The 71,757-nt window shown below is 50.0% G+C and overlaps 1 pseudogene; it reads left to right on the top strand.

Moving 5' to 3' along the window:
* Window positions 1-40,955: 40,955 nt before the first annotated feature.
* LOC118577662 lies at window positions 40,956-71,423 on the top strand (annotated as a pseudogene).
* The last annotated feature ends 334 nt before the right edge of the window (window positions 71,424-71,757 follow it).

Here is a 71,757-nt window from a genome sequence, read left to right as displayed (position 1 = left end):
ATTTATTTCTTTTTTGTTTTTATTTTTTGAGTACTGGGGACTGAGGCCAGGGTCTCATGCTTGCTAGGGAAGTACTCTATCATTGAGCTAAATCTTCAACCCCTGACACGTTGAAAACCTCTCTTCTGTGGGTTTCAGGCACTTTGTTCAGGGGAAGCAGCAGCATTGGAAAGAGGACAAAGTACACATTCACGTGGCTCTGCCATTCACAGCTGTAGTGAACCTGCACAGACATATGTCTCGGGGTCTTGGTTTCTTCTTTCTATATACTGAGGATAACAATACTTATTTTTTTTGATTACTGTAAGATTAAATGTGATACCATTAACGATACCTGAAGCATCTGATTTATTCTTGATATTGATTCCTATTATTTTTTTTTATCCTTAAGAGAGATGCTGTATACTCTCCATTCTCATGTTTTGCTTGTTGAAGAAATCATTTCAGAAGTCTAACCTCAAACCATATTGCTACATTTGAAGGCTACTCTCTTCTGCTGGAGCATCCTGAGAGCCCAGCCAGCTGGGAGTTACTGTCTTCTAAGCACTCAAAAGGACTAGGCAGAGGCAGGAAATGGAGTCTGCAGGAGAGCTCAGGGCCTTGGACAAAGAACCCTGGAGACTGTGAATTACCCCCACCCTGCTCTCAGGCTCTGACTTTTCTTAGAAGAGGTCCTGAGCCTCTGGAGGGGGGACTTCAGGAGAGGCTCTTTCCTTCCATGACGCTGGTGGGTGGGCCCCTGTGTCCTAGGTTCCATGACGTGGCAGGAAGCGTCCATAGCACCTAATTCCCCAAGGGCTGGCTTGCTGCATGCCTTGGACCCCTCAGGCCTGTTTCCCATCTGGCGCAGTCATTGAAATCAGGTGTCCTGGGTCAGCTGCAGGCTGAGAGTAGGAGCAGGGAGGGACATTTTGTCCCTCTGGAGCAGACACCAGGCCTCTACTCTCCCAAACAGGGCCCCCCGAGGCCACCTGGCTGTGTTGCTAGGCCACGGCATGGAGGCAGGGCTCCTGGGTCTGCCAGCTTCTTCCCTGGCATGATCTCCATACTGCTGTTTCCCTACAGCTCCTGTCCCCTCACCCCCACTCACCAGACTACAGGATGAATTATTAATAAAAATGCTGAGGAAGCTGTTTGTGTGTGTGTGTGACAGAACAAACACACCTCTCTCCTTGTCACCATCCATGTGGCAACAGACTCAGCATGAGCATTGCCCTGGCCCAGCAGTGACACATCAGAGCCTACACAGTATACCAGGCCACCCTAAAGCACTTGTCCCACAACCCTGTCCCCACCCCCAGCCAGCCCCTTCCTCCTCTGCAGAGACCCAGAGTCTGGAATGGATAAAAGCATAGGATTAACTGATCAGCCAGTGTGGTGTTTCATGCCTGTAAATCTAGTACTTGGAAGGCTGAAGAAGGAAGATCAGGAGTTCAAGGTTAGCCTGAGCTATAAAAAATACTGTCTCAAAAGAACAATAAACAGATGCCATCATCTTAAAAGGACAGGACAGCAAGGACCAAGAAGGCAGTGGCAGCTATCACCATGCCTGTCTCATCACAAGGAGGTGTAATCAGTGCTTTTGGATTTCCTACCCATACCCAGCCTTGTAGCACTCCTGCATTGGAGGCCAAATCCTAAAAAGACGGGGTTCGTGCCACAACATCAAGAGCAGAATTCTAGTCCTGTGCTCTGCTCCTGCCTTGTTTCTCTAGCTCTTAGTCTAGATGGTTGTCTCTGGGCCTTGGTTTCCCCATCAGGGCTAAAAATAGTACTGCAGAGATGTCAAAATACATTGGCAAGATACAGCAAGATGTTTTTCCTGGCTCCCCAGACACGACCCCAAAACATCAAGAATCCTGACCCAGGCTGATCTCTCTATAGCTACAGGCACTCAAGAATCCCCCAGGCTGCTGCGGGTCCAGAAGCATGCATTCCTTCCTAGAAGCCCCACCTCCAGATCACCTGTCCTCCCATGTGTTTCTCTCCATCTTGATTCTCTCCCATTTTAAACTTTTTAAAACGTTTATTTATATCTGTTTGGTGTGTGTGTGTGTGTGTGTGCGCGCGCGCGCGCGCACGTGCGCGCGCATGCACATGCCATGGCTTGTGGGAATCAGTTCTCTCCTTCCACTGTATGAGTTCCCAGGACCAAGTTCAGATCATAGGGTTTGGTGGCAGGTGCCTTTACCTGCCAAGCTATCTTGCACTCCCACCTCTCTTTCCTCCATGTTCCTCCTGATAGCCATTCATACTTCACTCAGCTTTTGTAGCATCGGCCCCCAAAGCCCCCAAGCTGAAAAACAGGTGGCCTTCTTCTAGTCAGCTCCTCCAGGGACAGCTACAGCCTTTGAGGGAAGCTTGATCTCAGGCCTCTTTGCTCCAGACCCCTGACACTGACTGAGGCCCCTTGGAAACTCCTCAGCTCCTCAGGGAGCTGGGGTAAGACCCTCAATTCTTCTGAGAACCTGCCTACCATTCTGTGCCACAGAGATGCTGTTTTGCCATCTTGGTAGTGTCTCAGGTCCTTCTGGGGATCTCATTTCCCTAGGAACAATGCAGACATAGATACAACATTTTGCTTATCAGTAAGTGTGTGGTCTGAAGTTTCCAGGAAAGCTCCCTTGTCCTGAAGCTCTACAAGGTGGCTTCCAACAGTCTCAGCCCAGTTCTTTGCCCTCCCCATAAAGACTCTGGGTCCTGAGAGAGGTGGGCTAGGGGGATCTATTCCTCAAGTGTCCCTCTAGCCTTTGTGGCCTCTCCCTTCAGCACTGCTGTGGCTGGAGCCAGCCTGTCTGCAGCTCAGACTGGTGTTTTAATCCTTCTTGGAACCCATTGAACCGGCTTCACCAGCCTTTCAAGGTATTTAAAGGTTCTTTGACCAAATGCTTTTTGATCCTCCATTGATGGGAACCAAGCCGAGGCTCTTTCGCCAGCTGCCCGTTCCCCCTATGTGATTAGTCTCTAAGAGCTCTTTTTGATATTGCAGAAATTGTCTGTGGTTTGTTCAAAGCCCTAGCTCTTGCCACTACCTCCCCCAGAGAACCAAGCTGGTCAGCTCCAGCCTCCACTGCCCATCCCCAGTGATGGCCTAGTTAACAGGGGCCTCCAGGATCAAACTCCTACCTAGACTGCTTTAGGACCCCAGCCCCAGACCAGTTGATAAGGGAATCCAGTCCTGCTCCTCTCAGGGAGCTTTCTGGAGTCTGTGTAAGATGGGGTGAGGGTTTAGTGGCCCCTAGACTTCAGAGGACCATACCTATGCATCTACCCCCTGAGGATAGACAGGCCAGAGGGCCCATGGGGTCTCTGGACCTGTTTTCAGTGTCTGGTTAATGAGATATCTTATCTTGAAACGGAGGAGGGGAAACTGAGGCGCTGAGTCCCAGATTCAGAGTTCTGTGTGTGAGGGGACAGAAACTAGAACATATTACCCGGTGCCCCCACCACACACACACACCCGTCCCTTCAAGGAAGGATTTAGTATATCCCAGGTTGGCCTCCAACAGGCTATGCAGTCACGGATAACCGCGAACTTATGATCCTTCTGCCTCTATCATTCAAGGCCTGAGGTAACAGGCACCAATAAGCCAAGTTTACATAGTGCTGGGGATGGAACCAGCTAAGCAATCACTTTACCAGCTGAACTACATACACTCTCAGTCCCATCCCAAGATCTCTGTGCTCCAGTAGTGGGCAGCTCCCTGTCTCCAAGTAGCTCCTCGGCTGGGTTTTGATCCGAAACTGGAGGGTCAGGGGTTGGGGAGAGAGACCAGGTGCCTTTGCTCTTAACAGTGGAGAACCTGTAATCGCCCAGCTTGGGGCCCTGGACTGCCACCTCTCAACCAGAGCCCGGAAAGGAGCGTCCCTCCCGGTCAACTCCGACCAAACCGGTGCTGGAGCGCAAGTAGAGTCAGGGTCCTTGCAGGAGACTGGAGAGGACAGCGTGCGCGTGCGCAGAGGGGGCGTGGCGGCGCCCTGGTGAGCTGACAAATTGCGGCGGACTAGAGAACAGGACAGTGCTCTCCTTGGAGGAGGAGACCCATCCACGGAGCCAGTAAGCACCTGACGCTGGAAAGTGCTCGCACGTCTGCCTAAGGTCCACCCCAGCTCTCACTGAAGACTGCAGTGGGTGTGAGGGTCCTTCAGATCCTAGGATTATCCGTGAGGAGACACCTAGTGTCCTGCAACCATCCTCCCTAGCTTTGGGCTTAGGACGAGTTCCAGCACCCCAGGAAGGAGAGGAGTGCAAATCACCTGGTCTCCTCCTTCACCAAGACCTCCAGAGAGGCTGCTGGGCACTTTAGCTGTGCCAGACCCAGCGCCAGAACCCAGTCCCGGCACTGTAATAATCATAATAGCAGCTGCCAGCATTTACTGAGCTCTGAGGGCTTGCCTGGCCCGAGTGCCAAATGCATAACACGCATTATCCCACTTAATAGTCACAGCAACCAACATAGAAATCGTCTTGTGGTAATCCCCTTAGGAAGGTGAGGAGCCTGAGCCTCGGTGGTCCGTGGTCGTGTTCCCCCTCCCCCGCTGCTCTGCAAGGTCAGAGCAGAAGGAGGGCGAAGGGAGCCAGTCATCTGAGTGGGCTGTGCTGCCTGTGGCTCTGAAAGCCTTGGTTGGAGGTGAAACTGGGCAGGTACCAGGGGCAGCAGCCCCTCAGCCACCTGTGGTCCTGCCCACAGAGGTGAGGGGGAGCACAGGCCCCCAGCAGTGTGGGAGGAGGAAAAAGAAAAGGTTCTACTTCCCACATTTTGGCTGCTCTAATTTCTCCCAGGTCCCCTGTCTTCCTGCTCCTGTCCCTCCCAACTGTGGGTGGCCCCCAAGGCTCTGTCCTCAGCCTTCATCTTCCACGTGTCTCTTCTTGTGATCTCATTCACTCCCACAGCCTCAGCTCCTGCTTCAGCCCAGCTTGCAGCCCTGTCTCTGGAGCCCTGACCTCCCTCCGGAGCCTGGCATCTGCATTCTTAATGAAGCATCTCCACCCAGGTGGAGTGAACTAATTCCCTTCCCCAGGGAAGCAGCCCCCATTAGATCACACGGCCGCCCACCCCAGAAGGCCTCATTAACTCTCCCAAGCCCCAGATCTGTTTCCCAGATCCTCCTGGAACCTTCTTCCCCTTATCCAGTCAGCCTCTTCCTTCGCTCTGCAGAGCTTCTCTCACCCTGTCTGCTCTGCCTCCAGCCACCTCCCTAAGTCACACTCCCAGCCTCTCACCCTGTGCCTCAGCCATGGCTTCTGACCAGTCCCTCCCTCCCAGTGCCCTCCTTCATTGTGACTTTACGATTAAGATCTGATCAGGCCCCTTCCTTCCCAACTCCTGGAGATCTCCAATATCTCCCTGCTACCAGTGGCATTAATTATGAGCAGCTTTGCCCTAAGGGGTGTCTTCTCTGGCATGACTTCTCTCTCCTGCACCCTTGCTGGCTTACCCTTTAGCTAAACACTCTGAGTTTCCACCTATGAGTCCCCACCCTCTGAGGCCCATCTGACAATCCATTTCTTCTAGGGAGCTGTCCCTGCCTGTCTTAGGAGAGCCCAAATTCTCTTCTGAAGCCCAAAGTGATTCTTCTTTGATGGAATCACTTAGTAGTATTTAACATCTTTTTCTTTTTTCTTTTTGAAACAGGGTTTCTCTGTGTAGCTCTGGCTGTCCTGGAACTTGCTCTGTAGACTAGGTTGGGGCTCACAGAGATCTGCCCCACCTCTGGAGTGCTGGGATTAAAGTCGTGAGCCACCACTACTCGGCTTATTTAATATTTTTCTAAACCGCCAATGCACTGGAGGTCCTTCTATTATTTTATTTCTTGAGACAGGCTCTCACCATGTAGCCCAGGCTGACCTCAAATTCTCCCTCCCTCTCCCAGTCCCTCCATCCCTGACCTCTGAGCCTGGGTTACAGGCAAGTGCCACCACACCTGGCAGTGGGAACTCTTTAAATGGAAGAATTACTTATTACTATCTATCTCCATCTTCTTTCCTTCATATTGTTATCGATCTATCCAACAAACATGGGTCGAATAGCTACTTTATGCTAAACATTGGCTATGAAGAAGTCTTACTCTGGGCTACCTCTGGGTGCCAGGCATGCAATGGAATCAAGTCAGTGATAGAGGGATGTTTAAGTGTATTCAGTATGATAGCCCTGCTCGGTGTATGCCTTTCCATCTACTAGGCACTGGCATGCCAGACTTTAGGAGATGGTATGCAGCTGACACAAGACCAAGCCCTGCAGTGAACAGTACAGCATGCACAATTGCAAGTATGAGTCAAGTCCTCTTGAACTTGACAACAACACAATGACCTTAGCCCTGGGGAAATACAGAAGCTTCCCAAATGCCCACTGTGTTGCATCAAGCATGAGTCTCTTAAATCTTTGCTGAATTAAGTGGGTTTGTGGGAGAAAGGGAACGTAAATGGGACTAGAGAGGAAAAGAAAGGTTCTGGGGGCCAGGGCGTTTTCATAACAGCTGACAAAGTAGCCCTGCCATCTACTACAGAGGGATAGACGGGATCATGGTGGATGTACAATTCTCTGCGCTCTAAAGAGGAGGAGAGCTAACTAAATGTACTGGTGATGTTATTAGTCTGCCCCCATCAGATAGGCAAGTCCTTCCAGCTCTGAAACCTCGGCTCCTCCACTCCCTGAGAAGGTCAGCCAGGCCCTGTGTGTAGCACCTCACTGCTCTCACTGGGCCTTAGTGTCTCTCCTGCAGTGTAAAGATGTGAAAAGGTGTGGTCGGTCCCAAGGAGATCTGGTTCTGCTGCTGGCAGTGTCTGCCCAGCACACACCTTTGTTCTCTCCTGCTTACCACTCCCTGGGCTGAGCTGAGCTGTCCACAGTGTCCTCAAGGTCACTCCCTGACATATTTGTCTTTCTGGTCAAACAAGGCCATGGGGACTTTTTATCAGTGAGCACCCTTATAAATCCTGGAGCATGGGCTTAGAGTTGTTGTTGTTGTTTTTTTTTCTTTCTTTTTTTTCTGTGTGTCTGTTATAGATATAGGTGCACATGTGCATGTGGAGACCAGCAGTCAATGTGCTCCTCAATTGTTTCCTACCTTATTTTTTGAGACAGAGTCTTTCACTAAACCTAGAGCTCTCTGGACAGCAAACCCTGGGGGGTCACCTTCTCTTTGCCTTCCCAGCCCTGGGATGACAAGCATGCACAGCTGTGTCAAGCTATTTACACGGGTGCCAGGGGTCTAACCTTGGGTCCTCATACTTACATAGAGATAGTAGGCCACTTTGCCAACTGAACCACATCCCTAGCCCCTTAGAGCCTGTTTTCTAGAAAATTCCTTTGTGTAGACCTTCTTTTCCATCCCAAGCCCATGATCTGCCCCCCTGGGGCCTTCCTACCCCAGTCCACACAGGTCTTGGAGTACCAAATCCCCTGGTGAAGGGATGGGGACCTCAGCAGGAGAGATGCTCCTCCAGAGGACCACCTTGTCCCCTCTGATCATCTCCTGACATCTTTTGCTTTAACCAGCATGGGTCACTGCTGCTGTATACTTCTGCATCACGCTGATCAGATGCTGGACAGAAACGACTCATGGGAAGAAGGATTTATTTTGGCTCATGGTTTTAGGGGGTTTCAGTCTATCAGGGTGGGGAAGTCATGGTGGAAGAGCTAGGTCTGCGGCAGTGGGAATGTGAGAAACTGTTCCAATGGCCTTGGAACCGGAAGCAGAGCTAGAACTAGGGGCCAAATCAGGACTTTAACCATATCAGCCTTAGTGACCTACTTTTTCCAGCTAGGATACACAAAATAAAACCATCAGCTGGGGGATAACCACTTTAATATGAGCCTGTGGGTACTTCAGATTCAAAATTTAAGATGTGATAACTTCCCCCCCACATAGTGTCCCTCAGTCCACAACCTCCCATTGCCCTCATCCCCTGCCCTCATCTCCTGCCCTCTTCCTCTGCCCTCATCCCCTGTCCTCATCCCCGTCCTCATCCTCTACTCTCCTCCCCTGCCCTCATCTCTCTCCACATCCTCCCTGTTCTTATTCCCTTCCCTCATCCTCTGCCTTCCTGCCCACCCTCTCCCCTGTCCTCATCCCCTGTCCTCAACCCCTACCCTCATCCACTGCCCTTCCAAGAGGCTTGCTCCACAGTCTCCACTGAGCCTCCAACTTGACTTCCGCTTCTGTGTGCTCATCTACGGCATCAGAGCATCAGCTCAGAGCCTTTCCATGGATCCCCTTAGTTTTGAGCAAAAGTCCAGATTCCCTTCTTCACCTAACTAGGCCTTTGCAGGGTTGTGAGAGGGGACTGAAGGATATAACTCAACTGGTAGAGTGCTTGCTTAACATGTAGGAAGTCCTGCACCTAATTCTCAATACCATATAAACCAGATGTGGTAGTGCACACCTGTAATCCTAGCACTCAGGAGGCGAAGGCAGGAGGATCAGGTGTTCAAGGTCATCCTCAGCTACAAAAAGAGCTCAAGGTCAGCCTGGGCTACATGAGAAATTTTTTTTTTTAAACCTCTGCCAAAGGGTTATGGGGAGCACACTTCAGACAGTGGGTACAAAGGTACGAACATGTGATGGCGCCTGGGTGGGAAGAGTCAGAAACCTGATATGACAGGAGCTTGGGGTGGGCATCAGGGCATATCAGCACACCTGCTATGTTCTGAGTTCTCATACTGAGGATGCAGCACTCGCTGAAATAAAAATCTCTGCCCTTGGAAAGCTGATAGCCTAGCTGGCCTGGTGTCATCAGCCCTAAGTATTGGATACAGAATAAGTTAGAAGACAGGAGCATTGTGGGAGTAAGGGGTGGCTATGGCAATATTCACCAGGTGGATGGGGCAAGTTGCCTTGAGAAATGGTCAAATTGATTGAGGGAGGGGAGGGATTTGGCCCTGTGTGTAACAGAGGATGGGAGGATAGGAAATAGCTAGGCAAAGACCCTAAGGGGAGAGAGTGACAGCAGGGACACTGGTGGAGTGGAGCAAGAGAGGAAGGGAGATGAGGCAGGAAGGGCAAGTCACAGCAAGGACTTTGGGAGGCAGAGGGCCACTGAGTGCTTTGTAAGGAACAAGAACAGATGGGAGCTGGCTTCCATGGTGGGAGAGCCTCTGTGGCTGTGTGGAGGAGCTGGGCAAGCAAAGGGAGGCAAGGTGGATGCTGTTGCGATAATCCGGTTGAGAAATGATGGTGGTTGGATGACATGGGGGAGGCAGACTGTGGATCTATTTTGAAGGCAGAACCCAAAGGATTTCCTGATGGATTGGCTGTGAGTTGCGACAAAAAGGAGGAGGTGAGGCAGCCAGCAGGGTTTGGCCTGAGTGATGGCAGGGTAGGGTTGCCAATGGTTCTCATGCCAGCCGCCCTCCCTTCCAATCCTTTCTCATATCGCCCACCCCACCACCCAGGAAACTTTTTAGACTTTTCCCCCAGTTGCTCCTCCCTATGGGTTTTTAATTTTTAATTTTAATTCCAAAGTTATATATATATATATATATATATATATATATATATATGTATATATATACATATATGCATATATATATATATATATATATATATATATATACATATATATATACTCAAAGTCCATATACTTTGAGAAAATATAGACCATTTTTCTATGTAAGATGATTTTTGTCCTCCAGGAACCAACTTGTGTGTGTGTGTGTGTGTGTTCCCTGGAGGATGTATATGATAGATATAGTCAAAAAGGGAGAACTGAGCTCAGCTTTGCCCATGTGGGCCAGAGCTCCCTAGTACAGGGAGAGATCATATATAGATGAATGGATACTTGAGGTCCGAGACTGGAGAGGAGGATTTGGAGTCATAAGTATATAGATACTGTTTAAAGTCAGGAGAGCGCATGAGCTCGCCAGGGGGGTAAATGAAGAGTGACCAGGATTAAAGGCTGAGCTTGGAGTACAGTGTTGTCTGGGGGAAGAGAGAAAACCTGCATAGATGTTGGAAGGAGCAACAAGAGATGTAGAGAAAGAAGGGAAGGGGAAGGGAAGGGGAGGGAAGGGAAGGGAAGGGAAGGGGAGGGGAAGGGGAGGGGGAGGAAGGGGAGGGGGGAAGGGGAAGGGGAGGGAAAGGGGAGGGGAGAAGAAGGGAGGGGGAAGGGAGGGGAGGGGAGGGGAGGGAAGGGAAGGGAAGGGAAGGGAAGGGAAGGGAAGGGAAGGGAAGGGAAGGGAAGGGAAGGGCAGGGAAGGGAAGGATAGGGAAGGGAAGGGAAGGGAAGGGAAACTGACGACTCCTGGGAGCATAGTGGAAACCATGTTCCTAGGAGCAGGAGGGCTATGCTCTCCAAGGCTTCCAGAAAGCCAGCTGTGGGAAGGCTGCAAACTGGTCATTGGTGAAGCCACATGGGAACCTTCAGACACCTTCAGAGACCCTCTGACAGAGGAAACTCTAGCAGGGGGTTTCCCAGAGAAGGGAAGGGAACGAGCAGTAGCTGGGAGAGGACAAGCTAGGATCCGGGGATTGCATGAGATTCGGAGGAAAGGCATCAGGTTTGTGCACAGAGAGATGACTGATGGGTGGGGAGGGCTGGAGGATGTCCTTGAACAGAGCAGCAGTTCTGGGCTCCGTGTCTGAATGGCCGGGAGCATAGATAGTCATGGGCAGGGTGTGTTGGGGGATACTGGTGAGTGCAGATACTGGTGAGGGGGAATGCACCATCCAAGCATGGAGGTGCTTCTGGTTGGATTGTCTTCAGGGAGTGGGAAACAGGGTCAACCTCTGAATGAGGAAGAGAAGGGGAGGGGAGGCCATGCTTGGTGAGGGCACGGATGAAGGGAACAGTGGTTGCAGCCCCTATCTTCCAGGCCCTCTCACTACAAGACCAAGCTGCTCACCTCCAGGTCTCAAGCTCCCTGACTCTTCTGAACTTTAACTGTGTTGGGTGGCAATGGAAGAAGAGACTGAATCAGGTGTCATTCTTCAGGTGCTGTCCCCTTGTTTGCTGAGAACCTGGACTCGCTGATTAGGCTAAGTGAGCTGGTGATCAAGCTCACGGGATCTGGCTGCCTCCACCTCCCCAGCACTGGGACTGCAAATGCTCTCTGTCACATCAGGCCTCTTGGTGTGGCTACTGAGGCTTGAACTTGGGTCCTTGCACTTGAATGGCAAGCACTTTAGTAACTGAACCAGCTCTCCAGGACCCAATTTTAAATTTTTAAAATGTTCATTCCTGTGACTCCACCAGAAAAGGGTTCTTATCTTTTAAATCCTAGTGACTAGCAAGGGCCATGTAGTCAGGCAGCCAGTGTGGGAAGGATTCTGGGCCTTTTTACTTTTTTTTTTTTTAATGACCTGTGCCTGCTGGTCTGTGGCAAGAAGCCAGCACCACCATGCTGTGGGTGTTTTATTCGTGTTGCCTGGAGAGCAGACGAAGGTGCAGTGGGTGGAGAATGAAGGGGGCACATGGGGTGGGTTTGTTCTTCGCCCCTGCAAGCCAAGGAGAATGAAGAGATTGTGTCACATCTGTGTCCCCACTGAGGGAAGACTTTAACTCCCTGAACCCCAGGACTCAACTCCACCTTGTGAGTTGAAAAGTGTTCAGTTAGTAGCTGGGTGTGGTGGTACATGCTTTTAATCCCAGGACTGGGGAGGCAGAGACAGGTGCATCTCTGAGTTCAAGGCCAGCCTGGTCTACAGAGCAAGTTCCAGCACAGCCAGAGCTACACAGAAAGACTCTGTCTTGAAAAAAAAAAGAATGAATGAGAGAGAGAGAGAGAGAGAGAGAGAGAGAGAGAGAGAGAGAGAGAGAGAGAAGGAAGAAAGAAAGAAAGAAAGAAAGAAAGAAAGAAAGAAAGAAAGAAAGAAAGAAAGAAAAGCACTCAGTGATGTGTGGACCCTGGGGACAGAACCACTAGTAAGCTCAGAACAGTCAAAGGTCAGGGCCACACTGGTCACTTTCAATTTTCAACAGAGCTTACAGGACCAAGGAGGAGAAGCCTCTTTCCCTAGGCCCCGCCCTAGGATTTCCTCTCCAGCCTGGCCCTTCCTGTTTGCCTCCCTGCCCTCCACCTCCCCACCCCTGGACATTTCCTCCATGGGTTCAGGATAGGTGTGGCTTTCTCTCTTAGGAGCCTAGAGTTATTCCTATGAGGGCATGTCCAGTGTGTATGTATGTGGACATAGGTGTATATGCATGTGTTTATGAATATTGTGTGCGCATGTGTGTATATGTGTGTGAACATTTGATGTATGTATATCTGTGTATGCATAAGTGTGAGTGTAGGGATAGGGGGATTGAAGGAGATGGTGTGGTCTTGCTCTCTGCCCATGAAAAGACTTCAGAAAGAACAGCCATGAGAAAGGGGCCTTGTGTCCTGCCTAGACACCTGCTGAGCGCACACGCAGAGCAGGGCCCTTTGCTCCAGCAGTTCACTCTCTACCCCCTGGAACCTGGAGGCAGCTATAAAACCTCATCACAGGGGCCTTCAGGGAGCAAGTGCTAATGGGCTGGGATGGGTTCCATGGCTTGAAAGACAGCCGCAACGTTCCCTTCCCATCCAAAGGCCCAGGAGAGGGCCGGGCAGGAGCTGCTAAGTGCCAGGTGGTAGTAAAGCTGGAGTGAAGTGGGTACAAAGTGCTCTGCAGAGCCCTAGCCCAGCTTCTCACCTCTTAATGACCAGCCAGAGAGTCACAGGAAGCCTTGGCCTCAAGGCCCAGTAGAGGCTGGCTCCTGCACTAATGGCTGGCCACCCCAGCCACTCATGTCCTTCAAGCAGGCAGCCTAATGGAGAGCTGGTTATCAGGTGCCCCGGCCCCTCTCTCTGCCCTCCTCCACAAAAAGGTTATGGCCGTGGGTCTAGGAGCAACCAGTCCACACACGGGTGTCTTTGGGCATCACCCAGCCATGCCCACTCTGCTTACACCACAAGGCAAACTGAACAGAAAGGCTTGGGGCCAGCCTACAGATCGGCAGCCATCATTCCCAGGAAGCCCGCTTCCTCTTTGGCCTCCTTCAGATGACTGAGATGGAAGAAGTCATTTACGGCCCTCCTTCATGGTGTCCAGCCAGAAGCACAGTAAAATAGGATGACAATATACCACTCTTTTTACTGAGAACCTGCTGTGTGCCAGGCAATGTTCTAGATGTCAGGAAGAGTGCTGAATGAGAAGCTTCCCTTAAAGCCCATATGGCTGAATTCAGTCTCCATCACTGCCATTCCCAATTTACAGATGGGGAAACTGAATAAGAATGGCCCCCATAGAGTCATATATTTGAATGCTTAGTCACCAGAGGGTGGCCCTATTCCAAAGGATTACAAGGATTAGGAGATGGGCCTTTGTTGGAGGAAATGTGTCACTGAGGGTGGGCGTTGAGGTTTCAAAAAGCCCATACCAGGCCAGTGTCTCTCTCTACCTACCGATCAGTATAGAGAGCTCTGTTACTCTTCTATCACCTGCCTGCATCCCATCATGCTCCCCACCATAATGATGATGGACCAAACCTCTGAAACTATAGGCAAGGCCCCAGTGAACTGCTTTCTTTGTGAGAGTCCCTTGGTCCCGGCGTCTCTTCACAAGAGTAGAACAGCAAGACAGCAGAAGAGTGGCATTGCCTACCCAGTCCTGTGTCTCCTTTACCCATCTGTTTCCCCGAGACTTTGCATTCTTAGCCCCCTCCCATTGTTCAGGGGGAGACCAGAGATGTGGAAAAGAGGGAGTGGACCATAGACAGGTCGGGCTGGGTAGTGATGAGGACTCTTGAAGAACATACTGGGCTGGAAAGGCATTTCTCATCAAGAGCATGCCTATTTAACATGGCTTAGAGAAAGGCTCCCAAGTGGGAAGATGAGCCAGGGGTCCGCAGCTGGGCTCTGATGGACAGATGCTAACTTTCAGGACCTCCTCTGCATCAGTCAGCTACAGACCCATGCCCAACCCAGGCCGCAACTCCAGGCTGGGAGAGAAATGCTTGCCTGATTTTCTCTCATTCCGGTCAATTACAATATTAAGATGTGTGTGTGTGGGGGGGGGTTGTGTGTTGGGGGGGAAGCTCTGCCTCTTGTAACAGATTAAGCAAACCAAAACTCAGAGCAAAGAAGTAACTGGCTGATCCTGGGGTATGTGCCAAGTCACAAGCCTCTGGAGGGAGAGGGGGTTCCCTGGACTCCTCAGGTTTGAGATGTTCACCCACTGAGAGGGGATCAACTCTTTAGTCACAGGATGGAAGAGACTCAGAGGGACAAAGAGGGTCTGGAGCGATGGCTCAGTGTAAGCAGATGCTGCTCTGGAAGAGGATCCAAGTTTGGTTCCCAGCACCTACATTCAACAGCTCACAAATGCTTGTAACTCTAGCTCCAGGCGAGCCCAACATCCTCTATAGGATTCTGCAGGCACCTGCCTCTACACACACACACACACACACACACACACACACACACACACACATTGATATTTTAAGAGAGAGGGGCCTCTACAGACCACAGGGAGTCCCCAGGAAGCTGTGCCCGCACATCACGTATCTTCCCTCCCAGCCCTCCACTTCCAACAGCCTCCCTGTGACTGGCTAACTTCTATCCATCCTCGAGGGTAGTTGAGGGTCTGTCTCCTGCAGGAAGTCTCCCCTGGTTTTTCTGGTATTCCTGCTACACTTCCCTGCTAGGGTACTAGTCATCTGGTACGTCATGAACGGGCAGTACTGGGGGACGAGGAGATGAACCCAGGGCCTCATACATGCTAGAGAAGCCAACTACCACTGAGCTTCATCTCCAGACCCTCATTTGTTCATTTATTTTAAGATTTTATTCATTTTTGTTATTTTAGAGGTGTTCTGCCTGCATGTGTGTATATGTATCATGTACAGGCCTGGTGCCCACGGAGGCCAGAAGAGGGCGCCAGAGCCTCTTGAACTGGAGCTACAGACCATTTGTGTGCCATGCTGTGGTGCTGAAAACCAGACCCAGGTCCTCTGCAAGACCATCAAACGCATTTAAACACGGAGCCATCTCTCCAACACCCCAGGCCTGTTTCAAATGTTTTATTGGGAGGCAAGGTCTTGCTAAGTTTCCCAGACTTTTCTTTTTTACAAATCATTTGTTTATTTATCTTTATTTTTATGTGCATTGGTGTTCTGCCTGCATATATGTCTGTGTGAGGGTGTCAGGTCTCCTGCAGCTGGAGCCACAGAGAGCCATGAACAACCATGTGGGTGCTGGGAATTGAACCTGGGTCCTCTGGAAGAGCAGTTAGCACTCCAAAACCACTGAGTCATCTCTCCAGCCCCCCCAGGCTTTTCTTGAAGGAACTTTTCTTTCTCTCTTCTCTTCCTTCCTCCTTCCTCTACCTTTCCTCCTTCCCTTCTTCCTCTTCCTTTCCCCCTTTTCCTTCCCCTTTCCCTCTTTCCCTCTCTTTCACCCTCTCTCTCTTTGAGACAGGGTCTTATGTATCATAGGCTGGCCTTGAACTGGTGATGTAGTAGAATATGAGCACTTCCTGGGATTACAGGTTTGAGCCATACCCAATTTATGTGCTGAGGACTGAACTGATTGGTGCATATTAAACAAGCATTGTACCAACTGAACCATATCCCAGCCTTAGCTTTAAATTTTCAATCCTCCCATCTAAACCTCCTAAATGCTGAGATTACAACTGTGCAACATCATATCCTGCAACATCTATAGAGATCAGCTATATACTGTGCCAGGTATCCAGGGCCAAACGGGACCCAGCCCAGCACTGACACGCACAGTAGCCCAGGATGTGTGTGGCTTGAGTCTAGCTAGACGGTTGTAGTGGGAACTCAGAGAAGGAAGGGGTCGCACTGGGGTGGGATACCAGACATCCCAGGGAAGAGTCCAGGGACCTTGACTGGCAAATCACTGAGGGCAAGGATTAGAGCAGAGGGCTGGTGTAATGATCTGGGAGTACACTGCTTTGTTTGGGGGCTAAGACTGTATCCATGAGTGGTCCACAGGTCTGGGAAACTAAGGCATGCCATGGAAGGCCATTTCCAGGGTGTCCAGAGAGGGTAAGCTAGATTTTCAAGGTGATGTATCTGGGCTATTGCTCTGGACCAGGGATCTGTACTATCATTACCCAGCTTTCCCTACCTAGCAGCCTCCTGTCTCTGGGTAAATAAGCTGCTCCAGGGATGCAGCATCAGAGGGAGGTGACAATAAAGGCTTGTCAGACCACCATGTAGGAGGCAGCCACAAATTTCAGTGGCTAAGTAATCTGTGTCTACTGTTGCCTTAGCAAGAACTCGGGCCTCTGAAATGTCAGTGTCACCATCTGCCTACAGCTGTCAAGGCTGCTGAAGCTGGGGAAACTGAGTCACTAGAGGAGCATAAAGCACTGTGTGGCAAAAGGTTTTAAAGGTGGGGAGTGGGGGGTTGAGACTGGAAGATGCTTGAATGTTTGGACACCAGGCCATCAGGCCCCAGCTGGAGAGACGAAAAGTTTCGATTTTTGGCATGGACAGGAGTTCAGAATTGCAGCTGCTCTTGGTACAGACAGGGACTGTGCTGGCCACTTTTATGTCAACTTGACACAAGCTAGCGTCATCAGGGAGGAGACCTCAATTAAGAAAACGCCTCCATAGGATCAGGCTGTAGGCAAGCCGGTAAGGCATTTTCTTCATTAGTGATTGAGGAGGGAGGGCCCAGCCTATGGTGAGTGGTGCCATCCCTGGGCTGGTGGTCCTGGGTTCTATAAGAAAGCAGAGTGAGCAAGACAGGGGAAGCAAGCCAGTAGGTAGCACCCCTCCATGGCCTCTGCATCAGCTCCTGCCTCCAGGTTCCAGCCCTGCTCAAGCTCCTCCTGTCCAGACTTCCTTCAGTGATGAACAGCAGTGTGGACGTGCAAGCTAAATAAACCCTTTCCTCCCTAACTTGCTTTTAGTCATGGTGTTTCATCACAGCAGCAGAAACCCTGACTAGAACAGGGATGGGCGAGGCTCAGCTGTGAGGACCCACTGCTCAGTGACTGTCGAGCCTGGCTTTACCCATGAGTCTCTGCCACTTCACTAAGTACCTTATAACCCATCTCACACATGGTATAGGGAGGAAGTCTGCCTTGGTCCAGTGCCTCCCCACCCAGAGCCATCCTAGTGAAGCTACTTGTGGGCAATGTTGTAGAGTGTAGGACTCAGGTCCTTTCTGAATGCCAGAGAGGTCACACTCGCCTTTAGCCTACAGGGGTAGCTTTGGGACCTTCCTCCATCACAGCTCCTTGGGGGACCCCAGGCAAATCTTCAGTGTGCTCTGTGCCTCAGTTTCTTCCACCTGTCAAGTGAATATTAAAGTCTCCAAGGTCCTGCTCTTCGGTGGTGAAGGAGTCATCTTCCCTGCACACCCTTACAACCTGCTTCTCTGTTCTCCATGGCATAGGGCCATGATTTCTTTTTATTTTATTTACATCTGTGATTGTGTGCCCTGACAATTCATAAAAACACAAGCATGTACCACAGAACACATATGCAGGTTGGAGTACAGCTTTCAGGAGTCAGTTTCTACTCTGTGGATTCTGGGGATCCAACTTAGATCACCAGGCTTGTTGGTAAGCACCATTACCCACTGAGCCATCTCTATGGGCCCTAGGGTCTCAGTTTCTTTCATTACAGTCTCCCCAGGTTCCTGTTACACAGTAGGAGCTCAGACATGCTACTGGCTTTGCAACTCCCAGTGACCATCCCACCCCCTCCTTCCAGGTCCCTTTTCCCAGGAAGCCTGGTTGGTGCACCACCCCCCACCCTCAGGTTCAGCTGGTCCCTGCAAAGCTGGGCTGTATCATGGCTCCTGTGCACGTGTTGGGATACAGATCTGGAAGCCTCCCCCTGCATCTCTTCCACCTTCTCTTTTCCATCGGGGGTGCGTGGGCACAGTGTCTTCTTTTAGATTCCCCTCGGCACGGCTAGGATGAGTGCCAGGGCCTTGGTGGTACAGCCGGTGCTCCAGGGGGTTGTTTACAGCCTGCAGTGAATCACCCACAACAGCCCAAAGAAGGCTGGGCTGGCCTGGGCTCAGGAATGGAAACAAGGAGACCATGTCATTTTTTATTCTTTAGACCGAGACTCATGTATCTCAGGCTGGCATCTAACTCACCATGTAGCTGAGGATGACCTTGAACTCTGGATCCTCCTGCCTACAGGACCAGAGTGCTGGGATTTTAGATCTACATCACTAAACCTAGTTTATGTGCTACTGGGGATTGAGCTCAGGGCTCAGGGCATGCTAAGCAAGTACTCTAATAATTAAACCACATATCCAGTTTGGGACCGTGTTTTGTGAGGCTGGGGATGAAGCTCAGTTTGTAGCGGGCTTGCTTAGCATGCATGAAGCCCTGGATTCTAGCCCCAGTCCTGCATAACTGTTGCAATTCCAGCACTCTGGAGGTAGAGGCAGAGGATCAGAAGTTCAAGTTCATCCTCAATTAAATAGTGAGTTTGAGGCCAACCTGGAATACATGTTTTTAAAGGGGGAAGGATAGAGAGATACGTTAGTGGTTAAAATACTTTCCACACAAGCATGTAGATGGAAATTTGGGTCCCTAGAACCCACATAAATGCTAGATGGGCATAGTGGCCTGTCTGTAATATCAGGCAGGGCTCAGGAGATAGAGACAGGGTCTCCCTGGAGCAAGCTGAATGGGCAGACTAGCCATATCAGCAGGTCCTGAGTTCAATTGAAAGCCCCTGTTCCAGAGACAGGTGGAGAGAGGAACTGAGGAAGACTCCTGACACCAACCTCCAGCCTCTCCAGGAACACTCCAGAGCTTGTGTGCATGCATGCATGCAAGCGCATGCTCCTGCATGTATCACAAACACACATGCACACACACACTCATACACCACATACTCACATTCACACACACCAACACTCACTCACTTACACACAAATACACATCACATATATACAAACACTCATACATATACACCCACACACATCATACATACACATACATACACACTCAAACATACATGTACACATACCCCACATACATACACACACATACACACACTTATTCACACACACACACACACACACACACACACCACAATACACACATACTCACACACACCCACTACATACACACACACCCCGCATACCATACATACACACACATTCACTCACACATCCCCATATACACATGCTCACACACATGCACACACATTCACTCACACATCCCCATATACACATACTCACACACATGCACACACACACCCCACATACACACATACCCATAGACACACACAAACACTCTCACACACACACTGCACATACACACACATACACATCACATATATCCACATAAGCCTCTTGAGATGCTGGAATAGGAACCCAAAGGTCTCCCAGCCCTCCTCAGTCCTAGAGGAGCAGGGATTGGGATTTGAGAAGCCAAGCTGGGCTAGGATGGGGAGGACCTATTCTGTTTAAGTCCACTGATTCATTCATTCATCTCCCACACCTAAACAGGGCCTCACTCTGGGGGGTCTTGGGCTGGGAACCCCAGGTATTTATGTGTGTGTGTCTCACTCAAGAATGGATTATTTCAGACCTTGGCCTCTAGGTGCTTATAAGAGGTGTTGTGAGCCATTGGAGGCCATCATGGGGTGACTTGAGGTATCATTTATTTGGTGGCTACAGCTTCACTGGGGCAAAGGCAGTAGCATATGTCCGATCACAGAGGTTGTGTATCACAGTGAGTGTCTGGGTGCTGGCCTGACCATCTGTGTACGCCTTGGTTCCCACTCTCCTCAGGTCTCTGTTTCCTCCTTTGTAACATGGACATGATGCTTTAGTAGGGGGGTTGGGGCCGGCCTCAAAATTTTCATAGGTTTCCCTAGTGATGAAGGGGTATCCCACTGGAACAAGAGGTTTGAATCCACAGGGCAGGGATCTGGGTGTTAGTGAGGTCCTGGGCGCTGGGCAGGTAGGGCAAACAGGGCAGTCTGTTTAAGCAAGGAGGGGAGCTTGGAATAGGACACTGCCAGCCAATAAGACCATCTCTCCAGGCCCAGTGTTTGCTGTTGGAACAAGAGCCGGGTGTGTCAACAGTGGAGGATGAGGTGGCCCTTCACTGCATACACAGCCGGTCCCTGGAGCCAGCTCACAGAGACCTATGGAGCCCAATGTTCCCATAAAGTGTGGTGCTCAGAGAGCTGCCTGAGCTGTACTCTAGCTCTCTTCCCAAGCCTCAGCCTGAGGTGAGGAGCAGGGGTGGCATCCCCCCCCCCCCAGGAAAGGAAAGGGCCCCTAGTGCCAGCAACTAAGGCTCCAGCTTTTCTCGTGGGGAAAACCTGTTGCACACAGGCTCAGTCTTTTTTGTTATGTTAATGACATTTTATTTATTTATTCACTGGGTAGGGGAGGTGCACACCATAGTGTGCATGTGGAGGTCAGAGGACAGCTATCAGGAGCTGGTGCTCACCTCCCACTGTCTGGGCCCTGAACATCAAACTTGGGTCATCTAGCTTGACAGCAAGTGCCTTTACCCGCCCCATGAGTCATCTTACCATCCCGTAGGCTCAGTCTTGACTCTGATGCCAATTGGATGGATGACCCGGGGCCGGTCCCTTGCCTCTCTCAGATGAGTCTCAGTGTCAGTTTCCCTTCCTGAAATGAGAGGATGAGAGATAACATATCAGCCATTTGCCCGTGGGACCCTGCCTCTTCTACCTGATGCAGCTTGCTGGCTGACTCCATTGTGTATTAGCCAGTGGTCACGTGTCTACTAGGTGCCAAATGGTGGGGACGTGAGGATGCAGCTGGCTCTCCAGCTTTGGTAAGTATCTCCTTCAGAAGGGAAGTCACTATGGCTCCAGACTGTGCACAGGGGCCACCTGTGGCTTCATGGCTCTGCAGGGGCTCTGGAGTCACACAAAGCTTAGTGACATCCTGAAGCTGCCATTGGCTAACCATGCGGTCTTCGCATTGCGTGTCATCTTTGAGCTGGGGATGATGATGCCAACCTCCGGGGCTGTGGCTACACCACTTGGCCCTACCATTGTGCCTTCTCAGGATGCTTGGAAGGTGTTCAGAAAGCCTTGCTGTTATTATTGTAACCAAGGATCCTGACAACTCCTCTCAGCCATGGAAGAAAAATCTCTGGCCCTAGCATGGGTAAGAGAAAGTAAATCAAGTGTCCCCAAATTGATAGGCAGCCTGGGGCTGCATGGGACAGAAGGCTCGGGAAGCAATGATTATGGCCCTCCCCCTTCCATTTCATCCCATCCACACCCCATTAAACTTGTAGTTCAGATGTCCTCAGAAGAACCCCCCTCGGGCTGGATAAACGGCTTAGTTGGTAAAGTACTTGCCTTGCAAGTGTGAGAACTAGAACTCTATCCTCAGATCCCACATAAAAAGCCAAGCCCAGCCGTCTGAGTTTGTAATCCCAATAATGACATTGAGAGGAGGTGGATACCTGAAGCTCTCTGGTCAGCTAGCCTAGCCTACATGCATAATGCAGTTCTAGGCCAATGGGAGACCCTATCTCAAACAAACAAACAAACAAACAAAAAAGAACGCACATGAGGAACAACACCCAAAGTTATCTTCTGATCTATACATGAATTGCATCCCATGCATCTGCACACACATGTGCCCTCTCCCACAGGCACACATGCATGCGCACACACAAGCCTGTCAGATCCTGGCTAGCTATGGTTGGTCAGAGAAGAATGAGGGTACTGGCTAGGCGGGCTTCCTACCATGCAGGTAGAGAAACTGAGGCTCAAGTGTTAGGAGAATCATCGAGAGCCCCCAGCCTGGCTCCTCACCTCTTGACAGACAGCAAAGTGAGGGACGGCTCCCAACTCTAGACCATGTGAGCCCGAGCCCTGCCCTGCTCTTTCAGGTCCCCAGCAATTCCAGCACCCCCTCTGAGGAGCCTGAGTCTGGGGAATCAGATGGTGCCAGAGCCTGCCAGGTACTGGCTGCCCTGGAGTCCAGCTGTTGCACAGATGTGGGGCAGGGAAGGGTGTGTGGAACCAGGTTCAGAAAGGGAGGGTGGGGCGGGGGGGGGGGGCTTGGCAGCTCCTGCCTGAGTCACGTACACATCAGCTCTGGGAGTGGTAATGAGGGGATCAGGGTTATTACTGCTGAGTGACTGGGAGTGTGCTCGCTCACCGGAGCAACCGCCAGCGGCAGCTTTTCCCACTTCGTTGCCAAGCTGCCTCGCCTCTGCCCTCCTGTCCACCCTCCGTCTCCGGCCTCCGCAAGCCTAATTAGAGCTGCCTGGGTGTGCCTCCCAGACACATCTCCCAGGGCTCTTCCTGGGCCCAGGTCTTGGGGGCCTGGCCTTGGGGGTCAGACAGGTACAGTGACCCTTGAAGCTGATGCACAGATAGGGTATGGCAGGGACACCATCACCACAGCCAGACTTTGGTCACTCAATGGGGCTCTGAAGTCAGCAGAGCCAGGAACACCTCACTGTCTAGGGAGGACCGTCCCTTCTCCCCAACTGGGCCTCACTCACGTCTTTGCTTCTGCTCCAATCAGCAGAAACAGATCCACACATTTGAGTGGCCTAGAACCAGGATACGAGACAGAGGACCGGGGCATCAGTCATAACAGCAAGTGACAGATGGCCAAACCTTAGTGCTCGCTCTGTCCCAGCTGCCCTGGTCTGTGCTGGGCTTGTTTTCATTTACTCAGTCCTCAAAACAGCTCTGCGGACTGGTGTATTATCATCCCCATTCTATAGAAAATAACTGGCCCCAAAAGGTTAAGTAAGTGGCCTCAGGTCACACAGCTGGTGAGCAGAGCAGCTGGGCTTTCATCCAAACATCCTGACCCCAGAAACCTCTCTTTCAACTTCAACCTCTCTAGGGCTTCCCAACACCTGCCCCAGGACCTCTCTGCTTGAGTCAGCTCCTGCTCCCATCCTTATATTCATGTTCTAGAGAGACAGCAGCCGTCCCATGCATTTTCCAGAATCTCCTTTTGTGTTCTCAGCCATTCCTCCTCTGTGTGCTGGCTTAGGCTCTTTCCATGGCATAAACCTGGCTTCAAGGCCATTGCCCTGTGTGACTGATCTGGCTCAGATACATGAGCACTCATGAGGCACAGGGTGAGGAACAAGAGGGGAATAGTGGAGAGAAAAGGACCTTGGGGTCAGTTCAGTGGCTTAGGGACATGGAAAGTGGCCACCTCCCTGAGCCTCAGTCTCTGGAGGTGGGATGTCCTCCCAGCCTCCCTTGAGGATTCATGATGCCAAGTTCCAAAGGTCCTGTACCTAGTGGACTTATAAGCAGCCAGTGTGACCAGTGCCAGGTCCCTCTCCTCCACTTGGGAAGTTGAGACAGGACTTTTGGTTTCAGGACCCCAAGAAGCCTTCTGCCCTCGGTGTCTCTGTGCTGGAGTCCTACACTCATATCAAGACCTGAAAAAGAGGCCACTGCTCTCCAGACAGCCCCTTTGTGACCTGTGGTGGGGGACAACCCTCACGCTAGCTCCCGGAGCCCAGCACCCGCCCTCCTCTCTGCTGGGAAGGTAGGTGGCGCCCTGCCGCCTCCATGCTGTCTTCTCCACCTCAAAGAGAGAATCCAGGGAGACCGTCTCCTGGCAGCAGAGCTCCGCCGCCCTGCATGGGTGTGTTTGATGCTGCCACACCTGCTGAGGGCGTGACTAGACCCGAAGAGGGGGTTTGGGGATTCAATTCTGTCAGGGGCACAACACCCCCCTGGGAAGTGGACACAGATGAGATGGCCGTCCTAGCTGCTGTCAGTTGCTTTTAGGTGAGAGGAGGCACAGGTGCACGGCAGGTGCCGGATGCTACGGACAGCATCCCTCAGCCGGGTTCTTGAACACTTTGGCCACAGCAGGGTCTGAGTGCCTGGGGGAGCTGTGCCTTTGACAATGGCTGTTGAGAAAATATTTGTTCAGCCTTTTCTCAAGTGAGTGATAGTGGTGGGCTCTATCCAAGTCTGCCCTCTGTCCATTCATGCACACCAGCTCCTTCTTGGCCAGTCTCAGCGGACAGGATGTTGAGTGTAAGATAATAAGGACAGACCTTTCCATAGTGCTCAGAACTGCAATGAAGCCACAGCTACGCAGGGGCAGATGTAGCCTCGCCCCAAACTCTTCTTGCCTCAGGAGGGTCCCTGAAGGCATTTCCATCCCTGGAAAATTTTATGGAGCCCAAAGCACATTTGAAATTTTGTCTCAGTCAAAAGAGTCTAAAAATGAAACCAATAAAATAAAGAGAAGTTGTGTGTGTGGTTTAATTTTTGAGGCAGGCTGAAGCTCAAACTGGCATTGAATTCCTGATCTGCCTGCCTCTTTCTCTAAGTTCTGGGGTTCCAGGCATGCACCACCATGTCCAGCTTAATTAGCGTTTATATTTTGAATGAACAGCACATGCACAAGGTTCAAAATTCAAGTTTAAAAAAAAAAAACCCACAGAAACAAGCTGGGGATGCTGGTGTGTGATATCAGCACTCTGGAGACTGAGGCAGGAGGATTGCCGTGAGTTCCAGGCCAGCCTGCAATATAGCAAGAGATCCTATCTCAGACAAACAAACTAAGAAAAAAATTTCCAAGCCAACTACACAAACCCTCTCTAAAACAGTGACTAAAAACTCCCCAAAACAGAGCTAGGAGGTAGCTCAGCGTGTAAAGACTCTTGCACTGAATCTGAAGACCTGAGTTTGATTCCTGAGACCCACAAGGTAGAAAGAACTGACTACTGTAAGTGTCCTCTGACCTCTACATGTGTGCTGTGGAATGGGAGAGGGTACACACACACACACACACACACACACACACACACACACACACACTGCAGGCAGCCAAGAGTCCCATCGACACCCCATTTCCCCTCTGCAAAAAGAGGCATCCTTATTTCCTGGAACATATTACGAATGAACCATAACCTTCATTGGTGTCCAGACCGGCAGTCTTTTACCGTGTGTGCACATCCTTCTCCTACCTGCCTTTCTTCCCTGGCAGACGCATCTTGGTCACCGCTAAGGCATTTTTATTGTTGTTGTTGTTGTTGTTTTTTGAAACAGTGCCCTCATCCCTAGTTTATGGCTATGCAGGACTTCCTTATATGGAGGGACCACGAGTTAGTTAACAGATCCTGTTGATGCACACTTAGTGTGTTTCCAGCCTTTGGCAATTACTTTAAATGTTGCAATAAATAATCTCCCATGTGTGTTGCTTCAGTGGGTGCTTGTAAACCTGAAAGTGGAGGCCCTCCTGGGGGAGGGATGGGGGTCTGAGGTCCTGATTGGGTGGAGAGGGTCACAATGCTTTCCACAGTGGCGTCCCCAAGCTGCACCAGCCCAGCCTTGTCTGCTTGCCCTGCTCCCCTGTGGCTTTGCCAGCAGGCATGTTATCAAACTGTGAGCTTTGCCAATCTGATATTTGAACAAGGCTGTGTCAGTGTGGTAAGAAACTTTAAGACAGCAATTATAAAGTCGGCTGTCTGTTGAGCTGAAGGACATTGTGCCAAGCACGTGGCACACGTGACGTGGTGCTCTTTTCTCCTGAAGGACCACTGGATGTAGATAGCAATTGCCTATTCCATACAGGAAGAAACCCAGGCTAAGAGAAGTGCTTTTCGAAGATCCCGTGGCCTCAAAGAGCAGAGTGAGATTTCAAACCAGATCGTCTGCCCTAAGCAGCCCTGCTGCTCTTACCCTGTTCCAGGCGGCCTTCTGGTGATAGGCTTCTGAAGGTACCCCAGGCTGAGGGCACTGGGCCCACCCAGAGTTATTGCTCCTCACTAGGGAGTGATGGACAGAGATTCATTCCCCCACAGCCTTGCCTGACACAGGGCCCTCTCTGATATGAGCCCTCTGAATCTCAGCTCTGTCTTCAGGAAAGAGAGGGCAGGCTCAGTGGGAAGTGGGCAGGTCACCATCCTCTCCCTTGGCAATTACAGGGTTCATTTCCAAGCCCTGACTCCCTCAGCCTCTCCCTGAGGACTTCCCTCTCTGGAATCCTCCCCAGTGCTCTCCCAGGGAGTCGATCCACATTTAGCCTGGGATCCAGGATGTGGTCCCTCCGCTCTCTGATTTCGTGCCCTGTGACATAATGCCTTCTAGATACACCTACTCTTCTAGAGCTGATCTGGTCCCCAGGGAAACCGAAGAGACTCCAGCTGCCAGGATTTCTTCTGGTTGCACCCAGGAGGTGACTCTATGGACCCAAATGGCTTTACAGAAACTCTGAACTCTGATCCTGGCCAGTGTGGGTGGGGCAGGAGGTTCTGTCAACAGAGGGAGAAACTCGTTAAGTGAATGTCAATAGGATTAAAGGCTTGGATGGTCCAGGAGACACCAGTGACATCACCTGACAGTAGGAAAGGACTCTCTGGAGCATGTGGGGGGGGGGGTGGGAGCAAATAGTAGCATAGATGTCGGGAAGGAGGGAGGGAGAGAGAGGGATGACTTATGAGATGAACAAAGGGGAAAGGCAAGTCACCCAGACAGACAGAAGGTCCAAGAGAAGAGAAAAAAAAAAAAAAAAAAAAGCACAGAGGGCTGGTAAGATGGCTCACTGGACAAAGGAGCTTTTTGCCAAGTCTAACCACCTGAGTTCAATTCCTGGGACCCACACAATAGAAGAGAACTGGATGGTACAAATTGTCCTCTGAGTTCCACAGTCCCACGGCACATACTCCATCCCTGCAAAAAAAATAAGTAAGTGTCATTAGAAGTTAAAAAAGAAGGCACGAAAGCCCAAGAAATGAGAAAGGGCATTTAGAAAAGAGGATGAGAGGGTAATACAAAGATGAAGAACCCAGAGACATACCCAGGATGGCAGAAAGAAAACCAGAGAACCAGAGAGAAGGCACGCACGGAGGCTGAATGGGTCTGTAGACAGAGGGAGGAAATGAAGATTGAGCCACTAGCCGGGTTCTGGCCTGGGAAGCCTTCTCAGGAAGCTGTGGACGACATCCCCAGGGACTCCGAGTGGCAGGTTTGTCACTCAGGCAAGAATAAGATGGATTGAACACCCACATGGTATCAAGCTTGGCTATAGATGTCAGGGACAGGCAGGGGACTGGCAGAGAGAGGAGGCGATGATCTCTGTCCTAGGGGTTTTAAGCACACAGGGAAATTGACACAGGCTGGCTCAGAAGAGCCCCTGACCCTAGGGTCCCATGATGAGGTCACACGGCAAAAGCTAGCAGTAAATGTAGTCCTAAGCCCTTGTCACAGTGCTTAATCTATAGAACCACAGTACTGCACAGTCAAGGGTGTGTGTGCACACGAGTCCTCAGCCCTCCAACACACATGAGGAGGTGTATCCTGCCTGGTGTCTGGTGTGAGTAATGGTGGACTGTCTTTTACCTGGAGCTTGCTAGGCTGATCACAAAGGTTGGGGAAGGAAGGGCACTGAGCAAAGACTGGGGTCTGACCCCTATAGGGACCAGTTTGAGCTCCAGCTCTGCCATTGTTTGGGTCTCTCTTCTCTAAGAGGATAGAGTCCTTTCCCGGAGGATGATGGCAGGGCTACTGAGGGATTCGCAGAAAGGTCCTGCACATTGAAGGGCTCCATCGGTCTGCCTTGCCTTGTCCCGAGTTCATGGAAAGATCAGTAAGATCCCCTTGGCTGCCCTTGACCCTGGGAGGAAGCTGGGAGAAGCAGAATGTGTGGGAAAGAGAACAGGTCTTGCTCCATGGCCCTTCAGTGGTGGAGCCAGGAGAGCTGAGGGTAGGAGAGGAAGCTGGAGCAGATACCTGGAACCCCCAAGGCTACATCCCACCCAGCCCTTGCACACCTAGGACCACAGGGACACAAGGGAATTCCTAGAGCTGTCCAGTTCCTGGCAGGGTCCAGGATTTCTGCTGTGCCTGCCAGGCCGGGGCTGCTGGTTGGCATACAGACAGGCAAGCCAGCAGGCAGGCTGGCTGGCCAGCGGGCACTGCAGGAGGGTAAATTCCACATTTGCATTTGGATGTTCCTGGCCCCAAGGGCCGCTGACCTTTACAGCTGTTACTTCCGCCCCTCTTCCAGGCATACTGAGCTCAGCCATAATGGCCATTCAATATCCCAGCCTCATAGGTAGGTGTCCAGGGGCCTGGGAAATGCCCTGCAGACCCCCCAGCTGGTCCTCCTCACTTATCCAACTGTACCCCAATATCAGCTGCTGCCCCTTCCCCAATTCCCTCACAACCCCAGGATCCCCTCTGTCCCCCACAGTGAGTCACTGACTGATACACAGACAGCTTGGGCCCTTGGATTAGCAATGTCACGGAGACGTCAGTCGCCCCCAGCTGCTGTGACATCTCCCCGGGGAATCCCCGTCTATACTGAGTGGCAGCAGCGCTGAGCACTGAGCACTGTGAGCACTGTCAGCTTTTCTGGGCTCAGCAGTCAGGCCTGCACCTCTGAGAGTAGAAATGCTTCCCAGCCCACCTGCTCCCCAAGGACTCTTGTCACGGGTGACTTGGCTAGCCAGCTGACTGAGCAAATCCCATAAGATTTTTATAAATTAAAATCCATCTCCCAGATGGCTCAGTGCAGAAGACTTCTTGCTCTACAAGCATAAAGACCTGTGTTCGAATCCCCAGAACTCACATAAAAAGCTGGGTGTGGTAGAGTACACTATGGGGAGGCAGAGACTGATAATTCAGTGATATACCCAAGGGTATAGGGCATAGAGTAATAGATGGAGCAGGATACCTGATGTCTTTCTCTGGCCTCTGACCATATATACAAGCATGCACACCTGCACATACACACATACAAAGTTTTTTTTTTTCATTAAAAATGTCTGTATTTTGTGTGCATGGGTGTTTTACCTGTGTGTATGTTTATGTATCACATGTGTGCCAGAAGAGGGTGTTGGATCTCCTGGAATTGGAGTTAGACAGTTATGATGTGGGCCATGTGGGTGCTGGAAGTCAAACTCAGGTCTTTTGGAAGAGCAGCAAGTACTCTAAACTGCTGAGCCATGTTTCCAGTCCCCACTTACAGAATCTAAAAAGAAAGTCAATCCCCCAGCCCTCTGGGGACAGGTTCTCTATGCAGCCCCAGGAACACAAAGACAGGACATGACTCCTTTTTAACCAGTGCTAATGACTGAGCCAAGGGTTTGGGGAATGCCCGGAAAGTACTCCAGCACTGAGCCCCATTTATTCTTTTTCAAAATCAGCATTTTATTATCTTTTTATGTATTTACTTCGTGTGGTGGAAGTGGCGTGATGTGGCACGTGTGTGGAGGCCAGAGGACAACTTTCAGGAATCACTTCCCTCCCTTCTCCTGGCTTCTGGGTGTGGAGCTCTCTGGTTGTCAGGCTTGGCAGCAGGTGACTTTGCCATCTGAGCCATCTCGCTGGTCCTGCTGTTTCTTCTTCTTCCTCCCACCTCTCTGGCCAGGGGTGTGTGTGCATGTGTGTGTGTGTGTATCTAGGGTGGGGGGAGCTTGGTGATTATCAGGGGTTGAATTGCCTGTAGAGGATATGCTGAAGTGCCTTCCCCCACTACCTCAAAGCAGGATCACATTCGGAGATTGGCATTGACTATGTAGGCCTGCTGAGGTAGGGTGGCCCTGATTCCAATATGCCTGGTATCCTTAGAAGGAAAAATAGTAAAGATCGATGCAAGAAGAGGATGTCACATGACAGCAGCCACAGGCTAAGCCTCAAGACTCCAGGTAGGGAGCAGCAAGGAGGCCCAGGAAGGGGCAGGGAGGGGTTGTCCCCCCAGAACAAGACTGGAGGGAGACCCTACCAAGACTTTATTGAAGATTTCAGAGCTGGGAGATAATCCATTATTGTTTGAAGGTACCCAGGTTGTCATTAGTTACGGCAGCCCTAAGACGGGAATGCAGCCAGGGACAAGGGCCCCCGGTCTGCTGTCGCTTCTAGGAGAACGAAGGAGAGATGGTGACAATCCAGGAGGTTGGCGGGTGAAGACACAGCAGAGGGTTGGGGGTCGGAGAGAGCAACCAGCCTTGTGAATGTTTGCTCCTGCCTGGCACTGTTAACAGATCTGTTGGTTTCTTCCTGTGTTGCCCAGGCTGGCTCAGAATTCCTGTGCTCCAGGTCCTCCTGACTCCACCTCCCAAGAGGCTAAGCCTGCATAGGCGGGCCACAGCACTGGCTTGTGATAGGTCTTACGGCAAAATTCACCTAATCCTATCAATCCCAACGCCAAGGCTGTGATGCCACTCTAGAGGTGGGGCTCAGAGAAGTTGACGTTGCACAGTAGTCTATGGCAGGGGAGGACTTGAACCCAAGATTTGGACTCCAGACCCCACACACTTAACTATTACTCCATGCCCTGGGTAGGAAGCAAACAAGGGGCTAAGGACTATGGGTAGGAAACACTTGGAGAAAGAACCAAAGACTCTTTCCAACACAACCAGGTCATGCATCACCTTCCTCTCACTCAGATCTTCCATAGCTCCCTGTCTTCCAAGTCCAAGCTTCCTCATCTGGCACACAAGGGACTCACCCAGCACACACACACACACACACACACACACACACACACACACACACACACACCTGCTCCTCACCCTGCCGCAGCTGCAGAGAAGCCAGCTGGTGGCGGGGGAGGCAGAAAGGCTGAGCTGAGCTAAGATACCTGTTTTGTCACTTGCAAATGTGACTTCTGACCCTGGTACCTGTGAGGTAGGAATGGGACCAGGCGCCTTAGTTGAGGGAAGGCCTTGTGGAAGTCACCTGCCCATAGGTCTGCACCTAGGCTTCTTTCTGTCCTTATTGATGAGGTTTCCAGGCTGGCCTTGACCTGCTGGTGAGTCTTGCTGCTACTGCTCACCCATGCTTCTGACTAGGTGCTTTCCCCAGAATTCTCTGCTCTCCTTCAAAATCCAGCTTGAGGCATCCTCTGCTCTGGCTGTCCCCATCAGGACTTCTCAGGGACATCTAGTCTGGAGACTCATCTACTAGAGACCTTATATCCATTACCTCATCCTTTCCTCTTGGGTTAATAGCAGGGGCCACATAGGTTTCTTGCTTCAGTTTACCTATCTCCGTGATACAGCATTCCTGGTATGATTTCTCTACCCATGCTCCCATTGCTTCTTATCATTTGTCCATCTGCCCTCCAACTGATCTCCATGGCTCCAACTGGCTGCCCTGCCACCTCCTGTCAAGTGTGGCCTCAGCAGGGGGTGGGGGAAGGGGCAGACCCCTCTCTCGGATCTGACAAGCAGATTACAGAGCTGTCTTTCCCAGAAGACAGTGGGTGACAAGGGTAATTAGCTGCCTGGCAGCTAGCCCCCCTGATGAGCTGCCTGTGCCCTGGGGGTTGGTGACAGCTGTGGCCAGTGTCTCCCTCCCCATTGTAGTTCTGGGTACAGAGACCCGTGTCCTAGGGCACTAAATGGGGCTTGCCAACCATGACATCATCTCATGCTGGGGGCCTGAGAAGTGGGTTCCAGTCCCACTTCTGTTCTGCCACGTTCGTGATTAAACCCTGGTGCCAGGTGTACAGGTGGGCCTGAGTGGGGCGCAGTGGCCTGGAGGACACAATGCCTGCAGATGCCCCTCCATTGGGTGATGGTGTAAACTCTCCCATAGCCTGCCCACTACCTCCCACACCACATGCTAATCACACAGGTTTGTATAGGGTTGCCATGGCTCTGGGTGGAATGGGCTAGCCTCAGTTAATTCTCATCCTCTGTTACCCACTTGTTCTTTACTCTATGTCTGACCAATAGGCATGATTGGAAGTTGACCAGGTGGAAAAGTAAGAGACACACTGGGATGAGTAAATTCCTTTTGACCTTAACCTCCATTTTTTTTGGTCCAGGTGTTGTAGACATGTTGCCTGAAGGTAAAGTAGTCATTGTAGTACTGCAAGACTGAAAGTCAACATCGAAAGCTGGGGACATCTTGAAACCGGCACACTAGCCCTGGGCCTTTACCTCTTAGATGCCTTGTTACATGAGAAGAACACAGCCTTCAGGTGTTCGTTGACTTGAGATCAAATGTGTCGCTACGGATGCTCCCATTGTGCCAGACCATTTTAGGCCTGTGCTTGCGTGGTGGCTCTGCTCACTACCTGTGGATGGGCTGAGATCTCAGGATGCCACAAAGTCTGGTTCATCTGTCCCTACAGTGGCCCTCTGGGTGGATATCTGCTCATTCCCCTGAGACCTAATCAGAGAGAAGAATGTGAAGAGGAAGTCAAGGCCAACCCTCCCCTGAGTATTTAGAAAGTGACTCTCACTTGCTCAGCCAGCCATACCAACATGAGGACGTCCTGGGGTGGAAAAGCAAAAAGCAGAGAGGAGGCTGGGGTGTAGCTCGGTAGGTAGAGTGCTTGCCTAGCATGCATGAAGTCCCAGGTTTAGTCCCCAGAACCACATAAGCCAGGCCTGATGTTCATTCCTATATCCCAGTACTCAGGAGGTAGAGGCAGGAGGATCAGAAGTTCAAGGTCATCCTCGGCAGCATAAAAATTCAGGGTCAGACTGGGATACATGAGACCTTATTTAAAAGCATTTTAAGCCAAAAGGGTGTCTCAGGGGAGAGGAAGCAGTCTGTGAGGAGGCCTTGCTAGCTCAGCGTGAGGGACAGGTGAGAGAGAAGTAGTGGGAAGTGAGAAGCCAGCCCTGGGCCTGATGAGCTGGATTGGGTTTTATATACAAGGGCGTGGAGGAGTGGACAGTGGTCCAGCAGAGAGATGTAACCTGGGGCTAGAATTACAGCATCTCTCGGCTTCTCCTGACTCGAGATTCCGAGTCTCTGAGGCTGCAGCTAAAAACCAAACAATTCTGTAAATCAAATGTTGGCCGCATGGAGATGTTCACAGGGCAGTGACTATGGAAGGTCTGAGGTTTCCTTCAGTACCACAGGGAGACAGGAATAAGAGGTAAGACATCCCCAAGTTCAAAGCCAGCCCCACACAGCTCTTGACATGGGATCTAACTACCAACACCATCAGGAAGACAGCATCTCCTCTTCTCCTGTCTGGGCTCTGGACACAAAGTGTGGTCTGAGAGAGAATGTCATCATTGTTCATGGATTATGTCACTGCTGACCTGAGAGGGGACTACGTCTGAGGATGGGAGGGGGGAGCGTATCCTAAGCAGCAGATGTGCTTATTAGAAGGTTGTAGTTTGGTTCTTCCTGTCTTCCAAAGTCCAGGGCACCAAAGGGCTGTGTGTGTAAGACTTGGTGCTCAACTTGGCATTATTAGATGGTGGAGAGAGGCCTAATGGTAGTTTTTAGTCACACATTGGGGGTGTGCCGTGCAAGGGAAGAGTGGACATCAAACCTCCTCTTATTTCTCTTTCCTTTTGGCCACAATAAAGTGAACAGCCCACTTCACCCCTTATTGCCTTGACACAGGGCCAAAGGCAACCCTGACCCGATGCCTCCAAAACTGTGAGCTAAAGTAAGTCTTCTCTTGAGTTGATTGTCTCTGGTGTTTTGTTATAGCAACAGGAAGCTAATACGTTAAGGGGGACCTGTCTGACCCTCTGTGCGTTCTTGCAGAGCCAAGTCTTTCCTCAGAGAGGTCCCTTTCCCTGCTTTTCTTGGTGCACCAGCTCTCAGTTCCAGAGACCCTTGTGAATTGATGCAATATCCACAATGACGCCCACTGCGGCTGAGGGGCCTTTTGCAATGCTTAAACAATTCATACTACTCTTATATTTGTATATATAAATTTAGATATAATGTGCACGAAATATGGTGCTGATTTTTTTTTTACTGCTTCCTGGGTGCCGAACGCTACAATTGCTAATCATTTTACAGAAAAAAAAAATGGTTAACAGGATTTTATTAAAATTTCAAAAAAGTACTAATTCAGATTTGATTTCAAATGAGGATTTCAACTATCACATTAATTATAATTTCTATTTTACCTCTTTGTTTCAATAATTCTGAATGTTAGAAAAGGTATCGTTAGGGGATAATACTTTAAAATTTCATTTGCTAGAGAGATGGATGGTTCAGTGATTAAGAATACTTACTGCTTTTGCAGAGGACTTGGGTTTGGTTCCCAGCACCCACAGGCTCACAACAGCCTGTAACTCCAGTTCTAAGGAATCTGACTCCCTCTTCTAGTCTCCTCAGGTATCTGCATACACATGGCACACATCAACTTCTGCAGGTACACATACATTCACTAAATAAGTCTTTAAAATTTTCATTCACTGTAATTTATCTTTGATTATTTTTGTAGTTATTAGAAATCGAACCCAGGACCTTCAGAATGCAAGGGAAGCACCCCAGCACTGAGCCCTTCCTCCAGCCCCTCAGTTTATATTTTAGCAAACTCTATTTCTTTTGATCACTACCATCACTGAAATTAGTCATTTTTGGTGTAATGAAGATGTGGACATTTTATAAAATAAAATAAAAATTTATGAATTATGTATCATGCTATCGCTTGTCTAAACACAGCCGTCCCTGTCAGTGGCTACCCAAACAACAGTTTCCAAGCGTTTAAAAACCAAGGCCTTACACACACTCCTGTTTTGCCACTGTGAAGGTGTGTATGTCGAGGTAGGAGAAGAGAACATATTTTATTTAACAATTTGTTGGGTTTGGGAATATTTAGGCATATGGTATGTGGGTCTTCATCTGCAGTCCCAAAAATTTCAGAGGCTGGTCTGGATTTTTTAAAAAAAATAGCTTCATTGATATGTAATTTACATTCTATCAAGCCCCGTCTAGACGCTGGAGGGATGGCTCAGCAATTTAGAGTGTGCACTGCTTTTGCGGAGGACCCAGGTTCGGATCCCAGTACCAACATTGGGCAACTCACAAAAGCCTGTGACTCAGGCTCCAAGGCATCTGCTCGGGCACCTGCATACACATACACACACACACACACACACACACACACACACACACACACACACACACAAATAAAATTTAAGATTTTTTTAAGTGCTCACTCTTCTAACGTGTACGCTTCATTTTTTAAAGTATATTTTTAATCACCGTTAATTCCAATTAAATCTTGTCACCCTCCTCGACTTCTAAAACTCTCAAGTGTGCTTCCTGCCTGCATACATTTGCCTGGGTGGCGTAGAGGGCTCACATGCCGTGTGGCCGTTTGTCTTTCCTTTGCTTGGCATGACGTTTTCCATGCTCTTTCGTTTTGTAGCGTGTATCAACGCTTCTCTCCTTTTCATCGCTGAATAATATTCCACTGTGATGGCCACAGCCATTCATCATATAACAGACCTTTAAAGGATTTCCATTGCATTTCACTCCTAGGAACACTCCCATGCAACTCTTTGGGGCGGGGGAGACATTTGTTTTCAGTTCCCTGGGGCATGTACCTGGGGGTGAAACTATTGAGGCATCTGGTAATTCTATGGTTTATTGCCTGAGGAGCTGCCAAGTGGGTTTTCCCAAGCAACCGTGCCGCAGCCTTGCGTTCCCACCAGCCGTGCACAGAAGTTCTAATCCCTTCCCACATTTGCCAGCACTTGCTATTGTCTGCCGGGCTTTACAATCCAGCCACCCTAGCGTGTGAAGTGGCTTCTCATTGTGGCTCTGATTTGCATTTCCCTGGTGTGTTGTGCAGCGAAGTAGCATGTGTTTATTGGCCATCTGCAGACCTTTGGAGAAACGTGTATTCAAATCCTTGCCCATTTTTTAATTGGGTGATTCAGGTCTGCATTTCATGCTGCCAGGGATAAAGCAGCAGGCAGAAAGACCCCCAGCACAGACACCTCCAGCTCGCTTTGCAGGCAGCCTGCGCCCTTTGGGATAGCCACACTTACCTGCTTTACAGAGGCACTTGATGGGTGTCCTTGTCTAGCACCTGTAAAGCCCTGGGTTTGATCCCCACCACCTCATGAATCAGGCGTTGTGATATAACCTATAACCCCTGAACTTGGGAGGTGGAAGGCAGGAGGGTCAGGAATTCAGGGCCTTCAGTTATATATGGAATTTGAGGCCAGCCTGGAATACCTGAGACCATGCTTCAAAAACCACAGGGACCTGGAGAGATGGCTTAGTCAGTAGGTGCTTGCCATACAAGCATTAGGACCTGAGTTCGAATCTCACCACCCAAGTGAAAGCTGTGGTGTATATTTGTGATTCTAGTGCTGTGGAGGCAGTCAGGAGGGCCACTGGGGTCTGCTGGCCAAAGAGTCTAGCCAATCAGTGAGCTCCATCACCAAAAAAATCAGGTAAGGAGCTGGAGAGGTGGCTCAGCAGTTAAGAGCACTTGCTATGTTTTCTCTCTCTGTGTCTCTCTGTCTCTGTCTCTCTGTCTGTCTGTCTCTGTCTCTGTCTCTGTGTGTCTCTCTGTCTCTGTCTCTCTCTGTCTCTCTCTCTCTCTCTCTCTCACACACACACACACACACACACACACACACACACACACACACGAAGAAATAAAAATAAATTTAAAAAATAAATCTTAAAACACACTTAGGGAACAACTGAAGAAGACACACAGAGTCAACCTCTAGCACAGGCTCCCCGCATAGAATAAATTAATAAATTTAATCACACACACCCCCAGGTAACTGCTGCGTTCCAGGGTCCTGCTATTGCCCCTCTTTGCAATGCTTCCTCTAGCATCTCTATTACAGAGTTATATATGACCATGTTTGGGCTAAGGTCTGATCAGCTTGTGTGGTCCCAGGCCTCAGCTGTGCACACCTGTGCAACTCAGTTTCCCCACCATGGGTAGCTGGCCCCTTTCCCTGGGGCAGAGCTCTTGAAGGTTATAGCACTAAGTTAGGGATTGTGAATAGTGCTAATTGGAGGAAGCCCTTGGGATGTGTTGTGGAAAATTGTCCTCCTGTAACTTTTCCTGTGGGGTCCCAGGGTCTCAGGACACTATACAGCCCTGGCAGCCCCTGCGCCTCAGAGTGTGAAGTCCTTAGGTCTGGACACCCCTGCCCCCAAACCCAGCTGTCCATCTGTTTCTTCCTTCTCTTCTGGGCCACCCAAGCCTCCTCCCTCTTTTCCCGAGTGGGGAGTGGCGTGTGACTGCTCAAGGGATGTGAGAGGCAGTAGGAAAGTGGCAGAACACCCCTTAATTACCATCTTCCTTCTGCATCCCAGCACCTAAATTTAGCCAACAGAGCCTGGGCACAGGGGATGAAACTCCTCCCTCTCCAGTCCCCTGTCCTTAGGGAAGAGAGAGCCAGACTCCCTCTTAGAGGGTCTCCTCACCAGCCTGGGGATGATGGGTCAGGATACAGCAGAGGCCAGTGAGGGCACTGAGCTCCAGGAGGGACACTCCCTAACATGAATGGCATCTGGGCCACAAAGCACCAGGGAACAGAACGGCACTACGGCCATGACTGGCAGCCCGGGAGAGAAGGAAGGTGGAGAGGAGTAGTCAGAGCGAGAGACCCAGGATCCTGAATCCCCGCCATGCTCCCAGCCTCTGGACCACCACTTGACTGATGTGGCCAGCCACCCAACCTCTCTGGACACGTTTCTTTGTCTGAACACAGTGCACCAGCCGAGTAAAGTAGTTGTGAGGTTTCAGTAAGAGATCACAGGTAACTCATGGAGCACCAGGCAAACATTGGTGGGGCCAGTCGTGATGCCCATCCAAGTTCCATGCCAGGTTAGCCCCTGCAGTAGGACCTAGGGGTCTAGACTCCTCCTCCAGTGCTCATCCACGAAGCTCTACTCTTACAGTAATGCCCCCCTGCGTCTCTCTTTTTCCAGGATCTAACGCAGCCCAAGCTGGTCTTCATGTACTATGCGGCTTGAACTTCTGATCCTCCTGCCTCTACCTCCTGTGTGCTAGGATTACAGGCATGGACCTCTACACCCAGTTTATATGGTACTGGGGATTGAACCCAAGGCTCTGCAAGCACTCTACCAACTGAGTCACATCTCCAGTCCTGCAGTGACTCTGCTTTACACAGGGGCACACAGGCAGAGTCAGAAGAATTGCCAGGTCCTAGATCACCAGCCAGCTGGCTGCAAATCTGGCCTCCTCGGCAGGTGCAGGACCTTCCTGTCATGCCTACGGGGAGCTGCCCTTCTTCCCAGCCTGCTCAGAGCTGCCCACTCCAGGAAGCCCTCCAGCTGCCTTCACACCTTGCCTGCAGGCTCCCTGGCTGCAGAGGCCTGTTCTTGGTCACACACTCTGCCACTGTGCCACCCCTTTCCAGCTCCAAGAGATCCAGAGACACCTTACTTGTTGCTTCTGTGACTCACTGGGGTTCAAAGTCACCAGGTCTTTGTAAAAAGTGAAAAAGAGGACACAGCTGGAGGGAGCTGGGACGAGAGAGTGAATGTGTGTCTGGCTAGCTGTGCACCCCAGGTATTGGCAGTGGCTTTATCTAGGTATGGTGGGGTCAGGTAGGGATTCTGGGATCAGCCAGGCCCAACCTGGTCTCAGGTCTTGGTTCCTCATATGCAGGATTGGGTAGGAGAGCCAGCCTCATGGGGCAGGAGGCAGATGGAAAGAGATAGGCAGTAGAACCAGCTCTCCCATCCTGAACTGTCATGGGCAATAGCTTCAGTACTGGGATCAAGTCACACTGAGCTGTGGCAGGAGCTGGGACACATGATCCCCATGTAGGGAACTGCTGGGTGCCAGCCTTCAGGGCACCAGACTGACACCAGCTACATGGAGTCAAGTTTAAACCTGCAGGCAGGCACTTGCACCAACCTGTCTCATAACCAAAGGAATCGGCACATATTAAGCAGATCTCAAATTCAGCCTGGGCAGTCTATGCTCCAAACCCCTGGCCCACCTCTGACCCTGAGCAGGAGGCAGACACCTCCCTGAGCTAGAGTCACCAAGCCCCTTTCGGGAGTGGGAGGTGTTACATCAGGAGAGTGTTCTTTTACAAAGTAGGAAGTGAGAAGCCACACACTCCTCCTGGTCATGTCTTTCTTGAAGAGGTCTGTGGGGGTCTGAGTTTCAGTAGCGATGTGAAGTTACTCCTCTGCAGTGGCGTGCTCGTGATGCTGATGACATACAGGCAGCTCATGTGTCGTGGGCCGGTTTCGGGCACCACGCAACTGTCCTAAAATCTGATGTGTGTTGAGTCACCTCTTGCTCACTGTGCCTTAGGAGATTCGACCGTGACTGGTAGGCCCAGCCAGGTCAGAGCACTGGGGCTCTCAGAACTGGGGGTGGGGAGAGGCTCCCACCCGGGCCATCTGTGTTTGCTCACCCTGCAGCATGCGTGCTCCCTCTGCCTCACCTCTGTGACTTGTTCTCTCAGCCTGGGATGAAATGCCTATTGGAGGATGGATGTTGGGAAGGGAGGTGTGAGCCTGGGGCTTGCACAGTCCCTGAGGCCCCCTGAGAATGCCCTTACCAGCTCCCCAGCCCTCCCTGAGGGGCCTGTGACCTCAACAAAAGCAAATGTAAGAGTCAGAGAGACAGCCCAGGCTTCAGGGGAATGTTTTCTCAGCTGCCTCCTGCTCCTTCTCTTGCTCACCCTCCAGTGAACCTGATGCATTGAGAGGTGCACTGGCCTTGAACAGCACATCCCTGGCTGACACACTGAAAAGTTGTTCCTGTGAATGGCAGAATCTAGGTTTCCATCACAGCCAAGGGGAAGGGACATGTTCACAGTCCCCTCATGGAAATCTGGGTACTGCAAGGGGCGCCCTGGGGTCTTCATTACACCTTGACTTTCATGACTGGTATTGTCATGGGGGATCATTCAATCCCACCCACTCAGGGAGGGGGACAAAGGAACCAACGGGGGTGCAGGGAGATGGCTCAGAGAGTGAATGGCCAGAGATTGATGACACTGAGTTTAATCCTTGGGAATCTATGTAAAACCTTGGATGGCTCAACGCTGTAATCCCAGTGGAGGTAGATGGAAGAGACAGGAGAATCAGCTGGCAGCTCATGGCCAGCTAGCCTGGAATATACAGTTTCGGGAACCCTGGTGATCCCAGGGTGCTAACTTCTGGAGTAGAAAGACAAGACTGCCTGGAGGGAACACTGCCCTGGTACAGAGTTCTCTGCACGTCAACCATGCCACATGCTCAGGCCTTCCGCTGATACTTCCCAAGAGAAGATTCCCGAAAGCATCAACACCTGCTAATTTCTCGTGTGGAACTACATAGCATGTCTGTGATGTTTATTGGGTGTAAAATGGCCTAGGAACAGAATCCTCATATATAAGGGCTCTTGAGAGGGTCATGAACGACCTGTGTGTACTCAGGATACATTCATCTATAGGAGAAAGAAAAACCTCCAAGCAGCAATAGTGCAAATACTGTGGGTTTCTTTTTTCCTCCCAAGTAAACCAAACGTGGAGGTATCTGCTTCAGGGCTGGCATGGTAGTCCCACAGTGGTGCCTACACCACCGCTTGTTTCTTAGTCAGCTTACATGTGGCTTCTACATGGTCACAAATGCCTGCCCCAGCTCCAATAAGCATGTGCATATGACAACCAGCAAAGAAGAGATGAAAAGAGCTTTGCATCCCACAGAAGAACTGTAGATATCTTAAAAGGAAATCTGGAATATACAGTCTTCATTTCAGGTGACTTTGTGCCCAGCCAGGCATCAGGAGCTCAGTGAGAAACATGCTTGGAAACAGCTGGCAACCTCCGGAATCCCATAATCTGCTTCTGTTCCCCGGGAAGGCTGGCTGTGTGTTTCCTGGCACCGAGCCTCCAGCGGCCTTGAATCACTCACTCTTTGTTCTTACGCCTTTCTCGTTCTTGGACATTAGTCCAATTCAACACGATGCCAGACTGCTGTCTGAGCAGACTCTGCACGCAGCACAGAGTCTCCCCTCCGGCCTCCAAAGCCCTGGGCCTTCGGGACCTGCCGTCTGCCACAGCTCTGCGCACCTCTGCCCCACCCTCTGGGCTAGTGCCTGCCAAGACTCCCTCCTCAGCTTTCTGCAGGACTCCATGCTGACCTTGAAGGCCCACTGCCGGAGGATGCCGCATGTGTGTGTCTTCCTCAGTCTCTAGGGAGAATCGACTCCCTTTCTCTGGCCTCCCTTGGGCTTCCGGAGCCTTCCGTCACCTCTCTATTTATAGTTAGAGTCAGGTGGCTCTGGCCTCCACGTTGCTGGGCCTGACTTGGAGAGCGGGTTCTGTCACCTGCCTGGGAAAGCTGGGATTTTCCAAGACAGTCCTGTGTCCCCCTCACCATGCCGATCCCCCGAGATCGGCTCCCACCCCGGGGAGACCCTTACCATGCTCACCCTGCTTGCTGCTTGACCCTCCCTTTGCCCCTGAGCTCCTCATCTCCGACAGACAGCTGGAGCGCCCTGTGCAGGACTTCATTCTCTGTCATCACTCTGGCTTGCAGGGCTGGGGACCAGCGCCCTCCTGCCCCTGCAGGTCAGAGCTCCACGGTCCTGCTCTGTGACCTCGAGTGAGTTACCAGTATTTTCTGAGCTTCTGCCATTTATAACTGACTCCATTCTGACCCAACGCATTGGGGTTTCCAAGAGACCCAAGGACAGGGATAATAGAACCCCATGTTTCTGTGGATTTCAGAGCCCCCTTCCCCTGACCCTCAGAAGTTGAAGGGAAGGATTGCTGTGCCTCTGGACATGGTCCCAAGGGCTGGCAGTGCCCAACCACCTAGCTTAGAGACCACAGAAAGCCACTCTGGCTGAGGGTCCTAAAGGCATTGGTACCAACAGGGAGAACCGGTGTGTGGCGCCCCCTAGTGGACACCAAGAGAATGTCTTCCTGGTCATTCTGTGGTCCAGACAGAAGAATGTCTGAGTCTGAAGTCAGGGTCTATGCTGAGCCTATCACCCACTGCCAACTGAAACAAATTTCATCTCATTCAGCAAACTTCAGTTTCCCCAATCCCCCAAACTGAGATGATACCCCCACACACAGGACCACACCAGGGCTTCCATCGGGAGACTCGGGAGACTAGCCTTGCACAGTGGTGTTTCCCAGGCCTGCAGGGGCAGGGACTTGTTGGGGACCACAGGAAAGAGACAGGGCTTCTGAGTTGTTTCTGAGCGCTCTCTGGGTGCTGTTTCACTGCGACCTTGGACTCTGGCATATTAATCTCTCCCTCCAGCTCTGGGCATTCTCCGAAGTTTTAGCTCTTATTAACATACCTGTCCCAGGAACAAGTTTATAACTGTATCCAATTAACCTTTCTGCCAACAACAATTTGCTATGAGTTCTTCATCAGTGTTCACAGGGATAGCTCTGCTTTCCCTACTCCTGAAAAACAGAAGCATTGCCTATGAGCTACCCCACAATGGCCCTGTGGTCGAGGCTGCAAGACATTGGCCTCTGGGGAGAAGTTGAGGTCTTCCAGGAGCTGTGGCTGCTATGCTGGCTGGACCCTAGGTGAAAGCTGTCTGTTTGGATGTGGGTAGGAGGAAGAGGCCTCCCTGTGTGTGCCAGTAGATGTAAAAGAGGTTCGGTACCTCTGGGTGGAAGGGAACTTTCTGAAATGCATGCTGGGTATGGAAACAGGTTTGGGTTCCTTTGTGTCGAAGCTGGCAATGGGTGATGCAGCCTGAGGGCTTCTGACTGGACCTGCTGCTGGATTGCCTGGGAGCTCTTTGTATTAGGCTGTGTGTACCTTTGGGGGTGACTGGAGATGAGATTGTAACTGCAGTTCTCCCTCTCCCTTAGGATGGGCCTCTCTTACAGTGACCTTTGAACTCATCTCTGATGTCCTAGGGAGATCCGGTGGCCCTAGTGCAGGCAGCGTCCGAGGATCTGCAGGGGATGCCCTCTGAGACCTATGCATGCTATGGCCCACCAGCTTTTACTCAACACCTATTATGAGTGCCTAAAGGTAAACCTCTAGACAGACAGCCCACTGGATAGGGGAGAGGAGGCATGATCCATAGGCTGGCAGGAGAGGAAACAGAGCCCTGGGAGGTGGGCTGAGGCTAGACTAGGTGTGTGTGTGGGGGGCAGATCTGGGGACAAGATCACCTCTTCCCACTCAGGAGTAGGGAAAACAATGAGGGCAACCTGGAGCCTGCGACCGGATCCCAGGCCTGATGCCACCTTGGGGGTGGAAAGACAGAGGCAGCCCAGAGAGTCCCCGTCCCTAGCCAGTCAAACTGGCTTTTTCTCTTCTGTACACTCTCCCTCTGACCTCACCACTGCAGCTTTCCTGCTCGTCACCTGGGAGGTGTACCTCTGTGTCCTTGCCCTTCTGTCCTTTACCCTGGGTCCTTCCTCCTCTTGCCTCCCCCAGGGCTCCGGCCAACACTACCTCCTTTTCCAAGGCTCAGCTCCAAACACCTCTCTCCTTTGGAAGCGCCTCTCACCCCAGTTCTGCTCCATCTCCCGGCCTGGCCCCTGGTGGGACCTCTGCCCACACCAAGGCTCCCTGGCCCAGCATGTTGCCGTCCCTCCCGGAACAGGCTCTGCTGAAGTTACTTCTTCTGTTTTACAAAGGACAGCAGGAGGCTGGTACGGTTTTCATGGAGCTGCAGAGCTGCGTGCCTGCATGGGATTTGTGCTTTAGAAGTTCACCAAGGCGGCTGGCAGAGGCAGGTGAGGGCACAGGGCTTCTGTGATTGCTAGGCAGGGAGGCTGTAAGGGGAGGGGAGTGGGGGCCTTCTCATGGTACAGCCTTTGCTTGATCTGAGCCTGGCCCAGCACAGAAGTCATGTGTCTGACTCCCCACCTCCCACCCCCAGCCAGGCGAATAAAAATCAGATTTCTCAGATGTGTGTAATAGGCTTTCAGGTGCCAGGGGCAGGATTCTTAAAGAATTTCTAAAGTGCACAAAAAAGTCATAATGTAAAATTTATCATCTTAGCCCCACCTCCCTCCTTTAGAGTCAAGGCCTTGCTCTGTAGCCCAGGTTGGCCTTGAGTAAGAGATCTTCCCACGTGCAAGAATTGCAAATTGGAACCCCTGTCTTGGGTTCATACTGATTTTTTTTTTTTTTTTTTTTTTTTTTTAAGGATCTCATCTGCTCAGGCTGGCTCTCTCTTTTTTTTTTTTTTTCAATGCATTCAAGGATGACCTTGAACTTCTGATCCTCTTGCTTCTGTTTGATTTATGCAATGCTGGGGACTGAACCTAGGCCCTTGTGCATGATAGGTAAGCATTCTACCAACTGAGCCGTATCCCCAGCTTCAATTTTAACTGCTTCTTGTTTTGTTTCGAGACAGGGACTCACCTGTGTTGCTCTGGCTGGCCTCAGACTCACAGAGATCCACTACCTCTGCCTCACAAGAACTGGGGTTAAGGCGTGTGCTCCAACACCCAGCAACTGTTCTTACACATGTATTGAATTTGTGCATGGGGGTGGGTGAGTGTCCGAATGTATGCGGGCACAGGCATGCCACGGCGTGTATGAAGATTGGAGGACAGATTTTAGGAGCTGGTTCTCTCCTTCCTCTGTGTGGATCCCGGTGGCACTTGCAAACGTTTGGTCCTTGTTTTTGTGTTCGGTTCAGTAGTAAACAGATTCAGTTGTGCATCAGGTCTCTGGAGCTTTCCTATGGTGCAAGGCTGAACCTCTGCACCTGCTACACAGAGCCTCCCATCTTTCCCATCCCCCTTTCCTGACTTTGGCCCCATCCTTCTGTTTCAGTGTTTGTAAGAGACTACTTTCTGCCTCCTCTAAGGGAATCCTACACTATCTGTCTTCTGTGACTCGAAGGCTATACATTTTAATCTTCACGTAGTTCTGAAGCATTTGTACTGGGTCAGGTTTGGGAACCAGTGACTTGTCACCCAAGCTGATGAGACCCTCACCCTGTTTTCTACCCTTAGGAGTAAAACCAAATCCTGAGCCTTTAGTGAGGATTCCCTGTGACTTCTATGGGTAATTTCTCTCAGACAGGCCATCAAAGTCTACCCTAGTCAGATCAGGCTAAGAACTCAACATCCCAAATTAGAATTAATTTTCAAGACCTGCATTTTTGTGGTGGTTTTGGATGCTGGCTACTCAGAGTGTGATCCTGCATCCTTTGGAGCTGCTTAGAAAAGTCCTCCAGGCCCCACCTCTACTGCAGCATTTCAATGAGTGTGTTAGCCAGCTCCTGGGGGCTTGTGAGGATGGGGGGGATGGGGGAGAGGGCTGGGAGCTGGGTCAGTGGAGGAGAGGGGACTTGCCAAGAGTTGGGGACAGAGACCTGACACCAGAGCTCCACCCCTTACTCCCACACCAGGAGGGCAGAGAGGCTGGTGGAGAGCCTAGGCTGATGGGGGGCTTGGCCTACTCCATGGCTTTGAATAAACTGTTTCGATATGCCTGTCAAAAGCTTCCTGGTGCCTTAGCTCCTGCTCCTCACCCTAGGCCTGCCCAGGCCACCCTAGGCCTCAGCTACAATTTCCCAGCACTGTGGGAACATGGCCTTGCACTGGCCCTTCTTTTTAGAATCTGTCTATAATCCTCCCAGCAGGGCACCTAATCTGCTGGGACAGTAGGAGTTTTCCTGTGCAGTCATATTTTGTCATAATGGTTTACAGAGCACCAAGGAAGGGTTTCACGGCCATAACATTGCTCAGTCCCCACAGAGGCCTAGGAGGTTGGCAGAGGGTGAGTCTTGGGATGGTTGAAGATGCTACCATGTCCCACTTGTAGTGAGTGCCCAAGTCATTTGAGCTTGAGATTCTGTCAGGGCTGAGCTCCTCATCCAGGCACCTATGTTTTTTGCTCTTTTGTCTTTCCCAGGGGACAGGGAAAGGTGCATATGACTAGGACCTAGGATTTGAGCTTAGGGTTATGCATGCCCAGATCCCGAATTCATAATTGCTGAGCCCAGCCTCTTCTCCCTGTTTTCAGACAAGAATCTGCACAAGCCAGCCTGAGCACGTGAGGATCCCTGCGGACTGGCTTTCAGCCACCCTGACTCCTCCTGGGACTGTCATCTCAGCAGTAACCATCACTGAGGAACCTGGTCCCAGGAGCTGGAGTCTCATGAGCTCAGCACCACGAGGAAAAGATGGAAAGTGACACCTTCTGGTCCCAAGGCTCTGTGCAGGGGCAGGGTGGTGGCGGGGGTGCAGATCGGACACCTGGGCCTGGGAGGTGGCCTGGTGCAGCAACTGTCACATCAGGAGGTGGCAGGAATGGAAGCTGACAGCATGGGTAGAGGCACGTGCCCTTCCAAGCACTGTGGGGTGCCTGTCACAGCCAGGATGGAGGCTGAGGCAGGGCAGGTAGGGGTGCAGAGCACATGGGACAGCACCTGGCTAGCCAGGCAGGGCCTGTGCTGGCTGCCACACAGTGATCGGAGGCACAGGAGTGACAAGCAATGATTGAAATGGTAGCTGGAACCCTCCCTAGCTGCAAACTGCAGTGAGTGACTTCTCCTGGACTTCAGTTCCTGACTCTAATGGGTGTGTGTGTGTGTGTGTGTGTGTGTGTGTGTGTGTGTGTGTGTCATAGTACCTCTTACCCTGCTGGGAGCCTTTGGGGCGCCAGTATACATGAAGTACCTAGTGCCTGGCACGCCTTCTCATGTGGGTTGGCTGAGATGAAGAGAAGCAATTTACACCTGGCTGCTGTGAGGGGCAGGTGAATTCCATCTGGGGGAAATGCATGGTGACAAGTGTACAGCAAGCTCTGTTGGTAATTGGTATTATTATCAGGAACAGGCCAGCTACATAATTTGCAGAGCTCAATGCAAAAGGAAATGCAGGGCTCTCACATGTAACTGATTAAACGCTCCGAAACTGTGAGGCCGGTAAGGTTGGCATAGTAGGTAAAGGTGTTTGCCACCAACCCTGGCATTAATTGGATCCCCAGGATCCACTGGGAGAGCTGGCCCTGACAAGTTGTTCTCTGACTTTCTACATGTGCACTGTGGCAGGTGCACGCATGTGTGCATGTACACACACACAATGTTTTTAAATATAAAGTAATAACAACAACAACAACAACAACAATAATAATAATAATTGCAAGACAATGGCTACAGAGCTGAGCTGGCAGCAGGGTCTGTCTGAGCATACATACCTGCTGGATTTGGTGAGGAGACAAGATACCCAGGTTCTTATACTGAGCTTATCTGTGCTGAGTTAAGGATTCGCCGGCCCTGTCTCCTGGTCTCCAGATCATTCTGGTAAAACTCTGTGTATAGTGGGAGCCTCTGGCCTTCTTCCCTTCCAGATTCACCACTTAGCATGAGAGAGCAGACTCCTTGAGGTTAAGGCACAGGACCCTGCCTCATGGACTTTTCCTGGAGGGATGTGAGCAAGTGGCTGCTCACCCCAGACAGGTCACTAGTGACTGACTGATGTAATGATTCCAACGGGGAGCTTATGTGGGCGGCACCCCCAAACAGTCACATCACTGAAAAGTCTCATCAGCACAATGTAAGAACCGCCCCCCCCCATACCCACTAGACCACACGCAACTCAGGCAGAATTACATGCAGCAGGTAGGGAGGCTCGGGAAGGCTCAGCTGCGGTCTCAAGTGGGTGGGGTCTGGTGACTCTCACCTCTTCTATGAAAGAATGTCTGTAGGCCCGATCTTGTGTGTGTGTGTGTGTGTGTGTGTGTGTGTGTGTGTGTGTGTGTGTGTGCAAGCATATGGAAACCAGAAGTCAGTATCTCCACCTTATTTTCAATTGTATGTATTGTTAGTGTGTGTGCATGTGTGGTATGTATGCGCACTATGATGTATGGAGGACAGAGGACAGCTCTCAGGAGTTGGTTCTCTCCTTCCACTGTGGTGTCTGGGACTCGAACTCAGCTCCTTAGGCTTGTGTGGCAAATGCCTGTACTCACTGAGCTATCACCTCACTAGACTCTTTACACTTTTTTGTTTTTCGAGACTGGGTTTCTCACTGAAACTGGAGCTCACTGGCTGCCTAGGCTGGCCAGTAAGCACTGGGGATCTTCCTGTCTCTACCTCCAAGGGCTGTGGTTCCAGATGCATGCCGCCACATCCGGCTTTTTATATGACTGCTGGGGACCCAAACTCAAGACCTCATGCTTGTGCAGAAAGTGCTTTACCCACTGAGCCAGCTCCCCCGTCTCAACAGAACCAGTCCCGAAGGTCTCTTGTGAGCAGTCCTAGCTGCTTTGATGAGTATCCTGGGGGCTGGGTGTTCCACAACAGAGCCTGTGAAATCATCCTATACCCTCTCCAAGAGGGCAAGCCCAAGGGTACATAGGACCCTGTCAGAGTGCACTCTGATGACCCAGAACAACCTTAGACAGCACAGGGCCTCCAGGGCCCCATGGTAGCAGAGGGTGTGCAGAGGAGGGAAGGGTGGGAAGGACCGTGTACATGTGTTAGCCTGGGCTGTCCCTGGGGGTGGGGACGGGGGTGGTTCTGTTCTCTTGGTGTCTCTGTGTTTTCTCCAATAGCAGGGATTGCTTTTGTAATAGCAGGCAAAACCCATAAACAAGCTCTATTCAAGAAAAAGCACTGTTCTCATAGGAACCAGGAAGACAGGCCCCCGGTGCAGAGTACATTCAAGGAGAAAATAAAAGCCATGGGGATGGTTAAATTACAATAATTCATCTATACTAACCCTTCATAGCTCACCCCCTCCACAAAAGCCTGGTGTGAGAGGCTAGGACTGAGTTCTCCTGGGCTGGCTGGTGTGTGTGTGTGTGTGTGTGTGTGTGTGTGTGTGTGTGTATCTAAGTGTGATGGTGTTTGTGAGTGACCGAGTGTGGGAGGTGGGGGACAGTTGCTCTTTCCAGGAGCTGGACCCAAAGTGTCCTCTGTGATGCTGAGTGGCAGGATGACCCAGAAAGAACATAGGCTTTGGAACAGGGCAGAATGGTGTCTGAATCCCAGCCCCACCAAACCTGTCACGATGCTTCCCTAAGCAGCTGCTCCCTGGTGTGTAGAAGAGAGAGCTCAGCATCTAAATTGCAGGATTATGGTTCTGACAGTGAAAGAAAACCAACTGGTCCCTAGTGCCTAGTAGATATTCAACCAGTGGAGACTCCTCCGCTCCACTCCCTGACACATCTTACCATTGCATGGAACTTTGACATCTTCAGAGGCTAGATTCATCATGACCTGCGCCCTGACCCTTGTGAACAGGACTGATGTGAGAGGACTGATGGCACTCTGGGGGGCCAGGGTCTGGAGTCCCTGGTCCACTCTGGTCACTATCTGTGCTTCAAGACGGCTGGAAGTCAAGCCCTTGATAGGAGCATGGAAGGAGCCATTTGGTGGAGCGTGGAGACCCCTAGTGGTCTCACCAGATACTGCACTTCTCCGGCTGCAAAAATGTCTTGGACGTGTCCTTCCTTACCTATTGGTAGATGAAGATAGGAGATAATTATCAGTCCTAAGAATCCACTGCCAGATGCAGCAGAGGTCAGGCCATTCTATTTCTACTTCTTGCCCCCATAAAAATTCATATAGAAAAGGGGCTTTGGCAAGATACCCTTACAGTCCATGGGAGTGATGTTCTACCAGGCACCTATGGAATGTGCGGGATCTGAAAATTCATATGATTTTTCAAAGATCACAACTTGCTCAATAAATTGAGTCTGAAGTCACATTCCCTTCCTCCTCAGCAGGCATGATGAAAACCCCTAGACTCGTGCTTACACAGGCTGGTCCTTGTGGTGTACCAGCCACTGGGAGAAACTCTTCATGTATGGCTTCTCATCCCATTCCCCACAGAGCAGAGACTATGAGCTTAGTAAGCAGCTCATGTTCCAGGTGTGGCTGCTGTTTGGCACACCTGTAGAATGTAGAGTGGAGATTTGAACCCAGGACCACTGGGCTCCAGAGCCCAAGCTCTTGTTCATGAGTCAATGCCTGCCTAACAGGGACTCACAAAGCACATTACTCATAACTCTGGGTCTCAGAGTCCTCGTTGGCCAAGCCAGACGTCCTGTTTGTTTCTGCTTTGGTGACTGAGGGTGCTGGTTCCCAGGCCAGGCTGGGCTTTGGACTTATTACCCGTGTTCTCTGTGTCTGGGCTTTCAAAAGGCTTCCTAGATTGTTCTAATGAGGATCAGAGCCCAGAATGAAAACAACACTGTTCTGCTCAGTGTGAAGCCTGTGGAGCTGGAAACAGTGGTGTATGTCTGCAATCCCAGTACTCAGGAAGCAGAAGCAGGAAGAGCCATAGTTCAAGACCAGCCTTGGCTCTATGAGAACTTGTCTAAAAAACTACCTTTCCAAAGCCTTTGGGGTCTCCACCCAGGTCTTCTCAACTACCTTATAGATGAAATCACACCTGTAACATGTACAAGTGGACACAGCTCAGCAAAACTGCAAGGTTTTGCAAGCACTACCAGCAGATGGACAAATGTTCTCCCCCCTCAACCCCCGCCAGAAACCCTGTTCCCATTAGCAGGCGTTCCTCACTTCCCACTCACCCCTAGCCCTACAACTCAAATCTGCTTCCTGTGTCTATGGACTCGTGGAATCATAAAAGATGTGCTCTTTTTAAAATTGCATTTCTGGGGCTGAAGAGATGGCTCAGTGGTTAGGAGCACTTTGCACTGCAAAGGACCCAAGTTCAGTTCCCAGCACTAATGTCAGGCAGCTGGCTCCTGCCTATAACTCCAGCTTCAGGGGATCAGACGCCCTCTTCTGGCTTCTTTGGGCACCAGCACACACATGTGACATATATTCACATAGACAATATATATACATTAAAATAATTTTTTAAAAAATCATGTGTGTGTGTGTGTGTGTGTGTGTGTGTGTGTGTGTGTGTGTGAGAGAGAGAGAGAGAGAGAGAGAGAGAGAGAGAGAGAGAGAGAGAGAGAGAGAGAGAGAGAGAGATGCTACAGCGTGCATGTGAATCTCAGAGGACAACTTTGTGGAGTCAGTTCTCTCCTTCCATATTTATGTGGGTTCTAGGGACTGAACTTAGGTCCCCAGACACAGAGTAAGCACTTGGGAGGCACTTGCTTAGTGAATTGCTCTCCCTGCCTGCTTACTTCGCTCCTTGGATGGTAAGCCTCTTAACCCACACAGATCTGCCCTGGTGGCTTAGGCTTGGAGCGGCTAGTGAGAGGGCCATATTACTTTAATCAGGTAATCAGATTATTCCCCTCCTTGGCATCTGGCAGAGATCAGAGCATTAGGCAAAGGGAAATGAAAGCATAAAGCACCCATCCCACTGGGCAGATATTTATCAAGTGCCTGCTATACACAGGCCGAAGGCCCCAGCTCGGCAATGCAGCATGCCCCCAGGCTTAGCACAATGAAGCCTCCGTCACCTGTCCCCCCACCCTGTCCCCCCACCCTGTCCTCCCCATCCTGTCCTCCCCACCCTGTCCCCCCACCCTGTCCCCCCACCCTGACCCCCCTGGCCCCCACCCTGGCCCCCCACCCTGGCCCCCTACCCTGGCCCCCCCCTGTCCCCTACCCTGTCCTCCCCACCCTGTCCCCCCTACCCTGTCCCCCACCCTGTCCCCCCTCCCCCCACCCTGTCCCCCACCCTGGCCCCCACCCTGTCCCCCCCACCCTGTCCCCCCACCCTGTCCCCCTCCCTGTCCTCATAGCTCACATCTATCACCATAAAGTGTCGAGTTGAGCATTTCACATGGAATCTCTCACCTGACCCTCACAACAGCAGGTACAGGAATAGGAGACTTTGTTGGCTCACATACTGAAGGTTGGTAGACTTCAAGTGTGGTGTGGTCAAGGCTCCCTGTCTCTCTGCTTTCCTTACATCCCATGGCTTCCTTGGTGACTGTGAGGTGGCCACCAGGGGCAGCCAGGCAGAATGCTTCCTTATTCTGTTCCCACAAATTAGAGATGCTGCTTTCCAAGATTACCTTTCAACAATGAGGAGGATGTTCACCCCCAAACCATAAATGAGTCTTGCATTACATTTTATTATCCCAGATTGACTTAGAGCTACCCATCCACTGATGCAGGGGTCCTCCATTCTGACTGATGGAACATCAAAATCACCCTGTGAGTTCTGGAGAAAATACAAAGTATTGACACTGAGGACTACGTTAAGGACAATCTCCCTATTAAGTTAGGATGCTGGTGGTGACCCCAGGCACCAAGGTTTTAAGAAAGCATCCTAAAAATGTCTAGCACATAAGGAAAGCTTTGGGGTTAGAATTTGGACACCATTTCCAAAGGAGGTCATAACCCTGGGATGAGAGCCCCAGACAGAACAAATGAAGACATTCATCAGAAAACATCATACCCATAGCCCGTTGCTAGACCCCACTGCCCAGTGTGTACCAGTAATTAATAATTTTTTAAATCCTGTAATTTTCTTGTGAATAGCATAATTATATTGCTTGGCAATTTGTGTGTGTGCTAAGAGCATTAATTTGCTAAATGTAAACATCTAAATCTATGCCGCAATTATTGTAAACCATGTTAGCATGCCTTGATTTTTAATATCCGGGAGCTTCTCCCTTTATAAGGTGTCCAGGAGCAGGGAATGTGGCTCAGTCAACAAAGCACTTGCCTTGTGAGCATGAGGGCCCGAGTTTCGCCCCCAGAACCCACATTTTTCAAACAAGGCAGGCGCGGAACAAACCTGCGCTCCCAGAGTTTGTGAGGCAGAGATAGGTGGATCACTGGGGCTCACTGGCCAGCCAGCCTAGGCGACTTGGTGAGTTCCAGGACACTGAGAGACACTGCTAAAAACCAAGGTAGATAGTACTTGAGGAATGACGTCTGAGGTTGTCCTACACACACACACACACACACACACACACACACACACACACACACACACGAAGGGGCCCAAGACTTCTTCAGCTTCTAGAGATTCCATGCCTGATGTTCAGCCACAGGCTGAGCTGTACAGCCCTAAACACATCCCTACTGTGGAAGTTGTCAGACTTGATCCCATTTCTCCACTGCCCTAGAGTGCCATTACACCTGGTCCCTTGGCCATGTAGTAGGTCGGATATTCCCTCAACCCCTTGACTGTGACCTTATTATGCAGTTTGCACCGAAACGGTGAGCCGAGAGGTAGGAAGAGGTTAAACAGGTCCCATGTGGCTGCGGCCCATCAGCCTGCACCTGGGATGGTTCGTTGTATGGATGCACTGGACTGAGCTAAGGGATACCCAGATAACTGATAGACACAATTGGTGGGTGTGTCTGGAAGGGGGCCTCTGGAAGAGGTTAGCATCGGACTCTCTAGGTGACCACCCATTGTAGTTACTTTCCTTGTTTCTTGTTGGACAAAATATCCAACAAAAGCAACTTAAGAGGGGAAGGTTTGGCGCTGGAGAGACAGCTCAGCAGTTAAGAGCACTGGCTGCTCTTCCAGAGGACCTGAGTTCAATTCCCAGCAACCATATGGTGGCTCACAACCATCTATAGTGGGATCTGATGCCCTTTTGTGGCATGCAGGCATACATGCAAATAGAGCACACACACAAACACACACACACACACTCACACACACACACACACACACACACACACACTAACTAAATCTTGTTTGTTTGTTTGTTTTGTAGACAGGGTTTCTCTGTGCAGTTTTGGAACCTGTCCTGGACCTTGCTCTGTAGACCAGGCTGGTCTTGAATTCACAGAGATGCGCCTGGCTCTGCCTCTTAAGTGCTGGGATTAAAGGCGTTTGCCACCACCTCCGCCTCCGCTGCCGCCGCCGCTGCCGCCACCACCACCACCACCACCACCACCACCACCACCACCACCACCACCCAGCAATAAATCTTTTTTAAAAAAAGAAGAAGGAAAGAGTTTATTCTGGCTCACAGTTTGAGGGTACAGACCACCGTGGTGGGGAAATCATGGAGGAAGGAGTGTGAAGGGGGCTGGGCACACTGCATCCAGAGTCAGGAAACAGAGGGAGATGGACGCTTGTGCTCAGCTCACGTTTGTCTTTCTATTCAGCCCAGGCCCCCAGCCTGTGGATGGTGCTGTCCACAGTCAGGGTGTGTCTTCCCACCTCAATGAACCTAATCTGGAAACTCCCTCACAGACAGACATACTCAGAGCCTTGTCTCCATGGTGACTCTAAGTCAATTGATAAGATTGACCATCATGTCACCCTCCCAGTGGGGGTGGACAGCAGCCTGTACTCCAAGGGCCTGGACTGAAAGAAAAGGGGGGAGGTGAGCTCTCTCTACAGCCAGGCTGACATTTTGTCCTCCTCTGGGATATCCACACTTCTGATTCTTGTTCTTTTGCTCATAGGCCAAAGCACACCACCAGCTTCTCTGGGGCAGCAGCTTGCAGGGGACACACAGTGGGACTCTGGCCTCCAGAGTCATGTGAGTCAATCTCCACCATAAGCTTGTGCATGTGCATGTGCACACTATTGGCTGACCCAGGACCATGGGAAGAGACGGGACCCTGTGCTGTGCCGGGTGCCATGGTGACCTGAGAAGCTCTGAGGGGATTAGCCAACTCCCTTCTGGATGCATCTGGAAGGGCATTTCAGAGTGGGCTAACAAAGGGGGACGCCCTGCCTCTTAACTAAAGGTGTCCTCTTCCTGTCTTCTAGAGGTGAACAGTGGCTTCTTCCTCACTCCGCTATGGCCATGTTGTTCTTTCTCACTGTGATCCCAAAGCAGAAAATCCGGCCAACCATGGGCCAAAACTCTTGAGACCTTGAGCCAAGAAACTTCCGTCCTGAAACCTGTCTCTCAGGCATTCTTCACAGAAATGAAAATTGACCGAGACACCTGCTTCCTGGAGCAGAGTCACAAAGTCAAGCAAGACTGCCGTAGAGGGCAAGAATACTAGATCACTGTTTTGAAGCACTTAGCTTTGAGATGTTGGTTACACAGCACCATTGCAGCATTAGCTACCTAATACACATTCTTAGAGTAGGCTGGAGGTAGATACTCAGCCTTAATGATTTTTTACCTCAGAGGAATTTAACCGCTGAGCCCAAAGGCACAGAGTGACTGAACAGAGAGGCTTTCCCTTTTGGTGCCCAGTGATCACAGCTAGCCTTTTGAAGGTGTGGCCAAGTCTTAGTCAAGGATAGAGATTCTGCACCCCAATATTTAAAAATTATAACAACCTAACTCCATCTCATCTTCTATGTGGCCTTGGATAGGTTTCTAAATGTCTCTGGGGCCTCAGTTTCCTTATCTGCAGAAGGGGACATCTACACAGAGCAGGATGTGGTCCACAGTAACCATCAGAGAATCAGGAGGCACTCTGCCCACACATTTCTCTCAGTAACTAGCCAGGGTCTGATCATTTTTTAAAAGATTCATTTATGTATTTATTTGAGTGCTCTATCTGCACGTACATCTTTATGCCAGAAGAGGGCATCAGATCTCATTATAAATGGTTGTGAGCCACCATGTGGATGCTGGGAATTGAACTCAGGACCTCTGGAAGAGGAGCCAGTGCTCTTAACCTCTGCGCCATCTCTTCAGCCCCAGGTCTTATCTTTCTTAGGAACTGAAGTAAAGAGAGATCTACTGACCAATATTCTGTCTCCACTACTGTGGTGGATTGAATGAGAAAGGTCCTTCATGGTCTTGGGCATTTGGACACTTGGTCTCCAGTTGGTGGCACTGTTTGGGGAGGCGCCGCCTTGTTGCGCGGACCACAGCATCACCGGGGATGCCTTGCGAATTAAAATCCTATCGACACTTCCGGTTTGCTCTCTGCTTTGTGTTTTCGGTCCTGTCTGGACTTGCAGCTTTCTGTTACTGCGCCATGGCTGCACTCTGTTGCTTCTGCTCTGCCTCATGGACTCAGACTCCTCTGTAACCATAATCCAAATAAACTCTTCTAGAAATTGACCTAGCAAGGTGTTTTATCACAGCAACTGAAAAGTAACTGATACAACTACTCACGTCTATTACTGTGTGTGTGTGTGTGTGTGTGTGTGTGTGTGTGTGTGTGTGTGTGTGTGTAGAGGTCAAAGGACAACCTCAGGTGTTGTTCCTCAGATACCAGCCATTTTTTTTCTTTGAGACAGTGTCTCTCACTGGCCCAGAACTCCCCAAGCAGGTTGTGTGACTGGCCATCCAGCCCCAGAGACCTTCCTGTCTCCACCTCCCCAGTGTTGGGATTACAAGTAAGCATTGTCATGTCTGGCCTTTTATAAGTAAGTTCTGGGACTTGAATTCAGGTCCTTATGTTTACACTTTGCTGGCTGAATCATTTCTCCATGCTTGGCTCACCTCTGGCAACCATGGAGTAGCTGAGTGTAGGAATAGCATGGTAGGGCGGAAGCAGACTAAATCGTGTAAAGCTAGTGTTCCCTTGGTGTCAGGTAGCTTTGAACTGGGCTGAGGACTAGTTGGTCCATGGGGACTTCTCTGAGATTGGCTGGGGGGAGGAGGAGCAAGTTCCCTGGGTTGATGTGTGTGTTCTGGAATTGCCTTCCAGATTCTGAGGCTCAGTTTACTCTAAAGTGAAAGGGGGATGCTGCTGGGAAGTGAGTCAGAGCCTCCTGTCCAGTCTCCTCTTGCTGCCTGTAGCAAGGCCCCTCCTTCCCAAGGGGAGCCTGAGCCCTGCTGAGCTGGCAGATCCTGGGGGCCCTGACATCTGTGTCCACAACCCCATGCCAGTACAAAGCTGGTCTCACCAGGCCGTGGTGGCGCACGCCTTTAATTCCAGCACTGGGAAGGCAGAGACAGGCAGATCTTTGTGAGTTTGAGGCCAGCCTGGTCTACAGAGCAAGATCTAGGAAAGGCGCAAAGCTACGCGGAGAAACCCTGTCTTGAAAAACCAAAACAAAAAACAACAACAAAAACAAAAAACAAAAAACAAAGCTGGTCTCTAAAAGGCAAGGATAGGTGCAGGGCTTTCTCTGGAGAGCAGTGTGCCCAGGGCCTGACCTCTAGGCTAGGCCCAGTAGGGCTCCAAAGCCCTATGCTGGGAGTAGGGGTGGGGAGGGGGTCTCTGCTGATGGAGAGGGTTGGCAGAGCCCTGGGCTAGGCTCAGAGGAATCAGAGAGAATATCCCAACTCTGGTCACTTTGCTCTGGGAGTCTGTTTTCTTGAAATGAGACTCATATTCTCATGTATCTTGGACCTGCACAGATGTCCCCCGTGGGGGTTGGGATGGGAAAAAAGGACTCTTGCTAAATGGCAAGGATTCAAGGACCCAGAGGCTGCTCTTGGATCCTCAGTTCCTGTGCTGTAAGACCCAAGCAAGAAGTTTGAAGAGCCTCCCAGCTGGGACATGCCTCACAGTCCTGCATGACACTGTCTCTGTAACTGTGCCTCACCCAGGAATGTGACATGTGGGTGGGAGACATCACCAATCCTATTGCTATGTAAATATGTGTTTAGTTTGTGAGGTTATTTTTTCCCACAGTGCTGGGGATAGAAGCCTGGCCCTTGTACTCTATCACTAAGCTACTTTCATAGATCTCTATTTTCTATTTTATTTAGAGTCAGGGGCTTGTTAAGTTGCTCGGGCTGGTCTTGAACCCATGCTCCTCTTGCTCAGCCTCCCAAGTATAACAGCCCTATGCCTGTATTGAAAATAAAATGTTTCCTTGTAGGCTTACATTTTGAATGGTCAGGCCCCTGCTTGTGGCTCTATTTGAAGGCTGTAGAGCCTCAGGAGGTGAGGCCTGGCTGACAGAAGTGAGCCTCTAGGGGTGGGCCTTTGAAGATTGCACCCCCCATTTCCCATCTAGCTCTCTTTGTTTCCTGGTCTGTCCCATGTCAACAGTCACCATCACGCACTCCAGATGCCACAGACCCGCTTTGCCTCACAATAAACTGGACCCTCCAAAACCATGAGCCCAAACCAACTTTTCTTTCCTTCAATTGTGTCAGATAAGTTGTCATAGTGACTGATGCCTTGGCTTGGGCCTGGACATATAGAAGACAAGGAACGAAAGGAACAGGATGCCACCAGGGTAAGTCAGTCCCAGAGCGAGGCTGTCTTAGTTTCCTTTCCTGTCACAGATTAAAATACTCTAACAAAAGCAATTTACGTGAGAAAAGGTTTATCTTGGCTCACAGTTCCAAGTACAGTCCTCCATGGTGGAGAAATCAAGGCAGGAAGAATTTGAAGCAGCTGGTCATATCACATCCACAGTAAGAGATGGAGATGAGAGCATGCTACTGCTCGGTCCCCTATTCATGCAGTCCAGGCTCCCAGCCTGGGAATGGTCCTGCCCACCACAAAAGGGGTCTTTGTAGCTAGAGTTTTCCTGGTCCTGCCTGGCCCATGGTCAAGACAAATCTCTCTCACCTGCCAGTCCCACAGCTACTTAGACCCAACCAAATAAACACACAGAAACTTATGTTGCTTACAAACTGTATGGCTGCAGCAGGCTTCTTGTTATCTAGTTCTTATATCTTAAATTAACCCGTATCAGTCTATAAGTTGCCACGTGGCTTGTGGCTTACCAGTACCTTACATCTTGCTTCTCATCATGGTGGCTGGCAGTGTCTCTCTGACTCAGCCTTCCACTTCCCAGAATTCTCCTCTCTCCTTGTCCCGCCTATACTTCCTGCCTGGTGACTGGTCAATCAGTGTTTTGTTTATTAACCAATCAGAGCAGCACATTTGACATACAGAACATCCCACAGCAGGTCTTTCTACATCAATTAACAAAATCACAATAACCCCTCACAGGCAAGCCCAGACTCCCATTTTCCAGGTGATTCTAGAGTCTGTGACACTGCTGGTCCTTCCAGATCTTTATAACACAGGAACTGGTGAAACTGAGACTTGAGGGCACCTAGCTGGAGGCCTGGTGGTATCAAGAGGAGCCATACTCCCAGCAATCAGCATGAGGGATATTGGGGACAACAAGGGAACTTGAGAATGGGCTGTGGAGTGGAGAAATGCAGATGAGGGTTAGGGAAGTGGCTTGGCTGTTAAGAGAGCTTGCTTAGCAAGCCCAAGGCCTGAAGACCAGGGTTAAAGTTCCCAGCACCCACATCAGGTGTCTCCCAACTGTCAGCAATTCCAGATTCAGGGGCTCCGTGTAGCCTCCAGGGGATTGGTCTGGCCTCCAGGGATCTGTCTGGTCTCCGTGGCACCTGAGCATATGTGGCTCACATATATGGAGAAATAAACACACAAACACATAAAAAATTCCAATCAAATAAGTGCTTTTGTTGTTGTTGTTGTTTGTTTTTGAGGCAGGGTTTTTCTGTGTAACAGTCCTAGCTGTCCTGGAACTCACTCTGTAGACCAGGCTGGCCTTGAACTCACTGAGATCTGTCTGCCTCTGCTTCCCATGTGCTGGGATTAAAGGCGTGCGCCACCACCATTCAATAGATTTTTTTTTTTTTAAAAGAAGAAAGATACAGTTAGGTTGGCAGGAAGAGGCTGGAGCTGTTATTGACAGCAGACAGTAGGATCTCATGTTGATTAAAACATTCACATTCATAAAAGGAGGCCAGACAATAAGATGTTTACAGCAAGACTCACCAGGGGCGCAGAATGACAGCTTTGTTTCCTTATTTTTTTGCTCATCTGCATGTTTAACTTCCAGGATAACAAAAGTTTGTTAATTGTATTTTGAAACAAGATCTCAAATACTTAGACTCAAGCAATCCTTCTGCCTTGGCCTGCTAGATAGCTAAGACTACAGACTCTGTTACTATGCCAGGTCCTTTATTTTATTTTTTGTTGCAGGATATGGAACCCATGGCCTTTTATACTTGAGGCAAGTGCTGTGCCACTGAGCTACAGCCCCAGCTCTTTAGACATTATTTTATTTATCAGTTGGGGATATAGCTTGATTGGCATAATGCTCACCTAGTATTCTCAAAGCCCTGGGTTTGATCCTTAGCTCTGCCAGTATAAACTGTTTGGCCTCAGGCATGGAATTTTTTTTTTAAAGATTTATTTATTTATTATGTATACGTGTGTATGACTGCAGGACAGAAGAGGGCACCAGATCACATTACAGATGGTTGTGATCCACCATGTGGTTGCTGGGAATTGAACTCAGGACCTCTGGAAGAGTAGTCAGTGCTCTTAACCTCTGAGCCATCTCTCCAGCCCGGAATTATTTTTCTAGGCTTCAATTAACCTGGCATCCCATGCTGTTGCTTTTTGTGGTGGTGATGGTGGTGGTGGTGGTGGTGGTGGTAATGGAACACAGGGCTTTGGACTTTCTAAGCAAGAGTTCTACCTCTGCCTGGCTGTGGTGGCACACACCTTTAATCCCAGCACTCGGGAGGCACAGGCAGGTGGATCTCTGTGAGTTCGAGGCCAACCTGGTCTACAGAGTGAGTTCCAGGACAGCCAAGGCTACAAAAGAAAGCTTGTCTTAAAAAAATTAAGAAAGAAAAAAAAAAAACTGCATCCCCAGCCTGTTAATGTCCCCATTATAAATGATGTTGAGTGCAGGTCCTGACTCCCAGGTCTTGTTGAAGGCCCTTTGATGGGTCCTTAATAGTGGGTCCCAGTGCTTGGTGGCTAAGAGTTATGAATGTCATTTTTATTGACCATTTACCATGCATATGACTGACTTGTGGCTGGTGTGAAGATGGTGAGGGGGATTATAGCCCAGCTTTCAAACCCCTCACAGAGCATGTACTTGTCCAGTTCAGCATGTTTTGCTGATCCCATCTCAGGGAAGGTCTCCGCAGGCCCAAACCTCCAGTCAGCTCTGGCCTGATGCCATCCCCAGGACCACTCACCTGTTCTTCTGACCCCCTTCTCAGCCACCCGAAGTTGGCTGCTGCGCTCTGCTTTTTGTGACCGTCATCATCACACACGTGGCTTGAAGGACAAGGGTGCCGAATGAGTGCCGGGCGGCTCCTCCGAGGACTCTGTAAGATCTGCAAGGACATCGTTTTGGTCACAATAGCTGTGTGCATCTGTGTGTGCGTGAGTGTGACCTGTTTATATATAAACACAGAGTAATCTTTCATGCTTCTTATACACACAGAATTTTCTGGGAACGAGACTATTGTTGCATGGGAAGGAAGATTGTCCTTTGTTTTGTTTGGCATCTTTCCAAGACTTGGTGCCTAATTCATGTCACTGGCAACAGGGCGGCTCGTGGTGTCTGAGTCAGCCTCATAGCCACCTGTGTCCACTGCCTTTGTGGCTACTGTGGTCCTCACGGTCACATCTCCAGGAGCAAATGTGGGGCCATGAAATCCCTGCTATAGTCAGTTTGCACCCTGCATCCTGAAATTTGTATTATTTTATTATGGATTGCTTTTCATTTTTCCTTCACAGTATAGCTCAGATAGTACATTGATTTTTTTTCACTTGTTTAAAAGTATATGTGCACACAGGTTAGATTATTTATGAATTTCATTTCCACTCAGTAAAGAGGGCATTGGGAAATATTTGTCATCCACATAGGAGCCAGGCATGACCAGCCTGCAAACCACCACTCAAGGGCCCACATTTGTGTAATTCAAGAGACCCGTTTCTGAACTGGCCTCGGCATCAGCCATCAGCCATCAGCCATCAGCCGGGAAAAATTTGCTGAGACGAAGTGTTCAGCCGCTCGCTTGCCTGTGGGGTGTGGAGCCTGCCCCCACTGCCCTTCTGTTAAATCACCCAGGTCTGGAACTGGCCAGAGAAAAGCAGCTGCTGGGGAAAAGGAGCCAGATGTTGCCAGAGGTTCCAGGAAAGAGCCTCTTCCCATCCAAGACTGAACCAACTGGGAGGCAGAGGGTAAGGTATGTCCCTTCCTCTGTGACTTCATATGCAGACCAAGTGGACTTTGGATGTCCCCATCCTTGAGCCTGACCATTCATCTGTGAAACTGCCTAGTCTCTGGCTCCGTGGGAATACCATAGCTGCTGTTGGACAGATCAGTAGACACTTTGCACAGAGACAGGGCCAGGCGTGCCCAGAAGCTCCTACTACAGACGGCTATCAGCTAAGTCACTTCTCTGCAGAGGGCATCCCTGGGACCCAGTGGATCTTAGAAGGGAGGGCAGAGAGGGCCTGGCACTGGTGCCCAGGTTAGTGCTGATGTTCTTTCTTACTCTGGAGGTCCCAGAATTGAACTTGGGTTATCAGCCTTGGCGGCAAGCACCCTTACCCACTGAACTGTCTCACCAGCTCAGTAGCAGAATTTTGATATATTCGTTGGCTCAGAAATCAGCACAAAAGATGACTGCAAATTCTGGAATGCTTTTCAGGGAATAGATGGTATTAATCACCAGGGCACATGCATACACTTAAGAGCCTTTGTGTTGCAGAAGCCAAATGCTTTCGAGTGAGGCTGCCTATGAGGCACACAGGTGGGAAGCAGGAAAAACACAAGGGGAGCAACTGATGCTTCTGCCTCATGATTGCCCCAGGTTCCAGGTCATCCCACTGAGGAGAATCTGGGTCCCCACCGAAGTCCTGATCTATGCCGCTAACTGCTTGATGGTGCAGGATCTGGAGAGAGGCTTTGACTGAATAATGCTGCAGTTTGGATAGGGTTTGAGTGTGTCCCCTGTGGTTTCATGGTCTGAAGTCTGACCATGTCTCCAAAGATGTGGCCCCTGGGAGATTAGAGTTAGGTAAGGTCATTAGGTGATGACCCATGATTGAATCCTACTAGATTTACAAGAAGAAAGAGAAGAATACCCTCTATCTCTCTCTTCCCCTCCCTCCCATCTCACCACATGAGATTCTGTGTTGCTTAAGGGTGCCGCCAGCAAGAAGGCCATTGCCAATTGCAGATACTTGCCCTTGAATGAACTTTCAGAACTGTGAGTCAAAGTCTGTCTGTCTGTCTATCTGTCTGTCAGTCTGCCTTCCTTCCTTTCTTTCTGTTTTAAAAGTCTCTACGTCTGAGTATTTTGCCTGCATATAGTATGAGCACCGTGTGCATGTAGTGCCCAAGGAGGCCAGAAGTCTGTATTTGATCCCCTGGAACTGGAATTACAGACTGTTGTGAGCTGCCATGTGAGCGTTAGGAAGTGAACCTGGATCCTCTGCAGGAGCGGGAAGTGCTCTTAATTGCTGTATCATCCCTCTAGCCCATAAGCCACCTTTCTTTCTAACTCCTCCAGTCTACAGCTCTGTGTGAGTTACAATAGGAACAGGCTGACATGGGTGGACTCAGTGCCACTCATTAGCAAGCCATCCCACAGGTTTTATAGGCAGGGATCATCCTCAGGAGGGGTGAACTGTTCAACTCATAGAGAAGTGCCTTCAAGTTGGAAGCCAGGCCAGGACCATCAGCTGTGACCAGTTTCAGTGGATGGAAAAATGAGCAGGCTGGGACCATATCCCCCAAAAGGTGCCTGGAAATTTGGCTAAGGCTGAAAAGATTTCTGGCAAGTGTATGAAGTGACCAGGATTGTCTTCCATGATTGGTGGGAGTAAAATGAGAAAACCACTTTGGAAAGCAGGGAACATGGATCATAACACACTCCAAACATCTACCCCTAGGAATATACTTAACAAAGATGGGTGTATATCTGAAGAAAAAGAAGCAGAGGAAGGAGAGGAGGAGGGAAGAGAGAAAACAAAAGAGAGAGGAGGAGGAAGAGGGAGAAGAAGGGAAGAGGGGGAAGAGGAGAGAAAGGAGGAAGAGGAGGAGGAAAAGGAAGAAGCAGAGGAGGAGGGGGGAATGGAAAGCAGGAAGAGTGGGTAGAGGAGGAGAGGGAGGAGGAGGAGAGAGAAAGAGACCATCTAGAGATAGAAGCCAGCTTCCCTTAGTCAGTAAGGGCAAGGCATGATGGGCCATGAGCTAGAACACGTTGTACAGGTGCCTCTTTCCCCAACAGACAAATAACTCTTGGTTTGGGGTTGGGCCAAGGGCATGTGCATAGCTCATGCGGCTTTCTTTCTGGCTCAGTCTGAGATTTGCTAAAAAAGAAAGAAGAAAAATGAAACAAGAAAGGAAGACCCATCTCAATAAAGATGATCTCAGTCTCACCCACTTTCCACCAGAAGATGTATAAAATCCTGCCAGGCTGTGCAACATGATGGTTCCTCCCTCGGAGCCCCTCCCACTCTCTGAAGATGTTCCTCACTTTCCTTCATAAAACCATGCTCACTCTGTTCACTTCTCTATGTTTCCTTAATCTTCTCTGGCATGAGACAATGATCTCCAGAGCCACTGGCTGGGGTGGCTTTGGCGGCCATTGACTGTCCAGCACCCTAGCTCCCTGAGCTAAGGAGCCATTCAGTATCAGACACTTGAGCATTGGTGAAGTTATTGTCTTTGGATATTTTGGTCTATGGTCTTGGAGATTATCATCCATAGACACTGAGGAGCTGCTCTCCCAAAGAACAGGTGTCAGAGATCTGAGACTAAACCCAAGGTCTCCTGAAGCCATGGACTATTCTGAGAGACCCACCGGACACCTGCCTCCGTGTTGTGGGGTTCAAAATTGTGCTTGCTTCCCTCATTAACTCTGATCCCAAAAGACAGGAAAGCCTTGTGAAAGGCTCCAGGTCCATTGGGACCCATTCCAAAGTCGTCCTCCTTTATGTTACCTGAAAAGCCACCTCTGGCTGCCATTTCAGAGGGAATGGATGATGGTTCAGGAGGTTCGGTCCTCGTGTTCAGTTGAGAGAGCTTCCAAACTCAGGACAAAGTGGAGTACTTGTCATGCACCAAAGACCACACCTAGGCACCACACTGACACTAACAGCTGATATTGGTAAACTCACTTTCCAGATTGAGAAACGGGCTTCTAAGAGGATCTCCAACAGTGAAGCAGGAGAAGACTTCAGAGCTGGATTCTCTTGGCTCTGAATTGCTGTTGGAGACCTGCCTGCCTGGGCTAATCCTTTTCTTAGATCATATATCATACATGCCTCATAAGGAGGCAGAGAAGAGGGGCAAAGTCTGTGATTATTGGTATGGATGTTTGCTTCCACACCAAACATGGCAAGGGCTCGTTACCCAGGAGTCAGCATGGTACAGGAGGCTGATAACTGCTGGAGTAACTTCCTGCATCTCTTCCCTCTTCGTGAACCAACCTTTTCCCAGAAAGGAAACTCTGCGATGAGGACCAGAAACGGGGTCCTGGTGGAAGGAGCTCATCTTGAATGGGCCGGAGCAGGGCACATGGGAAGGGGCACACCTGATGCACTGAGTGGAAGGAACCCTGTGGTGGGAGCAGCTTTTGGTTTGGGTCATAGGCCAGCCTCCACCATGCTGTGCAACCTAAGGTGCCTTTCTCTCTCTGTGCCTCTGTTCCCTTGCCAGTACAACTCAGGCATTGATGCTCATGATTATCTTATAAGGGTTCATTCACAGAGTACTTCAGTCACTGGGGACAGAGCATAAGTCAGGCCTGGCTCTTGCTCCTGGAATGGAGTTGAGGCCATGAAGATTGCTATGGAGGAGAAGTTGCCTCTCAGCCCACAGACCCTAGCCAGTCTGAGTTTGGCTCAAAGGATAAAGAACAAGCTTGCTCTCACTTGGACGTTACCCTGGAGCCCTCAAGCATGTTCCTATCTCCCCAATACTCCAGGCCCTGCTTAAGATCTACACAGCAGGAAGCTTCAGCTTTTAGGGGTGCTCTCGCCCCTGTTTCCTGATGAACCTGATGAGAGACATAAAGTGCCCTTCTCAAAATCTGGCCAGGAGGGCAGATGACACTGTGGATAAAATTTCGAACAGGTGACCTAGCCAGGGGCTAGAATCTGTGCACAGGCCAAGGAGGATGGAGGCCAAACAGGCCAGAGGTGGCTTGCTCTCTCCAGGGACAGGCGGGCTGGATTCTGGACAGTGTGGGGCCCTGGAAAGGTAGCAGGGCAGAGGTCAATTCCAGCTTACATGTCAAGCCCTACACCAATCTCCAGATGAAATAAAGCCACCTGGGTTAAAAGGGAACTTCAGAGAGGTAGGCTGGTGGGCAGGGGGAGGAAAGAAGGGATCTTTAATTGGTGTGTAAAATGAATGAAAAAAATTCTTAATAAAAAAAGGGGGAACTTCATCTGGACCACAAATAATATTTTGGTATAAACATATCTTGGCAATCTTTGGACTATATTAATACTTTAAACAATTGTTGCTGTTGAGCTGAGATTCAAATTGAATCTCTTTTTTATTGTTTTTTTTTTTTTTTTTTTTTTTAAGAAACAAAATCTTAGGTAGCCCAGTCTTGATTTGGTTTAAACTTTTTTTTTTCTTTAAGACAAGGTTTCACTGTGTAGCCCCAGCTGTCCTGAAATTCTCTATGTAGACCAGGCTGGCCTTGGACTCACAGAAATCCATCTGCCTCTGCCTCCCAAGTGCTAGAATTAAAGGCGTACACCACCGCTCAGCTGGCTTGAACTTTTTATGTAATGGTAGATGGCCTTGAGAGCCTGGTTTTCTTGCCTCCACTTTCCAGTTCTGGAATTACAGACTTGCATCACTGCCCTGTTTTTACAGTGGCTAAATTGGCCACCCTGACCACCTCAAATATACACTGAATTCAGAACACAAAAGTCCCAGGTTTGAATCCCAGCTCTAATTCCAACAGGTTTGCCTTACCAACTCACTGACCCACTTTCTTACTTACAATATCCTCCTTCCTAGGTATTGAGTGATTGTTTGCAAGTCAGTGAACAAGAGCCACAAAGTCCTGGGATGGTCTGTATGGGAACAATGGTTTCTCTCATAAAAAAAGATAACCATTTCATCCTGAGATGGATGGGGTGTTCTCTCTCTCTCTCTCTCTCTCTCTCTCTCTCTCTCTCTCTCTCTCTCTCTCTCTCGTGTGTGTGTGTGTGTGTGTGTGTGTGTGTGTGTGTGTGTGTGTGTGTATCTATGCATGGGCATGCACATCCTCAAGTGGATGTCAAAGGACAACTTTCAAGAACCAGTTCTTGGGCTGGAAGAGATGGCTCAGAGGTTAAGAGCACTGTCTGCTCTTCCAGAGGACCTGGGTTCAATTCCCAGCACCCACATGACAGCTCACAATTGTCAGCAACTCCAGTTCCAGGGAACCTGACACCCTCACACATGCAGGCAAAACACCAATGTACAGAAAGAAAGAAAGAAAGGAAGGAAGGAAGGAAGAAAGAAGAAAGAGAGATCAGTTCCTTCCTTCCATCATGTAGATCACAGCAGTGAAACTCAGGCTGGTGGGAAGTACCTTTACCCTTTTGTGCCATTCCACCAGCCCATGTGGATGGTTTGTTGTTGTTGTTGCTGCTTGTTCGTTTGTTTTCTTTTTTAAAAAGGATTTATTTATTTATTATGTATACAGCCTGTATGCCTCCAGGCCAGAAGAGGGTACCAGATCTCATTACAGATGGTTGTGAGCCACCATGTGGGTGCTGGGAATTGAACTCAGGACCTCTGGAAGAGCAGTCAGTGCTCTTAACCTCTGAGCCATCTCTCCAGCCCCATGTGGATGGTTTTTAAAGGGCTTCATAAGCCTGGAAAGGAAAAGAAAATCTGAGCCCAGCCCCTGGACCATGGTGGCTCCCAGGATGTGCTTGCTAGTCTGATTTGTGTTGTGGCTCACGCTTTTTATGAAAAGAAATTGCCTTACCAAGTTACTTTCACTTTGTTTGGGTATTTCTTGTACAGCACTGAGAATACTCGTTTCTAATAATGTAATTGAACTTTGTTTCTCATAGTTCTCAGGAAAGCCTAAGATCAAGGGCTGATTCAGAGTCTGGTAAAGGCTGGCCTTTCATTTCAAAATGGTGTCTACTGGTCATCTTCCTCATTCTGTGACAGAGTACCTTACAAAAGCAAGTCAGTGAAGAAAGGGTTTATCTTGGCTCGTGGTTTCGGGGGATATAATCCATTATGATCATAAGGCATGGCAATGGGAACACGAGGCACATGGTCACATTGCATTCACTGTCGGGAAGCAGGGAGAGATGAAATCTGGTTTTAGCTCACTGTGGTGGTCTAAATGGGAATGGCTTCCATAGGCTCATATATTTGAAGACTTTGTCCCCAGTTAGTGAAACTGTTTGGGAAGGGTTAGGAAGTGTGGCCCTGTTGGAGGAGGTATGTCACTGGGGGTGGGCTTTGAGCTTTCAAAAGCCCACACCATTCCTAGTTAGCTCTCTGCCTCATGGTTGTTATCTCCGTATGTAAACTCTCAGCTATATGCACCATAAAGCTCCATCCCCATACTTGCCTGCCTATTGCCAAACTTCCTGCCACAGTGGTCATGGTCTCCACTACACTCTGGAATTGTGAGCCCCCAATTAAATGCTTTTTTTTTTTAAAATAAGTTGCCTTGGTTGTGGTGCTTTGTTGCAGCAGTAGAAATATCACTAAGACAGAAGTTAGTTAGTACCAGGTGAAAGAAAAACAGTGTTGGTTGGTGGTGCTAGTTACCAGGGAAAAGTCGCGAGCCACGGCCACAATTATGATTACTAGAGTTACAGAGAGCTTTATTAGAAGGGAAAGGGGGGAGGGAGAGAGAGGAGAGCCAGGTCTGGAGGGAGGGAGAGATGTCAGGAGCAGGACAGAGAGCGGGGGAGCAGAGAGAGAGGGTGGGAGTCCCATTCGGCTTTTTAAGGCACAGATTGCATGACCAGCTGGCAGGTACATAGTTGCCAATGCCCATTGATGATGTAAGACATAAGACCCCAAGGAGTGAGGGCAGGATCCTAACACCAGGGACTGGGACACATTGCTGTGGCCCACCTGCCTACGAGGAATGTAGAGACTTTGGGACTTTGAACTAGAGGAGAGTGGTTGAATACTGTGAGGGGGCCTAATGGGCCATCCTAGTAGAGCTTAGAAGATAGTGCTGTGAGCAATGTGCCTAGTCCAAGAGTTTACAGAGGGGCACGAGCTTAGCAGCTGGGTAAGAGATCATTCTTGTGATATTTTTGGAAAGAATATGCCTGTTTTTTGACCTTGTCCTAAGAGTCTGCCTGAGGCTAAATTGAAGATGTTTAGACTAATTTCATCCGCAGGGGTGACTCTAAGCCAGTCTAGTACTGACTGGGTCGTGTGGTAATTAGGGATCACTCTTAATGCTGATCTGCAATGAAAAAGAGCATGCAGGACAAAGAGAAATACAACATGTACAGTTGAAGGGAAAAAGAGTACCAGGAAATTTAATGTTTGGAGCCTTGATTTGTGCTCAAAGGGACAAGAAAAAAAAAATGGAATAAAGGGAGTGGTGCCTTCGTGTCAAGACCCCACTCAGCTACTCCTGAGACTTGTGAAATTTCCCTCTGTCTGAAAAGCAACTGCAAAGGAAATTTTATGCAAATGTAAATCAAAGAGGTAGCCAGGTTCCAGCCCAAGCAGGCTGCAGAACTTGGCTGTTTGGGCCCTGTGGTTCTGGCTTAAGAATCATGAAGGATACAGGAGGAAAGGAATTGTGGAATCTTCCACTGCAGTTAAGGAAAGCCAGATCCCTCTAAGCCCTTTGACAGCAGACATAGAGCTACAGGATTAGGAGCTTGCTCTGCTGGGATTTGGCCTTGCTTTGGTCCAGTATTCCCTCACTCTGCCCCTGTTCCTCCCTTTTGGAATAGCAATGTATATCCTGTGCCATTGTATGTTGGAATTCTGCAATTTAAAAAAAAATTTCCAGGTTGTCATAATTAAGAGATTGCCTTGAGTCTCAGAGGAAACTTAGGATTTTTATACTATATTGAGACTGTGAAAGCTCATGGGTACTTTTGAAATTGGACTGAATGCATTTTCATTATGATATGGCTACAAGCCCATGAGAACCAGGGCGTGGCATGTGATGGTTTGGATGAGAATGGCCCCACAGAAGCCTTCAATGTCTCTTTTCCTCAGTTACGAGTCCACAGTCATCAGTAAAGTTTCCTTGCCCAGAGGAGCCAGTGGCAGGCCGCATGGATCATGGACATCCACATGGTCTCTGGCAGCAGCATGGATCACTAACTTCAGCATGATCTGCGCCGGATCATGGACATCAACATGGTCTCCAACAGCAGCACGACACCACTTGGAGGAGACCCAATCCAGAATCATTCATCTCAGACATCTTGTTGTTGCTCAGAGTCAGGGTAATCATGCGGCTATACAGCAGTGTCTGGGGCAGGACTGTTGAGAGCTTCAGGTTGCTGTACTCCCCCCCCCCCAGGTGCTGGGCCCCCCACCGATACCCCAGGTGTGACAATTATGTTTGCAGCCCAGGGACAGCTCTGTTGAGGTCTGGTGTCCCCAGGCGGGGGGGGGGGGGGGGGGGGGGGGGAGTGGCTCCATGCTGCTTGAGGGCTAGAGGGCCAGGTAGGCTGGTGATGGCCCAAGGAAGGCCTTGATTGACAACAGCAATCTCCTTTGTCTGCAGCAGCCATCTCTCATACGTGTCACCATCGTGTCTCTCAGGCTTCACATCTTAATACCATCATCTTGGGGGTTAAAGTCCAACAAAGGAAATTGGTGGAATGCAAATATTTAAAGCCTAGCAGATCTGTTTATAAAAGTTCTGAAGTGGAAAAAAAAAAACCCTTATTATGTATCAGCAGCAGACCACACTAGCAAGATATATATATACACACACATCTAATGAAAATTGGATAGCAATGAAAAAGAATAAACTATGTCTACAGTCTAACAATGGCTGTCTACCAATGGAAGGTACAAGAATCCAGTAGTTGCTCAGTCCATGAGGCTGGATGTCTCAGTTGGTCTTCAGTGTACAAAGAATCCTGAAGAAGCAGGCTCTAATGCCAGTGTAGGAATGGACTTGCCAGCAAGAACAAGACAAGCAGGCAAAGGGAGCAAGCTTCCTTCTTCTATGTACTTGTGGGCTGCGAGTAGAGGCGTGGTCCCAGTTAAATTGTGTCTTCCCACCTCGAAGGTCTAGAACAGATGTGAATCTTTCACTTCAAATGATTTAATTAAGAGAAAAAAAAAATCTCTTGCCAGGTGGTGGTGGCTTGTGCTTCTAAAATCCCAGCACTTGAAAGGCAAAGGCAGGAGTATCTCTATGAATTCGAGGCCAGCCTGGTCTACAGAGCAAGTTCCATGACAGCCAGGACTACACAGAGAAACCCTGTCTTGAAAAACAAACAAACAAATGAAGGAAAGAGAGGTGGAGAGGGAGGGAGAGAGAGGGAGGAAGGAAGGAACGGAGGGAGGGAAGGAGGGACAGAGGAGGGGGAGGGAAAGAAAGAGAAAAATTCTTCAAAACAAAACAACAACAAAAAACCTGGGCAGTGATGGTGCATGCCTTTAATCCCAGCATTTGGGAGGCAGAGGCATATGGATCTCTGATTTCTAGGCCAGCCTGGTCTACATAGCAAGTTCTGAGATAGCCAAGGCTACACAGAGAAACCTTATCTCATAAAACCAACAAAGACTCTTTTCCCCTGGTATGCCACTGAAGATCGTATTGTCATGGGCTACCACTCCACCCGGTGTTACCAACGATGTGAGAACAAGCTACACTTAAAGTCTTGCTTCTGCTAAGACGTCCCTGATGCCAAGATCTGCATCTTTGATTTGGGGCGGAAGAAGGCAAAAGTTGGTGAATTCCACTCTGTGGCCACATGGTGTCAGGTGAATGTGAGCAGCTCTCTTCCAAAGCCTGGAGGTTGCTGGTATTTGTGCCGACAAATGCGTGGTAGAGTTGTGGCAAGGCTGGCTTTCAAATTTGAGTGAGGCCCCACCCTTTTCATGGTGCCCAAATCAGCAAGATATTGTCCTGTGCTGGAGCTGACAGGCTCCAGACAGGCATGTGTGCTGTCTTTGAGAAGCCGCAGAGCCCAATGGCCAGGGTTCACGTTGGCCAGGCCATCGTGTCCATTCGCAGAATTAGGAACGTGACTGAGGCTCTAGTTCCCTGGCCACCAGAGGATCCACACCTCAAAGATGTGGGATTCACCAAGCTTAGTGCAGACGAGTTTGAAGACATGGTTGCTGAGAAGCGGCTCATCCCTGGTGGTTGTGGGGTCAAGCACATCCCAAATTGCAATCCCCTGGACAAGTGGCAGGCTCTGTGTTCCTGAGGGTTTACACATGTTCTCCTGTACCCTACCAAATCAGGTTCAGTAATACACCTTACATCTAGTCTGGGAAAAAAAAAAAAAAAGACCAAAAGGAAAAAAGGAACAAATCCCTCATAGGTGTGCCCAGCCATTTGGGTTTTAGTTAATTTCAGATGTAGTCAAGTTGACAACCAAGAATAGCCGTCACAAACACCAACTATGTGATTGTATTAGTAGGGAGTTTACTGACAGACAAAACCTGTCTACAGGACAAAAGTTCAAATAATGGGTGCTTATAGGGAGGAGGATTTGGACTGTGAAGGACACAAGGAACTGGAAATGTTCTGAATCTTCA

This window comes from Onychomys torridus, chromosome 1 (genome assembly GCF_903995425.1).
Source record: "Onychomys torridus chromosome 1, mOncTor1.1, whole genome shotgun sequence".
Lineage (NCBI taxonomy): Eukaryota > Metazoa > Chordata > Mammalia > Rodentia > Cricetidae > Onychomys > Onychomys torridus.
This window is presented reverse-complemented; position numbering and strand designations above follow the sequence as displayed.